General features: G+C 41.5%; 2 protein-coding genes across 2 annotated transcripts; one reads left to right on the top strand and one right to left on the bottom strand.

The window, feature by feature from the left end:
* Positions 1-6463: 6463 nt before the first annotated feature.
* LOC114776752 (olfactomedin-like protein 3B) lies at positions 6464-12819 on the top strand. The gene is made up of 3 exons (XM_028966841.1): positions 6464-6591; positions 9116-9389; positions 11808-12819. Exons 1-3 carry the CDS (start codon positions 6472-6474, stop codon positions 12572-12574), a joined length of 1161 nt encoding a protein of 386 aa, XP_028822674.1. The 5' UTR covers positions 6464-6471; the 3' UTR covers positions 12575-12819.
* Positions 12820-13686: 867 nt separating this feature from the next.
* Positions 13687-53187, bottom strand: LOC114776753 (synaptotagmin-6-like; the record flags this gene model as incomplete). The annotated part of the gene is made up of 7 exons (XM_028966842.1): positions 13687-16266; positions 16667-16817; positions 19872-20043; positions 20909-21029; positions 25746-26307; positions 30456-30861; positions 53125-53187. Coding segments are annotated over 7 exons (1547 nt in total), but the record flags the coding sequence as incomplete, so codon positions are not given.
* Positions 53188-54716: the final 1529 nt, after the last annotated feature.

Here is a 54716-nt window from a genome sequence, read left to right as displayed (position 1 = left end):
CAGGGCAGTGGTGGCCCCGCAATCAGAAGGTTGCCGGTTCGAATCCCGATCCACCAAGGTGCCACTGCTCCCCGGGCACCTGTCATGGCTGCCCACTGCTCACCAGGGGTGATGGTTAAAAGCAGAGGACAAATTTAACTGTGTGCACCGTGTATCACATGTGACAATCACTTCACTTCACTTCACCATGACTGAACCATTTTTTTCCATCCTTTGAGCTTGACAGCGGTCACACGCCTATGGGTTTGTTTACATTTTCAATTTTCCTTTGGCCCTTGTGCCATGTTTATTTTGTCTTGATAATAAATAATACAACTTTTTTCCATGAATGATGCCTCACTTCTGCGCCTCCTTCCCTTCCCATTCCCGAGGGACACTACCACAGAAAAATATCTACAAAAGCTGTGATAAAACGATCCAAAGTAAACCACCTAGGCCTTGGCAAACTTACACTTGGTGTGCGTTTGCATGACCATGTACTGAGGAAATGAGTAAGGTGTAACAAATGCAGACAACTCAGGTGCTCTGGGAGTTACCTGCCAGCATCCTTTTAGTAGATCTCTGTTAACATGTGCAGACCCCACACTGTCAGCACAGTCCTCCATCATCGGTTCTGGAACAATCTGACTCCAAGGACTCAAGCTCGGCATTGCCAAAACAAGAACATGTCTGCAAACCAATTCCTAACCTCCTTATTAATTGCTGCACACCAGATCACACATTGCTACACCTTTTGCTTCAAAGTAATGATTTGAATACCGTGCAGCAATATATGAGTATATGTCAAACAACACCAAATAAGGCAGGAAAAGATCTGACCAGCCCAGCCCAGCCCAGCGTAACCAGCTGATTGATCCTCAGAGAGGTGACTGAGAAGGGAGGCTAACTCTAGCATTTCTGAATTTGGCAAACTTCAGCTATCATCTCGTGTCTCCCCATCTGCTAAATTGTCCACTTCTGTAGACATCCCATTGCCAGCATCCCGTCGATGTGATAACTCCCACTGAGGCCGCAGGCTCCTGTTGCACTATTGCAACATGCGTCTGGCGTACGTATCACCAAAGAAGTATCATTTACACAAGAGTCGATAAATTAAGGACCCGTGGTCAAACTGGATCCACAATCCAGAAATACTAACACCTCGTCCCCAGGTTGGAACTGCCCTGTCACAGATTTCCTGTCATGACGGTGCTTCATTCAACCTTGATCTTAAACACAATGAGGCCTGACTTTTGCAACCCCTCATTAAATGTCTCCACATACTTAGGTACCACACGATGAGAAGTATTGTCTACTAAAGCTGCTTCCTTCAACACTTGTAACAGTTCTCAGACCGCTGTCCAGAAATCCATGTCCGCAGGACTAAAACCTAAAGACTCTTGCACTGCTTCACGTGCAGCAAATTTTAGACATCACTAAAATTATGACCAACTGGAAATATAAGGTGTTTCATTTAAATGTTGGCTAATGCCACTACATAAATGCAAAGTCTAAAATTTATGTTTGGGTCTAACAACAAATTGGTTGGTGATCTGAGGAAAAGGTGGGCCAAAACAGTTTGAAACATTTAAAAACGATACCCCTGGACCATCAAAAATTCAGAAAATTTAATGTTGGCGTTCACTTCTAGGCTTTGTTGTTGTACTGCACCTAATCTTTAAGCCAGGGTTCCTCTGAGGATGGACGTTTGCTATAATATTTAAAACTATGTGCCCCCTGAAGACTCAGTAAGTAAATAAATTTAGTGCAAATTTCCCACTCTTTGCTGTCTTGAATACAAGACACATCCACGTTCAGACTGTGCATCGTGGACATACTGCAAGTGTGTTGCTCCTGTGTAAATAATGTAAATGTGAAACGCAAAATGTGCGTCATCTGAATCAGCCCTAAAACTCCTTTGCTGTCCATCTTCATCTTTTTTCAGCATTAGTCCCTGCCAAGAAAGAATTTCCCATCTGTGTCCCATGCAGGAAGTATATTCTTGTTCTTATTATTTTAAGACGTACATTTTTGTTAATTGTTCCCAACGATTAGCATTTACAAAATATGCTAGGCTGCAATGAGAGTTCAGGAGAGTCCATCTCAAGTTCAGCACATGTATGTTGTTAGACCAAATGTTAACCATTCCAGCATTGTGCCGCTAATAGATTTAACAAGTAAAACAAGCCTCAGAAAGTGAGAATTGACTTGAATGGTGAATTGTCAAGTCGCTTGAATGGTTTTCCTGTTTTGGATGGGTTTATTAATTCTTATCTCACTGGAAAAGGTTCACTTGAACCCGGTCGACTGTCTCACCTTTTCAGTGATTTCTGATCACTGGTTGTAACACGACTGGATAAAATTTTCCACACTTCAACTTCTACCTCCGACAAAGTTCTGCAGCTTGAGGCATGTGGGCTTCCTGTCAGAACATCACTGCCTTTGGCATAGGTTCTCATGATGAGAAAATCCAGCGACAATTATGTACACAACCGCATGTACCCAGTTGGCCATGATCGCTGGTTGGCTTTTTCTCGGATTAAGATGAATCACGGTTTGATTGATTGGGTGTCTTTTTGGGCCATTTTTTTCATGGCTAACTAACAACAACATCACATGAAACTTTCTCATAGCCATCTGACAAGGAAGTAGCATCCAGTGATGGGTCTCGGAAGGATTCCAGCAGAGTGAGTCAAGGTTGGAGGACCCGCCGTGGAGCGAGCCAGTGTTTGTGCTCGGAGCGTGAGGCGACATGTTGAGAAGCTGGCGCGGGAGAAGGGAGTTGGGCTATAATTAGTGGTGTGAGGAATAATTGCAAGCGCAGGTACACCTACTGCTAAGGGCCCTCCCCCATGCTGGAAAGAAGGAGAGGGAAAGTGAGAGTTATGGAGGGCACTGTTCTTGAACTGGTGCTACGCGTGGGGCTTTGTTGCTATCATGAGGTCAGCTGCTTCCTCAGGATTTACCAAAATAGACAGAAAAAAAGACACGGTCTTTAATGATATTTGCATATTAATGGAACCGTGTTTAAATCATCCAGAATGAGCAAGTAGTCTAGCCGACAGAAATAATTGCAAAAAGTATTTCTTTCTTAATTTATGTATTTGTTTAAGTCCTGAATACACCTTTACACCAGTGAAGGAGCCCCATGCTTAGTGTCTAGCATTGCACTTAGCCCCAGAGAGAGTGAAGTTGTACCAGCGGGAACCTACCTTTTTGCCCGTGAATGCCTCATGTAGGCTTATCCTGCCAAAAAAAAAAAAAAAAAAGGCTGCAAACACACACTCGCGTGTCATTCCGTAAAAGCACACACACACAGACATGCATAGTCAGGCCCTGCCATAAAACACACATCCTCTAACACAGACGTACACAGAAACGGCCCGACTGGGCTGTGTGGGGCTGCTTGTGTCGCGGGCCTGCCCTCGGCTGTGTGGTCCGCGCCGGGCTCCTGGCTCGCTCTGAGCTGCCACTGTGCGCCGCCGCTGTAAGTGAAGTGTGCAGGCCACGAGTGAGGTCCAGCACATCCACTCAGTCCGGCACCACAGAGTTTATTTTTCTTTTTTTTTTACCCCGCAGCCGGGAGAGGAGCGGCGGCGAGGCCGATGACATTGCTCCTGACGGGACGTGGCCGTGGCGGCAGGGGGGGCGAGCGGGAGCGAGGGCTTCGGTTGCAGTCACGGCTGTTGGCCGGGGCTCCAGTGGTGTGCTCGAATACCACGTCTTTATTTCCAGGGGCCAAGCTGCTTGGCTGGACGTGGACCTTTCTCTTTTTCTCTCGTGATGAATGGACCTTTGTCAAAAATTTCCAACTCCTGTGGTAGCTGTCCTTTCAGAGCTCTGATCCGTAATGAATTATAAAAGCCAGATCCATAAACTACACTTCCCTGGAATATGAACGTACCTTCGTAAATCTTCACTCGAAGTATATTAGTTACATGATCAGAGTCTTCTTTAGCAACGTGGTGTGTGTGTTACTCACTGTAATAAAGCAAGTAGTATTATTAAGACTAATTCTATTTGGATAATGAGGAAAGTGGATTCCGTGGTAAGAGGCACTGCAGAGATTAGAAAGTGAAGGGTTGTACTGGTACTGTGTACGTTGATTAATTTTTTTCCATTAAATCCTTTATCGGAAAGAAATGCTGCAGGACACAGAGCATCAACAGTCTGAAAGAAGGAGAGGAAAAAACGAGAGATATGTTCTGGTTCGATTTTGAGTTTCACCTGTGCTGACAGGAGAGGGAGAGAAAAAGAGGCGAAAGAACGAGAATGAAGGAGTTTGAGTAGAGAAAAAAGGGGGCTGATCCATTCTGCTCAGCCAGGCAGAAGGATCCCTAACACTCGAGGCCAGCACAGGTCAAGTGATTTGGCGCCTCGGGTGCATTAAAGCTATTTACCAGAGGGATTTATGGGCTTTGGCATGGCCTGCTCTTTTATATGCATTGGAACTAGGTGGCCATGCTTTCTGACCCTCTCATTAAGTATTTACAGAGTAAAACAGTATTTTCTTGGGCATTAATGTTTTGGCTGTGTGTGCATATGTGTACCAGTCCTGTGAGAAATTTGTCACAATGTTGAAAAAGAAAAAAATACATACTGGGTACATTTCTGAAATCATTGCGCCAGTACATATTTATGTTTTTGAAATATCGCACCAGTGAGCAGTGACACCATGTGAGAAAGCGTGAGCTCAGGATTTTATATGAGGCTGAGGTATTTTACAGCACGTCTTCATGAACAGAGAGCCCTTATTGATGCATGAGTGGTCGGACCATGGCCACTCTTATTGGGGTGTGCTGCCATCTTGTGTATGGGTGTAGAATTGCAGCTAAATTAAAGGCACCCACAGTTAAACGTCATTGGTGAGACGCTGGTGAATCCGCGGTAGCCATTAGATTATCTTAATATTTGATGAATTTGCGTTTGTCCATTTCTGTCAACCAGTGTCATGACATTAGTCAAAATTACTATTGTTTTGCCAGTGAATGAGGAGGGGCTGAAGCTCAGACCCTCGACACAACATGAAGGGTTAGCCACAGAAAGCAGCCAGTGTTGCCATGACTACAGTCACTGCGCTACTTGGGGATAAAGATAGAAGGGTTGGGTTCAAATGAGTTTAGGCATATCGGTGAAATACAGGCAACCTTTAATAATCCTTTTTTTTTTTTTTTACTTTTAAATGCAAGACATATATCCTAATATCCTAATCTTATCAACCTATGGCATTTATTTATCTCATAGACCACAGTGACCTTCTCTTTGCACAACAGACATTTAGTCACAAAACCAGAGATACTGTTTGCATCTTTCGTTTCTGTTTCACAGTTTGCTGTTTTACTTGTTGTGAGACTGCTGCTATATTTATAAGCCTGTCCAAAGGCCTCTGTGGACACTTCATTGTCTCTTTTTCTCATTCACTCCATTATGGAAGTCTATGTTTGTCCCTCAGGCTTTGGGCTGCCAAGACAGGACATTTGCCTCAGTAAGAATGCCGTGTGATCATTACAAAGCACTCAGAAAACTTTTGCTAGTCTCCTCTGGCCATTTTTTGGTCTTTGGAAGCAGGACTGCACACTGAGTTTTCAGCGGCTTCTTTTGCTCTATTTTGAGCCTCAACTATAAAAAGACGCTACCAACGAGTGACTGGGCCCAGATAATCAGATCAATCGAACTCCCTCTCGTACCCTGGACACCCACGCTCCCCCCACCCGTCTTAGGAATTCGCAGATTACTGAATGAGAGTGGGATGGTGTGAGGCAGATCTATTTTTTTTTAAGTGTGTGGGAGGGAGCCATATGTCTCATGAACCAGGCAGCATGTGTGGGTTGCTGAGGTCTGCCGAGGTCCCCCGCTTCTGTCTGATCATTAACAGAAAAAGATTATTAATCAGCTGGAGTGTTTCTTCTTCGTCGTAGAATCAGATTCCTTGAGCTGAATAAGTAGGATTGTGAAACCATCTATTATACACCTTTATATTTTGAAAGCATCAAAGTATATATTTGCACATGAATCTCAATAAAAATATATTAAACATATAATAAACCAGAGAAATGCAAACGACGTCAGATGCCAGGTGACCAGCAAAACCAGCTGAATCATCTCTTCAGAAACACAGCATAAGTCTTTGTATATAAATCAAATGAAGGCTCATCTATGAAATGGGGAGATAATGAACAAAATAATAACAAGAAGTTCTGCAGATATTTACTGGTTGGTGTGTTTAGGGAAGAACATTCTGCACAGGATGAAGGACTCCGCCTTCTCCGTTTGTAAAAACATTCCAGCCAAGTGAGAGAGCCAACAAGCCTGAAACTCCAGAGCAGCCCCTCTCCTTAGTCCCTTTCCACATTCGCACACACACACACACACCACACACAGTCAGAGGTTCCGAATCCAGCAGGAAGCACCAGCTGCAAGTTTGAGCTGGAGTACGAGGATCCTGTAGGAGCGACCTCTCTCCAGCTACGGAGGCCCAAAAAGCACAGCGCCATGCGAGTCTTCATCTCACTCTTCCTCCTCATCAGTTCCACCAGGCTTCATCCCTCCTGGGCCCAGTACCACTACCAGGGCCTCATGAACTACCTGGAGAACAGGATGCAAGCCATGGAGGTAAGATGAAGCGACTCAGACGTCTACTGAATCCTTTCCTTCCAGGCAGATTACACTGAGCGAGCCGTAAGATCTGAACAATCGACTTTTGAAGTTAGTACTTACTTGGGAAATGGCCGTAGAGTCAGTCTGAATAGAAGGAGGGTGGACGTTTGAGGAATGGCAGGGAGGGCGGGTGGCACGGAGCAGGGGGGGGGATTACAATGGCTTGCAGGCCTTCCGTGAATCTGTGACGAGTGCCAAGCCAAGAGTTAGTTCCAGCCGCGGACGTCCAATTAGCGCAATCTCTGGCCTGCTAATCAAAGTGTCTGAAGCCCCAGAACAGAACACGCCACCGCGTGCTGCCTGCCACTTCTCGGCAGCCTCCACTCCCACACCCTTTCCACGCTGGTCTCCACTGCGCCTCCTCAGACACTCATTTGGACCACTGATCAGCGTAAAAGAAAGCAATCGGGGGTGATGAGGAGGTTGGATTCTGTTTCCCTGGACGATTTTTCCTCATTGTCCCTGGCATTGAGTCAGTGTGGCAGCAGACAGGGTCCCCAGGGCGGGCTGCTTCCGCGAGCTCAGCTGTTTTCTTGACGCTGAATTGAAACCACTCGAGGTGCTTCTTGTTCTGTGGGGTTCAGCAGCTGAGGTGAGGGAGCGGGGCTTTGAAAATGTGTTTTCGGTTACGAAGAGATTGCACAGCGTAATCGACTTTGAAGAAACTGCAAGGTTCACGATTGCTTCATTGCTGCAAACAGAAGTTGATTTTCATGGAGACTGTTAAACACAATTATCGGCGGAACTCATAACCTTTTATTGCAGGCTAATCATATGAAATGAAATCACATATCTCAGAAAAGCACATTTAAATGATATATTGTTGTAAAATACTAGCATACGAATTATATTTATATCCTTTTTATATTTATATTTTTAGATTTATATTTTTTACCTTTCAATTTATATCTATTAGATCCATTATGATTTTATTTTCTTCCAGTCAGTGTAGAGTTCTTGCCAGATTGCAGGAATGGTTTGTGCTGCTAAGTCATGTGGATTGTAGCAATTGGGCTTTTAAACGTTTTTTTTTAAATATCTGAATATCTATTCTAGCTATTCAGCCAGCCATGTAATCAGTTGAATATAAATAGCAAGTAAATGCCAGAAAAAGATTTAAAAACCAGGGCCATATTTTGGCATAGCAAATGACTAGATGAACTAGTCACATATATTTTAACTGTCTAGGACAAATGGATAAAGCTGATCAAATGTATAAAAGAAATAAAAGGAGGCTGGAGGATCCTTCCAGTGCTGAATGAGACTGCAAGGTGCTTATGTCCAGCAAGAGAGTTGTGCAGGTAAATGCGCAGTGTCATTTCACAGCAATTCATTATTATTTTAAGGAATTGGTACAAGGCATGCAACAAGTCTCCAGATATTTTATGGACAGTGTACAATGATGGGGAAAAAGCATTGAAATATGTCCCTCAGTGTTGGCTTTTTTTGGCCCTCAGTCAGCTGGTTTGAAATGTTTCGAAAGAGGCTGCTCCTCATTCTACTGACCGAAGCTGTTGTAAGGAGCATCTAAGATCTGTGAAGTGCAATCTGTTCTGTTGAGACTTACTCAAGTCATCGTCTTTGTAGATTGCCTGTGTGCTAGCATCAATTTCATGTGTAGTCCCCTTCCTCAGAGACCATCTGTCTCTCCCTGGCCACTATCGCGTGAAACCTCGTGAAATTGCAGTCTTTGCCTCTGGCTTCCTGGTTGCTTCAACATACAGGTTCTTTAAAAGCGCACAGTCGATTCCCAGCACACAAGATTGAGTCGTGCTATAGAGCACTGGGCAAATTGAGAATCTGGCCAGTTTAAGATTGGGAAAGGGGATATATGTTACATCTGTACGGCTGGTTTGGCACAATTATTATTATTCTTTAGTAATTTATTTTCAGCGAATTGCACATTCAGAAGTCATGTTCCTTTTTTTGTGTGAGGTAGATTATATAAAAATAAATATAATATACACAAGGTATAATTTTTTTTGTGAAATCCTCCCTTCATTATTATCCCTCTCAGGGACAGATCAGCTGCTTCACAGTGCTGTTGAAGCAAATGTCTTCAAGAATGGGCTTTTCATTCCTGTCCAATCTCTGAGTTACAGAGGGGAGAATCCCATTAATTCCATTTTCAGCCCCCCTCTCTATCGCATAGCCAATACTGTACTCCCAGTGACAACAGGCCTTCGGTGGCTGGGGCTTGTTACTTTTCCAACCTTGATGAACTGTGGCATGATTATGCTACACTTGCTAGGGAATGGAACACTTTCTCCCAGCATGCTGTGCCCGGTCTGGCACGTTTCTTGAGGTTGAGTCCACTGATTAGACACATGATGCTCTCCAGCTGGATCAGGGGATCCACTCTGCAAAGTTTTTGACGTGGGCGGCCCTCTCTACAGGGGCCGGCTGTTCCCGAGGGATAAACAGCTCCAGGTGTCTTAGCCTCTGATGTAACATGGTGCCGCGTCTCCCCTGATGACAGGAACGAATCTCAGTGTGGCAGGAGCAGGCGGTCCGTTACGGCGTCGACCTGAAGGAGTTCCGGCAGCAGGCGGCTGACGTGATGGAGCGGCTGGCCAGGGACCATGACAAGCTGCGCCAGGAGCTGGACAGCGCGGGGGGGAAGGTGGAGCGCATGGAGCGAGAGATGGACTACATTGAGACAAAGAACCCCCCGCCACCCTGCAGCAAGGCCGAGGACAAGATGGTGGAGCAGAAGCCCATGGGCAAGATGAAGAAAACTGGAGAGTTGAGAGGTGAGGAAACATCAATGTGGGACAGTAATCGATTAGGAGAGGAGACATTACAGACACATCACATTACAGGAACTCAGTAGGAACATGCTGCATGTTCCCTTTTGATCTTTTTATCCTTGACACAGGCTTGGCTGCCGAAGCCTGGTTATATTTAGCCCTCATTTATGCATCATACCAGGTTGCCAGTCATCCGTCTGGAAAACCACTTTACTGGAAAATAAGGTACAGACACGGAGTGCATTCATAACCAGATTTCATGGCTTCTGCGTGCACAGCAAGAAAAAGTCAAATTTAACACTGCATTCCAAAACGAAATGTTGTTCTTGCATTTTCTTGCATTTCACACTAGTGCCGTCTTGTTGGAAGAAGATGTGCTCCTTTGAACCGTCTAGATTTGTGCACTTAGGATGTATGGAATTTTAGCCAGATAAAAAGGATGTTAAAGTTCCCACAAATCAGCATCATTGTTCCACAGTTGACTTGGAAGGATTGTAGATGACTTAACCAGATTGAAAAGCAAGATCAGGTGACTATAAACAGTCGGTTTGAATTTGACGTCGCTACCCACATATTCGCTCTCTTGCTTGTTTGCCTTTTCACCCCTTGATCCTTTTCTCCACTAATCCCTGCCAGATTTTACCAGAGGAGGACAGGAGGAATAGCAAGAAGAGGGAAGAATGGTGCAGTTTAGAAATCGGATTAATGCCGGCTACTAGGCTTATCTGACAGAGGAGGGACCCCAGAATATATTTATTTTGGCAGCTTTATCACGTATGCATGCCTTTTATTTTAAAACAAAGACCACAATTGCAAATAATTCTGCAATGTTTTATTTAAAAGTCTCATGGAAGTCCCCTGAAATGATGGGAATAGTTTTCCAATTATTGCCCAAGGGAAATAAAAAAAAGAGATACATTTGTGGATCGCCCCTTCATTTTCATTTTGATAGCAGGGATGCCACTGACCTTGTGCACTTCACTTCTGGGATTTTTTTTTAAACTTGTTGCTAGAAATCGTTCAAGAGAAAGGAAAGTAACTCTTAATTAAAACTTTGGATTCCTCAGAGGCGCGGAACAGAGGGGTCATGCGAATTCATTCCTTTTTCATCTCCACCTCAATTTTACCGGCTTCCAGCTTGCTTGCTCCTCTCCCCTTTGATTAGGCCACGCTGAATTCATGTAAGATATTCAGCCGAAGAACAGATAAATGTCTGCACACTCAAATACAACATCAAAGCTTGTTAGTGCAACAGCATTTTTTCCATCAAGGAAATGCCATCACGTAACACTTACCGCATCGCAGCGCTGAGTGCACAAGCAGGAAGGTGATGGATGAATTGTTGTCTGGTACCGCGGGCTGAATGAAAATTATTTCAAGATGGCTGCCTCCGTCTCGGTTCAGTATTAAACCCCGGAGGGCTACAGTCCTACATGGTTTTTAGCTGATCCCTGCTCGGTCATTCTTCGGAGGTTTCAAATAATTAGCATTTCAGTTGCATCAGGTCGGATGAGTTGCATCGATTGAGAACATCAGTTTCCTGTTTTCATGTTACACTGAAATAGATATGTCAGGTATAAACAGGTGAGAAAATCTCAGTTTCTCCAGTCTGTTCCACTGGAGGGATGGATGCCACTCTTCTGAACGATCTTCCCTCATTTGGTGACTTATTGATGACTTTCTCATACATTATCAATTTAGAAGAAATGTCCTAAAATCCTATCTAAATGATCCTAAATTGTCACATCTGAACAATTTTAATAAAATTTGCTTTAAATATATATATTTTATACATATATATTTCAACACTTAGTGTTAATTGATTACTAAATGATTTGAAGGCATGTGGCATTTTTTAATGGCATAATAAAATCAGCAAGATGTTTACAGCCTTCCCGGCATCCAGCGTGAGCTGGGCACGATTGCCGGTCCCGGGGAACTGAGTGCAGACCCCGGCCCTTCCCGATTCCTTACGTAAGGTTGAGCCACGAAAGGCCCCCAGGAAGCAGGGTCTGGTGCTTTGTTCAGTGGCACCTCAGTGGTACCTTGGTGGCTCGGGATTCGAACCTTCAACCGGCAACCTTCTGATCATGGGTCTGTTTCCTCACCTTCTAGGCCACCACTTCCCCTGTTTCCCATGATCTAGTTTATTGTATCTTGACAAAGAAAATCTAACATTAATGTACCTAATATAACAGTCACACATATCCTGAGATACTGTCCTCTCACTTAATAAGCTACATAATGTTATGAGCGAATAAGCAATGAAAGTCTGTTTTATGTGATGATCTATCAGTATGGCAGTATATATTTGTCCTCAGAATGGCGTCACTTCAAATTTACGATGTCAGCAAATCTATGCAAACAACTGAAAGAGGTTTAATTTTTTATTGAGATGTTTTTTTTGCTTTAATTTTTCAGGTTGTATGGATCTTGTGTTCAGCATAAAAGCCATGAAGATCCTGAAACGCATGGGCAGCCCCAAAGGCACGTGGACCAGAGATGCGGTCACGGCAAAAGTCTATGCTTTCAATGGGACCGCGGATGACACTCTGTACGAGTTCAGCTCGGTGCGCGCTCTCTCCTCCTCCTCGGACCCGCGGGCCATTACTCTGCCAGTGTTCTGGAATGGTACAGGCCACACCGTGCACAACGGCCAAGTTTACTATGTGACTGAGGGATCCGAGCTGCGTGTGATGAAGTACGATCTGCAAAACGACTCGATGGCGGACAGCGCGGTTTTCCCAGTGGACGACCACAGCCCGGTCTTCTCCCTGAACCAAGAGACAATTGTAGACCTGGTCGCCGACGAGGAGGGACTGTGGGCCTTGTATGGCTCCAAAGACAAGGTCAGCCTCGCCCGCATGGATGCCAACACGCTGGACATCGAGCAGATGTGGGACACGAGCTGCCCTCGGGAAAACGCTGAGTCAGCTTTTATGGTCTGTGGCACTCTGTACGTGGTGTACAACAGTAAACCCCCCAGTCGTTCACGAATACAGTGTGTGTTTGATGTGAATGATATGGTAAATGCTGAAGAGGCTCCTTTGCTGTATTTCCCCCGACGATATGGGACACACTCTAGCATCAAGTACAACCCCCATGAAAAGCAGCTCTATGCCTGGGACGATGGATATCAAATCCTATATAAACTGTCCATGAAGAAAAAAGGTGTCTTTGTAAACTGACCAATCTATGACTGCTTGGCTTAGTAACGTTCAATTTGACATTGAAATCCAGACTATGCAATGTTATTAAAATTATAATTTGTGACAAATGTCACCATGCAACAAACATAGGTCAAAATGGTTAATGTAGCACATAATGTATTGCGACTAAAGTCAATTATCTTAAATTAACAGTACTACATTTTTATAACTACAGAATGTATACTTATTTGTGCAAATGAAGAGCACTAAAGGTCTCACAATAATCCAACAGTCTGTTCTATTTATAAAAACGACCACTTATTTTAGCCCCAGTGAATATTATCAAATGTGATATTCTGGCTGCTTTCTGCTCTCATTTTACATTTATTTAGCAAGTAATTTAGAGATTGCGCCATAGGTTTCCATCAAAATTCTGCAGCAGAATAAAATGTCCTTGACATTACATGTGTTCTTCCTCCACAACTGTGGGTTTAACTGCGTTCAAGGTAGCACTCTGTCTATGAAAACAGATTCAGCACCTTTGCTAAAGCCATCCTGCGAGTGTGTAATTTAAAACCGATGACAGAAAATCACAGGTAGATGTCCTTATTTCAAAAGTCCTCTTTAAACTAATGATTTGCACTGAAACCCAAAATTGCCAACTCTTTAACTAATACACACATGATCACAAAGTCAATGGCATGTCGGCAAACTGTGACATGGCTTTTAAATGGCCTGATTGTCATTGACTGCTTAATTATGTGCTCGATTTAATTTCTGATGTCACCACACAGATTGCAAAAGGCCACAGCATATCTATCCCAACAGCAACAGATAATGAAAGAATAACTGTTTCATTTTTAATCCACAGGCAGCTAATATTAAAGCTTTTATTAAGGTCACCTTTCGTTCTGTATTGAATCACGCTAACCGCAATCATTTTTCAATTTTGATCCATTAGGGCTGATGCCTGCAGACACTCATAGAGAATACTGCTATATACGGACGTCAGTGACAATGGTAGCGGCATCCTGTCATTCAGACTCTATAGTATTGGTTTATGTTCTCAGAAAACACTAATAAAAAGCTTTTGATTTATCAAAGTTTATAAGTTTATTATATTTTAGACCACATAATTGGAGTCATACACATTTCAAGATTGAATCCAAAACAACCAACCAAACAGATTTATTTTGGTTTCTTAAATACAAGAAGTCAGTTCTGAAATTGTTTTATGTATATGTGTGTGTGTATATGCACGCACACACACACACACACACACACACACACACACGCACACACAGAGTACAAATCTTCAATACAAAAATGTTATTTATTACAGTATATATAAAGGAGATAGGACAATAGTTTTAAATAACTGTAATAAAGCACACAGCACATATTTATTGAAGAAATGACATCAGTAATAACTTGTGAACAAGCTCAGTCAAGTTCCACCTACAACAGGGTCACAATGTACACTGAATCAACAACAGTCCTAATCAAAAGATCCCATTTAAAAATAGTCACCATATTTATTTTTTGATATTTACTCCGTCAATGTGCTAATTCACGAGCTGAAAGCCGAGACATAGAAATATGTAAACCTTAGCGCTATCTATCTGAAACAGACCAGGATGGGATGAATGCAAACAGATGTCATAAGTCATCGTTATTGTCCATTTAGTCAATTAGTCAAATGTCACAGCACACAGATTAATTGCATGGTCCAGCCCCTCATCTTCCCCGTTTCCCACCCCCTCGCAATGCACAGTGGCTTTTTGTCTTATGAGGCAGGATATTTCTTTTCAGGGTAATGCTCAGGTCTTTTGCTACTTGTCTGGGGTTTCGTGATTTAGGATTTTTTGGCAGGAGAAAAATGCATTTGGCTGAAAGGGGTCTGGTCAAGAGGGACATTTTCACAGACCTCTATCTCTACAGCCGTTAATGGTGCCATCACCATTCCACCCCTCAATTCCTGCCATGTCTTCAGGCTGAAGCTCAGACATGAAGAACGATGCAGAATCAGTGCTCATCACAAAACCTCTGTACATCAGCTCTCTCCAGCAGCCTAACATGGACTCTCAGTGGCCGCTCAGCACCTCTGTTGGAGTCTGATTCACAGTGGAGTCTTAAATCCAGTCTGACGGTATGGGCCGAATTAAAATACATAAAATATACATATGTAGTATATACATAAATATAAGTAAGATAAGTATACCACTACCAGCAATTTAAATAGGAAAAAATAAATAAAAATTATATACTCCATTTGGCAGCTGAAGGAATCATATTTCTTAATATTCTAATAGATATTTAAGATACACTAATCTACAAATATATTAATATATATCTAGATTTGGCAAATTATGACCTCCAGCAGCTATAATAAAAATATGTTGAAACTGAATTTTGATATTACAGGTTTATAATTTACAGACAACATGACATGGTTATTTTGTGCTCGGGATAAAAAGACATAAAAACATTTTTCATATAGGAACTACGTATATTTGTATTGTGCTTTCTTAACAAACCAAAAAAAAAAAAGGATTGAGCTAGAATAAGATGAAATAACAGGATCCGACATAAACACACAGGACACTCTACACCTTATAAAGGTTCAGATTTCAACTCAAATTTACTTATGAAAACAAGCAAATATAAAAGGCCTTGACCATTTTTACTTCATAACAACGAATGTGTCTCTGCCTCCCAGTCTTTTTACTTTTTTTCAAACTGAAAACAGGAAAAAGGCAAATGTTCCGTAATTTAGGTATCGCTTGGCAAACTACAGTATTTAAAAAGAGGAAGATTCGTTTCAGATTCAGTCTCTTGAGATGTGTTGATCTTCGGACGGAATATTAATGCTCCCTTATTGACACTCTTGGCTACACCTGAGCTGGATTGGAGATCTGTGCGTGCCGCCTCCTCAGACTGGCAGCCTCTGACAGCCATCGTTGCCTCCCTCATGTAGGAAAAGCCAGATAAACTCCGCAGCTTAGTTGAGCTCAGTCATAGTTTCTTATTCTTTTTGTTTGTTTAAATGACTCGTAACTTCTATCAGTTACTTTCAGGCTAAGCTCATCCAGACCCCTTTCTTCATTTACATTATGCCCTGTCCATTGATAAAATCTCTGGCTCGTTTTCAGCCCATTTATCCTTTTCTTTTTCTACACTTGCCATTAATCAGATAAGTCTCACAGAGAAGAAAATTCTAAGAGACACAATCATGAAGAGACATCCTTTAAGGCCTGATGGGAACTCACAGATGACCTCACAAGTCTCCCAGAGACAGAGAAGGGCAACACGGACGACACAGAAATGTATGTCTATCTATATATCTATATACCATATACAGTTTATAAATGCTATCCAAGAACACACGGGTGGCTGTTCAGTAGACAGTAGGTACACAGCACAGCACTGGCTAGACGAGGCTCCCAAGCTCTGATTCGGGATCAGAGGAACCACGGCTTCTCCTGACAAACGATGTAGTGTGGCCACAGTCGATAGCGATCGTAGGACAGGCCTTTGAAGCCGTTGGCTACACTTGAGGGTAGGGCTTTGCGTGTGTGTTTTCTCCTCATACAGATAAACAGACAGCTAGTCAGAGGGAGAGGAGGCTGTGGGCCCTTCAAGGTCACATGTGACTGTACTCATGGGCTGGAAGGAGGCATGGGGGAGGGGCAGGAACCTTGGCTGTCGAAGCTCGCCGTTCGGGCTTTCCACTGCGGGAGGACAGAGCACAAACACACACACTCGTGCGTGGACACACACATGCATAATCACACAGAGAATGTCAAGGACATCCAGGTCAGCCTATTATCATCTCCAATCTCCTCATTGCTTAGTAGAAATCTCACATTCCAGTAGTCAACCATGCTTAATGGTGAATCAGTGTTCGGCATTTGAGGGCACAATATGCATAAACGTGTAGGAAAGTCATTAAGAAAATGAAGAGCTTCTGTCAGAACTGTCATCTGGGTGGTAACCCTCAGATAATGAAGATTAGCATCCACACTCAGAGGCTGCAGCATCTAAATCAGCTCGTCTTCACAACATTCTGTCACAACATTTGTTTAGAGCCATGTCCACCTCTGCGCTGCAGCAGGGAGATCTGGATCTTACCTCTTTCTCAGACTTCTTGGGCTCCTGTAGAGGGTGCCAGTGAGCAATGGGCTTGCGGGGATATGCCAGCATCTCGTTCCAGTGGTCTCGGCCCAGTCCTTCTGCACTGCAGCCCACACGGTTCACCCCTATAATCTCGTTGTGACCCACTCTGTGAAAAGACAAAATGTCAGTGGTTGTGAAGAAGTATAACATAGAGGTATAACTGATCACAAGGTCCAATAATTGGAAAGCAGACATCCATAGCATTAGGTTCTTGGTCCAAGCCATAAACAATGTCCTCCCAGGTCCAGACAACCTCCATACCTGGGGCAAAACCAACACACCATCGTGTCCCTGATGTTCAGGACGGGGATCCCTGGAACACGTCTTGATTTGCTGCCCAAAAATGTTTGCAGATTGTTTGTGCCATGACCGGGTGCTAAGGGGAATTGCTGAAAACATCAACACCATCAAGGGCCACCACACACCAAAGGCCATCAGTTTCCACATAGCTGGAGAGAAGCCCAGCATGCAACCAAAGTCAGGCCTCCTCGCTTCCTCCACAGACTGGTGACTGGAAGTGGACCTTGGCAAACAGGGCTTTATCCCTGCCAGGATAAAGCCAAAAATGTACTTGCTGGGAGCTATCTATGCATATCCGTACAGTCGCCTTGTTAATGTTGTGCTGATATACTTGCGTCCATACTGTGCGGCGTAATCTGTAGTAATCTGCCGATCTCACAAACGGGCCTCTGTACATTTACGCAGGGACTGCATCTTCAAATACGTTCCATTCATTTTTGAGTATGTGCACAAAAACCGACACAAAGAACGCAGGATAATACACGTACATAGTTATCAGCAAGTTTATTTCTGCCTTAACAACAACACGGCTTTGATGAGATATGATCATCGTGTCCGATTCCTCCAAGCAGCTGATAATTCTGGAGCTTACAGTGAACCGCATGAATTAGGCTAATGAGAGGAAATGTGCCAAGTACCAGGAGTGTAAGAGGCAAGGCTGGAGGTGGGATGCTGAGGATCTGCTGGGCGGTCACTCTGCAAAGTGTATAGGCTGCTGGGCCTCACCGGAGAGGTTATCAAAGCTATCAGGTCCACAACTGAAGCTGCTGAAAAAGCCACAATGTGGCTATATATAAAGAGGGCTGATTTGTGGGAAAATGCTGCTGGGACACAGGCTGGGGTCTGATCAACCCCGTCGGGTCGCTTGGGTATGTATGACTGACGATGTGTCCCAGCACATGCACAAGATGTAGCTTTCAATTTTGATAACTATAGCAGTATTTCACAACATAATTACAAAAACTTTTGAAGAATCCGCCACAGGAGAGTTGCCTGTCTTTACCTGTTATGCACACTTTGCGCACTGTTGGGGAATCATGTTTAATAAATGTAGTTCACTACAAATTCACAAAAGGGTTTATTTGAGTTTTTGGTTTTGTTTTCACAGTGTAAAATTGGTCCGAAACAGAAAGATTTACCACCAATCATCAGAACTTCGATATTTAAAATTCTCCTTGACTTCCACAGTTTGTTTAAGCCACTTGTATGTTCCAAGTCAGTTCAATATTCCTCCTCTTCTCCTCCTCTTTGTTTCTCGAGTTGACCCTTTATGATTACTTTCAGCAGTTCTCCATCTCCCTTCTTCTTTTTTTATTGTTTCTGCCACTTTTCATTCATTTTAATATGTCAATCAGGGCAGCTCTTCATTTCTTATCCTGTCTCTCCAGTTTTCTGGGTTTGTCCCGAGGTCTGCATTGGTCCCATTTGAGCTTGAGGGCTTTGTTCTATAAGAACCTTGACTATGCCTTTGGTAGTGATTACATCCTTTCTTCTTGTTCTGCCAACTGCTCACTCTCTGAAGTGCTGTAGCTCTTCCAGTATTTTCTTCTCAAGCTGTGAAGGATGGGGCAATTAAGGTAAGCAAAAAAAAAAGGACAGATACAGTGTAATTTGTGATGGCTGTACAGGCCTCACTAAATGGAAGTGTAGAAATTAAGCTGTTTCATGCTCAGTAACTTGTCACCTGTTCATGGTCCCTTCATACTGCAGCGAGAGAGAAAGCTGTTGATCGTTGCCCTCGAACCTGCCTCTCCTCAACAAAGCCTCTCCCGGGAGACCCCTTACCACAAACCCCGGGATTACAAATTGGCAGGGTTTTATTTGCTTTGTCTCTGGTCCACAAATCTCCTCAACTACAAGCTTTAGTATTTGTCAGAGTGAAGAAGTGTTGCTTAGCCCCAACAGACCAATAAACGGCATTTATCAAAGCAATGCGCAATTTTACAGTATTCATGCAGTCTTGATCGGCATCCCCGGCCTCTTTGTTTCCTTAAATTTGAAATTATTTGTGAAGAGAAAAGACAAGATTAATTTTGTCAGCTCTGCTATTTTGACTATATTAGCTATACAAAATGTTTTTTTTCCATTCTCAGATTTTTGGAAGTCTAAGTTAGCATTTGTTTATCTCCCATTATATGATACCTCTGATACCTATTTCCTTATATAAGCATGTGTGTTTTGTTTAGATAAAGTTCTGAGAACTCCTGACATGAGTCTTCTAACAGGAAAAGCTCATTTTCTTTCCAAAAGGACAAAACTTAAAGGTCATATTGAACACTGTCAATGGAGACATGCTGACTTGGAGAATGTTTGATCAGTTCCCTGCTGCTGTTCATTAATTATGAATACAAGTAATGTTAATGCATATTGGTTGCATCAATATTGCCATATGTTAAATGATTCTGGTGTGAATACATTCCCAGTGTATTGCCGGTTGTCATGCGAACTCTGTCAGTCCTGACCAAATAGCTTTTATTCATTTATTCGGCCATTTTATTAGGTGAACTTAACTAACATTGAAAAACTTTTTCTTTCAAATTTGCTTTTGTCCAGTAACCCTCCATTTGCAGCAATTGCAGCATTGCAGACCTTTGCAGGCCATTCAAAATGTCAATTTATTGAGGTAATTCTGATAATAAATTAATCACAGCATTCCATTGGACTAATCGTTGCTAATAAAGGGTCTCTCTTCATATATACAGATATTTCATTCATTAACTATCTGCTACCATAGTCGAGAAGAGTATGTGTTCCTAAATATGAATAACCATTACATAACTACTCACTAAAGCAGGATGAATAAACATATTTATGGCATAGTAAGAAGAGAAACATAAAAGTACAGGAAACTATAACTTACAAGTCATAATCCATAACTGAGATGATCAGGTTTACTTGGTCCATGTTTTCGGGCGGAATGTCAAAGATGATGGCCTCATTATAAGTCGGATTCAATGTGTTCTTCTTGATGGTTGTCTTCTTTTTCTTCAAGCGTCTCCCATCACAAATGAGAGATACTTTAACATAGGGATCTGCTCAGCAGAAAATAGACAAAATAATCACTTAACCATAGAATGCAGAATACAGATGCAGTTCATGGAGATGAGGGAAACTGGATGGTTGCAATTGTTTGTGTTTAAACATATTAACCAATGAATGACAACATAATGTTACATTTGTGGTGCAAATATTATATTTAAATGCAAAATTCATTAATTAATTATTTCATGATATTTTCTGTGTGCACAATTTTGCATTCATTACTCACAGCCCACTTGGAATGTCACTTTTAATTTGCATCTGAGATGCGCTTTTAATGACAAGAGAGGAGAGCAAAAAAGGGCAAATGGAAATAAAGGTCCTGGTGAAACATAACCGATGGTTTAAGTACGTAAGAGCGCTAATCGTCCATTTGTTATCTGCAGTTATGGGTCGAGTAGCTCATCCATTCTGCCAGCTATCATCAAGATCAGTGCTCCTCAACCCTGTCCCCGGAGGAGCCCCTGCCAGAGAGTGTTTGTTCCAATTCACTCTGATTACATTAGGAAACACCTAACCCTTATTAAGTTTTGGGTGAGTGGCAAAATATTGTGGCAGGTGGTCCGTTAGGAGATGGATTGAGAAACAATACGCAAAATCTGTAAAAGTGTGTGCATCTCATGTGTGTGCATTTTACATTTACATTAATATTTACAGCATTTGGCAGATGCTCTTACCCATAATAACCTACATAATTGCTCTAAGATGTGTATCAGTGAAATCCCTCATTTGATTCACCGGGCTTTTGGGCCAGTAAGCAGGGATTTGGGGTGTCCTCTGGGCTCAAACCTTCAAATACACCATCAGTTCTGATTCAGACAGAGAGTGACAGACAGCTAGACAGATAGACGTCGAAACCTGAGTATCCTGTGATGTCCATGGCTTTAAGGTTTCTGCATTTGATGACAGTGAGAGTGAGGCGACCAGCAGTAGGCAGGTAGCACATTGAAAACATGATCTCGCCAAGGTCCACACTTTCCTGTCAAACACACACACAAACATCAACCATGTTACATACGGGACCTCTCAGTGCATGCCAAGTGTAGACAAGTCACATCCAGGTGAAAAACTGTGGAAGAAAAGAGCCGATGCCAAAGCTGATACTGTAGTGCCATGACCATTTATACTATACAGCTACCGCAAGTAAAATCTGACAAACTAACAATCCCTTTATTTCTTTATTCTTTATTTCTGTCACCCAGAACACCAGAACACAGTTTAAAATGGGAGGAGCCCAGTGATTGACAGCTGTCACACTTCCTTGTTCTCGGTTAATGAAAGACATGCCTATTAAAATGACACTTTTGCAAACATCATGCAAGATTGTATTTTATGTAAATCCTGAGGATAGCAAACAGGTCCCAGGCTTAACTGGACACTTAATATCCATTGAAGATGTTTCAGTCTACAAATGCCTGAGTGCTCACCTCAAAAGCACGCTGCACTGTTGTCTCCACCTACTGAGGACACTGAGGTCCTTTTATGTCCTCTGGACACCTTTCAGGCCTGTGGAATCTACGCAGTGGTCAGACAGACAGACAGGCAGGCAGGAAGAGACAAGCTCTCTATTGAACCTTCCTATTGATTAAGAACTCCCATGGCTCTTCTTTTTTAATCCTGAAGCCGAAAGACGTCCCGTTTCAACGTGCTTTTGTTGAAAACAGTTTGCAGATTAATGGGCTGAGACTGGATGCACACTGCAGTGACGCGGGGGCAGCTCACCCAATCGCAATCGTTTATTTGACATTTACATGCAGGCCAAAGTACAGGCAGCTTTCAAATGGTCTGCCTAATGAAAGCTGTGAAGTGGTCCGGTTCAGAATGTTACGCCCATCAGCCGGCATCTGCGGCTGAGAACCTGGAGGCGCAGGTGCAGGGATGTGGCCGCTGCTGCCAATTAGCTGTGACGGAATGTTGCTCCTGTTGCTAATTAGACAGTCACTCTGCTGCAGCAAACATCCCAAGTTGACCATAGGACATGTCATGTCACAGAGAAGTAACCCTTCATAGAGCCCTGGTCAGTTTTGATGGTGTCGTTTTTGTCAAAAACAGACCCCAGCACAGCAGTTAAAGGAGAAGTTTGAAGAAAGTGTCTGTGAAGTTCTGGACAAACACAGTGGAGTGGCAGTCGTGGTGCTTGGTGTCCTCCCATTGTGACAGTAAGTGAGGTGTGTGGGGAGGGAGGGAGGGGAAATGGTTGATCCCATGAAGCGCATTAAGGGCTGCTGGGAAGGGGGGTTTCATTGCGGCAAATGAAGCGGATGATCCGGGGTCTGATGGACACTTCCCTTGACTCTTCCACCGCGGTGGCTCAGTGTCTCTCACACTTTAACGTGATTAGACTCAAGCCGAAATGTGTCTTTCTAAGACAGATATTGAAAAAAAAATCCAAAATCCCGTTGGCTTAAATAAAAATGCTTGGAAAAATTCAAAAAGAAAAAAGAATGCAAAAACCCCAAAAGTAATTTTTGAAAAGGCCTGTAAACATATCAGAAATGTTATGCAATAGTACAATTTATGACTTTGAATGATTTTGTTAATCACTTGAAGAAAAAAAAATCTTTTTATCCTGTGAATACTGAAGTCTTGTTTTCTTAAACCTGCCATAAGAATCAAGAATCACCCCCAATTTATCCACCATCATGAGCAAGACTTTTCAAAAAAGGTTTACCAGGAAAAAGCGAATCTGTTTTGAGGAACAAAAGATTAGGCCTTTATTAATAAATGAAATGATCCACATAATAATCCAGCTCAAAGTCCAGTTCAAAGCACCATCCCCAAGAGTCATGGTTAAATACAGAGGACACATTTTGTTGTGTGCTTTGAGCACACTAGGTGGACTGGTGACTTGATATTTGCCACAAGTATGAGTGTGCGAGTGAATGGTGGTTGTGTGTGTGTGTGTAAAAGGGTTTTCTAGTCGTTGATTTGCGCCGGCGCCCTCTGCTGCTGGTTATTGATGTTTTTTAATCAGTGTGTTGGGTGTAAACAGTAAGTAAGCAGCCTCTATGGTTCCTTCCTCTTGTCCTTGTTCCATGCTCATTAAAGTGTTGATGAAGAGCAATAAACAGATCATCTTGTCTTCCTTTTTTGTCTCTTATCTCATTCTAGTCCAGAATACACAGGGGCATCTGGCTTCAGATCAAGCGTCTTTGTTGAAAATGTGTGGCACTAAGCCTATAACCATGGTCCTGTATTAAGAGACTTGGTTCAATGAATGATGGACTGGAAGGAGGTGTTCTCAGCCATTTTCCACAAGTTCATCACTAGCCAATAACATAATTCATGTTTCGATAATCCTTATGGATATAAAGCATTGATACTGTAGGGTATGCTTTAATATATGGTCCAATACATTCCTCTCTGCGATCAAACTATGAAAATTGCATTGCATGTCCCGGGATCCAGGGAAATTAGATTTCAACACAGCCAGAAGTCAAAGTCAGCTGCGGAATTTATAGGGTAGTGTTTATAAAATTTTTATGAATCACTCGAGATTGCAGCCTCTGCTGCATTTTTTCAATCGATCTTTTCATGCACCCAGGTTTTAGAGATGCTAGCACCGAGAATTGAGTATGTTTTGAAAGCACCACTTTCACCAGTATGCCAATTTACCTGGATTTAAAATAGAAAAGTACAGAAATGTCTGCCACTTAATTCGGACGACCATTAGGATTTGATGTCTGTGAGTTGATTTGCAGCAAAACCCTTTGGGCCCTACTTTGTTCACTTTTCCAATTAGGCGGAACAGTTGTGCTCCCACGCATTTTCAAGCAGGTCTATTTCCTTGGGTAGAAAACCAATCTGTTTTCCCAGCTTAACAAGCAATCATAAGAGCAATACACCACAGAGCTTATAAACCCTTGTCTTTTAAGGTAGGGTGACGCACCATTCTGGTCAACTTATAACACCCAACACCCAAAACACACCACATCTGAATAATTAAGAGAGTTATGACAACCACCTACTGTTTCACGATGGCGTTAAGAACAAAATAGACTTAGAGAGGCCCATAATTCTTTTGAGCTTCCTGCAATTACAGATTGTCAAAATAGTGCCCTAAGCATCTCTTCACTGAACAATATCAAGGCAATTAAACTAAAAAAGTAATCAGCAGAGACATGGCAGCCTGAGGAAAATGACAGAAAGTTATCCAGAACAACTTGTAAATAAATTAAATTCCTTCTTTTCTTAAATGTTTAGAAAAGAAGGAATTTAATCTGTTTCATTACACTTCCGCTATTACTTACCTTCAAAGAGTACAAAATGCTGCTGTCCGTCTTTTAAATGGGACACGGAAATATGAGCATATTTCACCTGTATTACCCATGCTCCTCTGGCTACCCATACATATTAGCTTTATATACCCTCACTCACCCTCCAAAATTATTTAAAAAATGAACTTAATTCAATTATGACTCCTATTTACACACATTTGAATTATGCTATTTGAAACTATATAGGTGTCATAAAGCTAACTCATTTTTTGAGTGCCCTCAGGTCTTCCTCAGGTCAACTGGCCAGCTCCTCCTGAATGTGCGCCAACCCAAGCGTTTTCACTGTGGGGCAGTGGTTGCCTAGCATGTAAGGATCGTAATCAATGTGTTGCGGGTTAACATCCTGAACTGCAAAAGGTTCCACTGAGGTCCCCTTGACCAAGTCCCCACACACTGCCCCCCCCAGGCGCCTTTCTTGGCTGCCCAAGTCTCGCTGTCTTTTAAATGGGACATGGAAATATGAGCATATTTTACCCATGTTCAAAGTATATTTAGGTTAAATGCAGTGGACACAGTTCATTGTGTGCAACGTGTGCAGTGCTTGCCGTGCAGCACAGTGACAATCCCCTTACTTTCAGTTCAGTTAATTCAGTTAAAATGTGGATTGACATGCAATTCATTATACAAATCTATTAAAATGTGGAATGTGGCCTCTTCTCTGGCTGTTTTTAAATTTTCTTTTTAAAATTTCTTTGCCATTTTATTTTGAATGAAGTTGAGTTGAGTTCCCAGTGAATCCCATTCCCTTGGTGCTGTGTATTAAGCCCTCAACTCTCCCAACATTAATTTGCACAACATTTAATGCTTGCTAATGACGCTTGGCCAATGGGTAATCGTTCCAGAGCAAAACACACAAGCATGGTTCCTGCAGAACTCTGGGCATTAATCACCGCTCTTCCCCGCCTGTCACCCACGTTTAGACGTTGACTACACTCACGCCTGAGCACCTCTCCTACATGTGCATCATTATGTTGAAAGTGAGAGTTTTGGCACTTTATGTATCGCTTATACATACAGCTTATCGCCGCGCTCTTCACATGATTTATGAGGGCAGGAAATGCGGTTAAATCATTCTTAAGCCCTGAGCAAAAAAAACCTTTTCAATTAAGGCCCACGCTGCATCATTTATGAGATGCACGGCTGCACTGAAAGCAGCTTTACAGTCGTGATAAAGAGGAGCCGCTTTTACTGCGTAGCCGTGCCATGTGCCAAGGTACGGCACCCATACCACAGCTCAGAGGAAATAATACAATAAGATTTTACGTTGCCACTGGCCTGCATGCTGTGAGTACAGAATTCAACATGGTACTGATTAATGCCGCTGAACTCCTCGAACTGTGTAAAATGCTTTGGAATGCAGTCCCATCATGGACTGCAGTGTTTGAAAATCAGTATGGAAGGGAGGAGCGTTCTCTTACGGTGGTGGCATACTGTATGTCCCTCCAGATGGACGTCTCTTGCGAAAGGTCCGACGACTCGAACAGGTTCTCCAGGATGACCTCCCCAATCATGTCGTGGCGAGAGAAGCGGTCAAAGTCAAAGACGGTGAGGTGCAGCTTCCTGAGGTGTAGGTCACTGTAGGCCACAGGGAACTGGAAGGACTCGTCGAACGTGGGATTGAGCGTCTTGCGATGGATCCGAGTCTGAAACTTCTGTTTGCGGTCGGGCAGAAGGTAGATCTTGACATACGGATCCGAGCTGCCGCATAAATCCTTGGCAGGCAGATCGTAGGCTTTGAGGATGTTGACCAGGAGCGCCTCAATCTCGTAATCGTAGCGGAGTGAGAAGTTGATCTTACCACAGTTCTTGCCATTGCTGTTTTTGCCTGACTCCTCCGTCTCCAAGGTGCTCTGCTTGTACAGTTCTGGTTTGATACGACCAATGCTGGTGGGCTGCTCGTCCTCGTCGACATAGTCATTCCCCAAGTCCAGGCTGGAAACCCTCATCTGGTGTGGCAGATGCCGTTTAAATGAGCTGTGTCTGGAACAGAACAGAAAAACAGAAGATAAGGTGTTCCCCCTGTTCCAGAATGAGCCGATGGAACACGTTTCCTGTTTGTTTAGCACTTGGAATTGGTGGATAAATGAGAAAGGCTTGGATATCTGCCTTAGATAAGGCCAGAACCTTTTAAAAATGTGTGAATAGAAAAGAAATAGTCTGTTGGGATTGTAGTTAATCATTTTCAACAGTTTCAGGGATGGCATTTAAACATTTTTATGAGGAGAATGAGTCTGGCCAAATAAAAAGGGTCAATTAATCATATTTAACAATAAACAATTGGCTAATTAGCTCTCAAATTGGAGCTACTTACATACGAGCATTAACATCTGTATTATTTAAATCCCTCATTTGGTTCACTATACTGAAAAAAGTGCACACCGGCTAAACTTTTAAACTGGCTAAAATGTAATCTGTCACACCTAATATTTTAGCATTGACGTAATTTTAATAAACCAATCAAACATGCTGTAACCTGTTTATTTACATTACGTCAATGCTAAAATATTAGGTGTGACAGATTAATTAAATTGTAGTTTAGTTTAATTGACCCAGTGTTCACATTTTCAGTGTAGGACTCAAACTGAGTGGTATGGAAAAAGGCTTTTAAATATATGCACTAATCTTTGCCCATATTTCTTTATAAAAAAAACAACAAGTATTTACACGTACATAGGTTTTTGCAAGGTGTGTCACTCATTTATGGCACTGGCATCAGCTTAATTAGTATGAAAAGGATATTAAATTAATGCACGCTCTCTCAGATCAGCAAATGAAATGAGACTGAAAATTCCTTCTTCACTGGGTCTCCGATTCCAATCAACTCTGTTCTCCGTTGTTGTCCCTGGCTGGTGGAACAACCTGCCCTCCTCCATACGACTAGCCGAGACTACCACCACTTTTAAGAAGCAGGTGAAACACACACGCACATGCGTACACATTGCACAAAACAATACAAAAATATATGTATATACATTATAATTTTTTCTTCGTCTAGCACTTAACAATCTCCGAGCATGCTCTTTGCTGACAAGTTAGGCCTTATCAGGGCTCTTAGTTTTGTAAACTCAAAATTCTATAGAAATCGAACGAGAATTGCTGGTGTCTTCCTCTTGTAAGTCGCTTTGGATAAAAGCGTCTGCTAAATAAAGTAACGTAAAGTAAAGTAAATTAAACTCTGCTTAAATGCATTGCTAAATTATACAATGCCTGACAACACAAGTATAACTCATACAATTTGTTTCACAGCCAAACTAGAGGGGCAAAACCTTGTGTGTCCATTCACAGAGAGGCTTTGTTTAAGTTTATTTTGAGCTCTTATTCATTCACTCTCAGTAAACCGCTCAATACAGGCCACATCTGGGTTGCGGATGACGGAGCCTAGCTTGGGTCATTAGGTCCTTGACAAGGTGCCAGCCCACCTACACACATCCTTCAGTCACACATTCACACCTGCGGCCATGCTCACCCAGAGAGAGTGTGCAAGACTCAGCACACACACACAGCCAGGACTTGACTTCCAACTGCCGACCTTGGAGGTGATAGGACACATCCCTCCCCGCCACGCAACCGTATGTATTCCTGAGTTTAACGGAGGAGCAGTCTGTAGTGCTGATAGGTTTTGTGTGAAGGGTTAAGAGACTTGTTTTAAGGCAACTGGAACAGTAATACTGAATCATCTGAATTTGACATAGATCATATTTACCTGCAATTAGCACATAGCAAATTATCTCAATCTCACCCACGGTTTGTCCACCACAGGGTACACACACTCCCACCATGATGTACACACACCCTGACAGGGTACACACACCCTGATGTACACACACACACACTTACGGTTAATTTAGAGTCGCCAATCCACTTAGTGTACATCATGGTGGGAGGAAACCGGAGAACTTGGAGTAAACCCACACCAACATGGGGAGAGCATGCAAAGTCCATGGTCTGAGTTGAGATTCCAACTCACACCCTTGCTCCATAATGTGGCCCCCATAGCAAATTCTATCACAATAGCAATTTGATACCTTGGGTATATTAACATTTCACAGATAGGGACACTGAGATAATGATTAGAGTATTAACAGCAATTTAGAGTCAGTGGATTGATTTTACTCTCACATTTTTTTTCACCTTTTCTCTGCGACACAGTAACATAATAAAAGGACTCTTGCCCCATTCCAAAACTGTAATAACATTCCAGATGTAAACAATGTTAGTTTGTGTAACCTACTACCCAGCTATTCATTTAAGGCTGAGGAAATTTGTTTTGTCTTTCGCATGCTTGTGACAATCGTAAGTCGTAATGTAAATGGGTTCTTGAGTTTCAAATAATGCTTCCATTAAATTGCTTGTTGTATTTTTGCAAAATTGATGCTCCAGTGAGGAAATCAAAAGCATTTAATTTCTGAAAATGGCCTTGCAGTTTTCATTATAATCATCTCTCTTTTCTCTGCTGTCATGGTTCAGCAGTTGGCAATTTCCTCCCTTTGACTCTCAGTCTTGATGTTAATACATTATCAGGTATTCAGAAATGGCAGGAGAGACACTGTGTGTCATTTCATTCTGGTGGATGTATTACTTAACAATTGACAACAAGCGTTTATTTCAATAGGTGCATATGAAGTATCAGTTTGTGAGATAACTAAATATATAACATTCCAAATAGAAGCCTGTGCAACATCCTTTCAATAGTTTCAAAAGAGATCATTTCACATTTCAACAGCAGTCATTTTTGTGGTTTGCACATACTGCATTTAATTTCTATTATTTTGAATCTCTTTTTGACTTTTCAACATGGCAGTGGTGGCCTAGCATTTAAGGAAGTGGACTTGTGATCTCAAGGTCGCAGATTTAATTCCCCAAACTGTCAAGTTGGCTCTTGAGCAAGGTACCATCCCCATACACTGCTCCCTGGGTGCCTTTCATGGCTGCCCACTGCTCTCTAAGGGATATGGGTTAAATGCAGAGAACACATTCTGTTGAGTCACCGTGTGCTGTGCTGTTTAACAGTTACTTTCACTGGGGAGCAGTGTGTGGGGATGGTACCTTGCTCTATATTTGTGTGTGTGTAATTAAATGAAATGTCTTTAATTAAATACATACCTAATTAAAAATATACCTAAATGGCAGTACTTAATTTAAATGTAGCTTTTTAACTGACTTCCCATTTTTCCGGCAATGACATCTTTGCCAAGAACACCAGTGAGCCAAACAGATGGAGTCCGGCTCTGACTGCTGTACTGAATGTATTTGAATCAGCCCTCCCATACGTCCAGTATTAATTAAGTATTTGTACAATGTTTAATGTATTAATGAAGGGCTTTGGAGGCTCCCTAAAGTAATTATCCTTTAGCAGAGGGACCGACATGGGACCCAGGGAGCAGAAAGTCATTATTACACTAAAACAGAGCACTGTAGAATAGCCGACTTTGGAAAGAAAGTTCTTCTTAAAGGAAAAGAACTGATGCTTAATGATTGGCTGCTTATCTGCTGTCAGCTTCACCGGTCTACCTTATTCATTCTGCTTTATTTCATGCCACATATTTTACATTTGCACACTACATGCCAGTGGATTTAAAACAAACAAACAAATAATCAACCTATTATTTATATTATTGGGTGTTAAACAAGACATATCGGGGGGACGTTACTTAGATAGTACTCACGTATAAATGGCACTTACAGTTTTGTCACACTTCGCACCTAAAAATTGTTCAAATCACATTCTTTTTAAGGATTTTGAATGTAAAGGGGGCAAACGTCTGACTATTGTTACATGTAGTTGTGCAGAATGCTACCAAACGTGTGTCTTTCTTAGCTCATTCACACATCACCATAACACCAGACACCCATTCCACATTGCCTTTGAATGTAGTCACTGCATTAAAATTTACAATATACGGGATCTATTTGAAAGTGAAGTGATTGTCATTGAGAAACATTGCAGCACTGCACATGGTGCACACAACGAAATGTGTCCTTTGCATTTAACCCATCATCCTTAGTGAGCAGTGGGCAGCCATGACAGTTGTAATGTTTCTTCCTTGATGTTTGGTCTTATGAATGCTGTTGTGTGATGTTGTGTGTAGTTATGTGATACAGGTGTGTGTTGTGGGGTTGTGTGTTACCTGGTTGAGGATGCCGGCTCTGTTGTCTGCCTTTGCAAGCGTTCCTTCCTGCGCAGGAACTGTTCTCTCATGGAAAGCTGTACCTCAGCAGGGATGTCCGGCGACGTGTGGCTAATTTTCACTGCTGCCTCCAAGAACCCCACTGACCCCAATGGGTCCTTAGTCTTCTCCGTTGCCATGGTGATTAGTGGCTGGGGACTGGGCGGATACAGGCAAGGAGAGTGGAGTGGCTGAGGTGGGAATAGGTCCAGGGGGCCACAGGCACCCGGCGTCAGGGCAGCCGAACCGGAGGAGGGGGCCTTGTCGCACCACGGGACCCAGCAGAGCTTCCAAGAGGCGAAGGCAGCGAGCAGCAGCAGAACCAAACTGCACAGCACAATCACCCCCAGCAGCACCCCAAACGAATCTACCAGCCCCATGCCCGTTCAATATGGACAAGCAGATGGCACAGTGGTACAGGCAGAGAGAGAGAGAGAGAGAGAGAGAGAGAGAAAAGAACAGAGATGCATGGTCAGTGCTGATTAAATTATAATTAAAAAATTAGGTGCTACAGGGCCATTTAGTACATCTTTATTTAATTGCATTTGCCATTAAACATCATATCCAGTAATGTGATTGGAACAGGAATAAATTGCAATGTTTCCATGCATGCAAACTTGACATCCACACACACCCAAACACATACACACTCTGCAACTTCTTTAACACCTTAGCGCAATCTTATATTCACTACCAATGTAATCTATTCCCTATATATTCCCAATCAGGCCCTCTGTGGGCTCCAGATGCAGTGTCAAGAGCTCTCTGAGGAGATTTTTCCATCTGTGAATTGGGCTGCTGTGGGTGGCTTGGCGCTCGAGGCTCTGAAGTGTTCGACCACCGCACAGAGACACCGACAGGCACCAGGCAAGCATTAATTTCACCGGGGGGGCAATATCTGAGGAGCACTCGCAGATTTTCAGGAGGAACTCTTGTGCATTATGAGTATAATTTCAAGGTGGTGACATTAATATGATTATGATTATTGTAACAATAACCTGCAAGGATGCGGAATCATTTCCCCACCTGTGAAAAGAAAAGCAAAGAGTGTCCTACATTAAATTAGATTGGCAGTGAGTGAATCAAGAAACTTTAGTGAAACTGTCTTTTTTGTTTGTTTAAAATTCCTGTTATGCCATTCAAGACTTTCCATTTCTTTTTCTAAATGTTTTCTCAATGTTGTCTGAGAAGAAGCCAGGGTTTATCAGAGATGGAGGCGGGATTCATTGGACAGTTGCCCATCACCCTCATGTCCTCGGATTCTCCCTGTCATGTGACATTACTCACAGTTAAGAGCTCCACACACCATGCTGCACTATTGGCAGTCGTTCATTTATCTCGGCTCGAGGAGCTGCTGGGTGTGGCCGATTCTGTTTTTATGAACAGAAGGAGGCCATAAACTGGGACGTAAATGCAAGTTAGGAGTGAAGCATACTGTCTTAGATTTACTTCCTGTCTATATTATTCATTAATTACCCATAATTTAATTTTTTAAATCCACAAATCTAATCTACTAAGCAGCGCTGAATAGTTGTTAATTGGAAGGGAGTTTGATTGTGACTGCAGCCGACTAATGTTGTGGAGTGTGTCCGTGTTTGTGTGTGTGTCCCTCAGGGATGTAGCACATCAGGGGTGTGGAGTGGCTTTAGTGCTCAATTAATGAGTGCACCCCTGCACGAAGCGCAACGGCGATCAATCACCGGTCATTTTCTCAGGATTTTTCACGGTGGAAAAGCGCCCTGCCCATCGATTGGCAGCTCCCTGCACTGCTAAGTCCGGTGCACCGGAGCGCGGACAAGACAAGCAATCAGCAATGCGGACCTGTGTTTGTGTTTGTTTGTGGCTGATGAGCAAAAATTTATGACAAATTCCTCTTAGAATCATTTTTATTAAAAATTGAATCCCTGTTGGCCATGTTTAAAACAATTTGATGCTAATGAATGTAGATTGTCATAGTCAAGCTGCAGTGAAGGTTGCATTTTTGTGTGTTGTTCTTACTAATATTGGCGAAAATATAATCAGACTGAAATCAAGTTAATGAATTAAAATGGGATTTATGGAGTTGCATATATTCAGTCCAAATGAAACTTTTCATTTTCATGCTACATTACATATCCTATCATATTCATCTTTGCCTTATAAAGATCTGTTTTAATAAGTTTTATCATGAGAAAAATGTAAACTGTTTAATGTTTATTTTCTCATATCTTTACACAAACTTGCTGTGGTCTTCGCACCTTTTTCTTTATATCCCCTGGGTTGGATAAACTTTGTGAATGAAGTCTGACTGTTTTTGCTGTTTCTACAGGATCAAAGGAAAGTCCAAGGTTCAGAGGAGACCTTAAATAGCTCATCTGAGAAAATTATTAATGACAAGGAACATTTCCTTCCTGGTGATTACATCCTACAGGGTGAATGTGGGTTGTAATTCGTCCACAGACACTCTAACCAGATCAAGGGACATCAGTTCGTATGGCCTTGTACACATAAAAGCTGCAATACGTTTCCTGAATAAGTAGAGAATCAACAATTAAACCAGTAATCTGGACAAGTCTTGGAAGAGTGGTTTTCTTTCTGCAAAACAAATATGCGTTTGTGTTCATCAAATGGAAGGAGAAGGAGACAGAAAAAAATAAGATAAAAAGCAGGATGAGCAGGAAAAGCAGTCTGAACAGTGAACAGTGCCGGTGAGTCAGTCTACAATGAGGCATCAAAATTGAATTAATTGAATCCGCTTTTCAATCCCAGCTAAAGAGCAAACTCAAGCCCTGAAGCTGTTCTCTTCAAGCGTTATTTTGAAATGCAACCTGGTTTCTATAGAAACTTGCCAATTATTCCCAGGGTTGCATATCTGTCAGTTCGTTTTATCTGCATGAAAGTGCCAAAGCATTCATGACAGTTAATAGTGCACACATTATATCTATTTTGGAATAAAACAAATTAGAATCATGCATATCATTTTACACTCCACAAGTTCATTTTGTTATCTTGTAAATCACATAAAGTGGCTGAATAAGCTTTCATACAATTAGGAAAATACAGTTTAGAGAAACTAAAAGAATGCATGTTTCATAGTCTTAATGCTGCTTGCTGGTCTGAAATTTGCAATGTAATTCAAGCATTTACCTTGATTTGAATGCATGCACTACCAGTGAAAAATTCGGATGCACCTACTAATTTATGGGTCTTTTAGATTATAAGACAAGACCCAAGATTATGAAATAGCACATGAAATAATTATATATAATAAACAAACAAATAATTATATAATGAACAATAATAATTGTATATTAAAGAAACACAAAAGCAAACTAGGCAAAATATTGAACATTTGAGTCACTCCAAAGCTGGAAGTTTTTGCTGTGATGGCAGCATTTCACACTCTTGGCTTCTCTCCATCACCTTAAGTTAGACAACAAGGATGTTTTCCAACAGACCTGAAGGTTTATACTGAACACTTTCTTATCATTCACTCATGTTAATGAGCATCTCATGAAGTGGCTTTTAATGATGACAACAATTAACCCACTAGTAAACAAAACAGTCTGAAAAACATACGTGACTTTCCCCTGCCACAAAAAAACTAAATATGTTTCTTGCATTGGATTCTTTAAAATGGCTTTGTCATGGCCAACGCGCCTCCAGCCCGCTAGAGGGCACCTCACCAGCCTGGGAGATGGCAACCCGGAAGAGGAAATGGAAGCGGGCGGTGGCAAGTATAAAAGGGAGGTAACACCAAGGAGACACGCCCGCTCTTTGTATGAGTTGTATGAGTTAAATGAGTTGTATGAGTTTACTCGCCAGAGACGCTAGCTCTCTTACCCACGACCTACGATAATTGAGATTCCCGTAATACGACCTTCGCCTGCCCACGACTTCGAGAATTGCCTGATCCCCTGGAAACCACGAAAGGAACCCCGACCGGAACTTCCTGACTACAACCTCTTCCTGCCCCTGACCTTGAACCTACCTGACCCCTCGGCTAAGACGGGATTCCATGCTCCCCTACCTTTCTGCCGCCCAAGACCTACTCCCGTCCTCCCAAAGATACCGAACCATCCTGAAACCCGCCGTCTTCCGGTTCTCCTCTGCCCCGGTCCTTCCCAAAGATCCCGAACTGACTCCCCGCTGCGTTGCAGCGCGTCCATTACTTCCTCATTCCTCGCCGGCCAGGCGCCCCCGGTCCTCCTGCCCCGCTCGCCCAGTGTCCTCTACCGGTACGACGGCTCATCCCTACGCCGAAAGTATGTCTGCAACTACGTCATCGAATTCCCCCTGTGACAGGCTTCCATCTTAGTCTCCATAACTTTCTCACAGTAGGTGCATCCAAACTATTGACTGATAGTGTATATTATTTAAGTTTAAGTTAAACAGCAATGTGTAGAAAACCCCATTAACTACACATTTCTTCAGTTTAGACCGGACTGTTTCTGCAGCTTAATTGAAGTCCACTTTTGGAAAAATCTGTATTGGACATGCTTTGGAGAAGGCACACACCTGTCTATATAAGGTTCCACAGTTGACGGAACATGTCAGAGCACAAACCAACAAACATGAAGTCAAACGAATTGTCTCTAGACCTCCGAGACAGGAGGCCACCTAAACTGAGCAATTGGTGGAGAAGGGACTTAGTCAAAGAGGTGACCAAGAACCCGACCAAGAGCTCTGTCTGTGGAAAGAGAAGAACCTTCTAGAATAACAACCATCTCTGCAGCAATCCAATATTCAGGCATGTATGGCAGAGTGGTCAGAAAGAAGCCACTCCTTAGTAAAAGGCACACAGAGTTAGCCAAAAGGCACCTGAAGGGCTCTCAGACCATGAGAATCAAAATTCTGTGGTCATGCTGTGTGGATGTTTTTCAGCTACAGGTACTGGGAGACTAGTCAGAATAGAGGGAAAGATCTTAAAATGGCTGTGCACTGACACCTCCCATCCAACCTGATGGAGCTTGAGAGGCGCTGCAAAGAGGAATGGGACAAACTGCTTGTGGCATCATATTTAAAAAGACTTGACACCGTAATTGTGGCCAAAGGTGCATCAATAAAGTATTTAGCAAAGGCTGTAAATCCAGATGCCCTTTATCACGTTTTTTTTTTTTTATATAAAAACCTTTTTTTTTTAACTGTCATTATGGGGTGTTGTGTGTAGGGAATTCTGAGGGGAAAATGAATTGAATCAATTTTGGAATAAGAGAAAAATGTGCTTTTGAATACTTTTCTGGAGCATCTCCAGAAAAACAGACAGGTGGCAATTTCAGTCAGAAGACATTTCAGAAACATTAAAAAGATGAATTTTAGATTCCCCTTATTAGCCAGAGTATTACATTTCCAGGTGGACAACTCTGACACCTTTAAATAAACTGCGCACACAGCCATTCAGCACCCTACAGTGTTAGCAAAACATTTCACATTCGTTAACAATATACGCAATTACAAAATATATATGTTTTTTATAGTTGAGATAATCCCTTCTGACTGGTTTAATGTGCCCGACTCGCAGCGCCCTGGCACCCCTTGCTGGTCTTGTTACTTGCTGAACAGTCAGCTTCTTTAACTCTTTGCAGTTTTCTCATTACACCGTAGCTTTTCTCATCCTGTCTCTTGTCTTTGATTTCTGTGTAGGTTTCTTCACCTCACATATTTAAGCCCCTTTGACTTCATCACTTCTTTTGCTGTTTAAAACTCATTCTGTTCACTAGCTCTGCAATCTTTACATATAATTCTCTGTGGCTCTTGCTCAAAATTTGATGTTGTATCTTGGTTTTTCTGCCTGTATATCCTGTTGTTACACAACCTGGTTTGTATCTCAGGTTAAGCAATACAGCATTGAAAAGGTCAAAGCACCCTCAGTGTATTGTCATCTTTTTTTTTTTCTGAGCATGTTGCTGTCATATCAAAGACTGGGCTGTGTAGGAAGTACAAGTGCACTTCTAGCTGTAAAACGACACCCGCATTATCACCTTGTGCAGCAGAGGTGTGACATGAAAGAAGGAAAAGTCCGATGTGGCGATTAAGATGTGCTGCAGGGAGATGGGGCTAAGCTTTAATGATCCTGCATGATCCTGCAGCATTATGGTGATGGACATATTGAACGTCTCCTCATCTACTGCACACAGAGAACAATCTCGGTGCTTTGAGAGGATCCCTCTGTGGAACAGCTGTCAGAAGAACCAACTGAAGTGAGAACACTGATAAAAAATTTATAAAAAAGGGCAGAAAAGATTGATAGTTTTTCCTTCCAACTTCTAGACACCTACTATTACAGTAATATTGATCTGTATTAGCTTTATTTGGGGCATTAGTGATCCTTTAATACTGCTGTTGTATTAATGTATCTTTATCCAATGTATGAAAACTGAAATCCATTTCAAATTCATGGGCACAGAATGTTAGAGCCTGTACAAGTAATTAATGGGAGCAATAAAAAAAACAATCCCTGCTTAGGGCTTTGGAAAAAATGGATGTAGATAATTGGAACAAAGAACTGTAGTGCATATGTCTGTAGTATATGCACTGTGCATTTGCAATATTCACAATTATATTATAAATAAACCCATAAAGTGTTCTATTATTCTGGAACTTCATGTAAAGAAGGCCATCTGGGATAACCTTTATTACACCCCACCAGTCCACCTTTCAGTATTCAGTGTTCAGTAGGTGTACCTCACCTCCTCACTTGGATAGTCACTTGAAGAAGCTGCAATATTTATGAAACTGAAGAGAAAGTGAAGTGATTGTCATTGTGAAACACTGCAGTCCAGCACATGGTGACACTACGAAATGTGTCCTCTGCTTTTAACCATCACCCTTGGTGAGCAGTGGCCAGCCATGACAGGCACCCGGGGAGCAGTGTGTGGGGACAGTGCTTTGTTAAGTGGCACTTCATTGTCACCTTGGCGGTTCCAGATTGGAACCAGCAATCTTCTGATTAGGTGTATGTTTCCTTACCCGTTAGGCCACCAATGCCCCAAAAGCTTCAACCTAAGGTCCCCCATGTATCTATGGCCACAGCGTACTATACACTCGTACTGTGTACCTTCATTCCCTGTTAGTAGGGGGTCATTCCCTGTTATTTTTTAACAACAAATTAAACTTGGCAGCAACCATTGATTTAAAATATATATACATTTGTAATTGTGTGGAGATTTCACCTCTATATTACAATCCAGAATCCGGACTCTGTGGAATTAGCAATAATGCATAAAATTGTTACCCATGTAAATAAAGACTAGTTTACTGTATGCACAGCTTGATTGTATTACGGACCTAGCTGTCACTCTAAAGGAAAAGGTCAAGATTTATTCTCCCTCTTCTGCCACTGTGTAGGGGAATACCATATAGTTTATGGTTTTGTCTTTAGGAAGGGAGTGTTATAATTTATGGCAGCCCCTTCCTTCCTACCTTCCCATGACCCTCAGCCAGCCTTTGACCCCCAATGTTGGAATGTCTCATTAATTTATTGGTTCATTGTGTAGTGGTTAATGTTTCTGAATAATGGCTTTGTCCTTTTGACACCTGTTACAAACATGATAACTGTTTGTGAAATGCTGTTTGTTTGGAAAAGAAGAAGACCTCGGAGCTTGGGGAATTTTCTTCAACACCTTACAGACCGTGACGAATATGACTGGATATTATCATATTGTTTGTGGCTATGTTTTTGACAAGGAAGAATGTCAAGTAAAACTGTACACCATGGATAATACCAGGAGTATAGCAACTCACAAGGCCTGAGAGTGATGTACCTGTGAAAGGACATTCTTCACAACGTTTTCAAAAGATTGACCGGTTGGTAAAATGGAGTGAAATTTCCGGATACAGGGAGATCGGGGTCTGGCTTTTTCATTTGGATGAAGGGGTGGAGTCCTGAATCACCGCCCATCCCGGCAGGCCACTAAAAAGTAGAACCACCCAAGATCCGGACACAAGACATTGACTGGTCACAGATCCTGTTGGACTATGGTTGAAAAACGCTCTGGAGAACCATCCACTGCTGAAGGCTGTAGCTGGGGGATCAGAATTTAACATACACGCCTGGACGATCATCTGCAGACCAGCTAACACCGCAATCCCTGGATGAGGAGCCCCCTGAGGGGGTGACACAACCGTGTGAGGACATAAATCCATTGGGTGGTGACGAATTGGATTGCACAGCCAGGCAAGATATTGAACTCATGAAGACCTGTATGTGCAAAGTCCTTCAACGTATCATTGGTTGATTAGTATGGGAAAGTTGTTACGGATGCATGGTGGATCACCCAAGCCAGAGGCAGCAATGAACCAGAGGCATATTTTTACATTGCCAACTTTAACAAAATAAAACAGAAACTTTTACAGCCAGAGACATACCAATTTATCACCAACATTCTTGGGAGATATATACCAGCAATATCATTGCTGATGAGGTGCGGAATTTTAACACATTAACATTAACACATGTTGCGAACGTTTGCCCGATCTTAAAAACATATGGTTTTAGTCAGTAGAATTTCTGAGGTATAAATGTATAAATGTGTATAAACGCTGATGAAACTTGCCATGTTGTGTAATTGGAGTTTTAGAATAGCTCATATTATAACTCTGTTGTTACACAATGTTGTTACACAACATTAAGTGTGTTATTAAGCTGCATGAAAACGACTTATGAATGTTTATGCTGAATGTTTATGAACGTTTATATTTCTTTTCAGTTACAAAAACTTTTGACAATTAGACAATTTCAAAACAGGCAATTTCAAGCAGACCTTGTTGACATGTCTATGTATTCAGAGGAAATGGTTATTATGGTTATAAATACATGCTAACATGCATAGAAATATTTAGTAAATTTATGTGGGAACATATTTTAGAAAGCAAGACAAGAGCTGAGGAGACTAGAGCATTTGAAACCATTCTGAAATATGGCAGATTTCTCCAAAAACTGCAGGCTGACCGTGGTACAGAGTTTTTCAAAATGTAATTAGTAAATACGGTATCCACCATTTTGCCACAGGACGTGACCTAAAAGCTAGCATTGTTGAGCATTTCAATAGAACTGTTAATGGTATGATGTGACAATGGTCAATTCTGACATCTGTCAATTCCAATAGGTATGAAAGTCAAGTGATTGTCATTGTGAAACCCTGCAGCACAGCACACGGTGACACAACGAAATGTGTCATCTGCTTTTAACCATCACTCTTGGTAAGCAGTGGGCAGCCATGACAGGCGAAAAGGGAGCACCACTGCCTCAATAACAGTATATAGATGTACTCTCTGAAGAAAAAATCTTCAATGGTAGTTACCACCAAAGCTTTAGGATGATGTGTAGATGTGACCTGTGATAATGAAGAACACAATTTACCCATAAATTTGTGATACTCCATAGTCTGCCACATGTAAAGCCAACATTCCAACATTGGGGGCCTGTCAAAGGTGCGAACTGGGAAAGGGGCAGGTGGGGGTGGGCTGGCTAAGGGTCACAGGAAGGATGGGGCTGCCATAAATTATAACACTCATTTCCTACAGATAGGGCCATAAATCAATCAAACCTCTTCACATTGACAGGGAAGTCATAACTAAAAGAGCCTGATAACTACTACTGAGATTATTAATTGTTTTGCAGGGTAGACACCAACCCACAGTTCTTGTAGTAGATCTGTAGATATCAGTTTTTCTCAAATCAAATTTAATTATTGCCACTTTTACTTTTTAATAATTATTATTTGCGTGATTTACACTTTTAGATAGTCCTTTCCTGAACAATTTAATTGTTGGGAGCACCATTAATTATTTAATTTTACTATTGCCTAAAACTTTTGCAAAGTACTCTATGTACCTCTCCAATAATGTCAAAGCTAATATCACAGACCAGTCAATAATTGTTTTGTTCCAAAACAGAATAATATTCCATGAAGGTGAAAGCCTTCTCTGGCTGATATCATTAAGCAGTCCAGACCACATTCTTCCATTCTTCCATGGACCAGTTGTGTATAACATTGTAAGGGCAGTCATGCTGACTGGTGTGCAGTTACCGGCCCCATACACAATGAGCTATGATGCACTCTTCTTTGACCCCTTCTCAAAGTATTTCAGTTATTTGTGCTACAGCAATGAAATCATGAGCATCAACAAAACCTTGGGTACCCATGACCTTGATTTCTGCTTCCTCTGACCACTTTTCTCAGATACAAACTACATACTATGAAAATACTTTAAGACCTTCCACTTGGTTGTGTGCAAAACTGATCTTTGTACTTTCCACAAAGAAATGGCCGTAATGAGATTATAAATGTTATTCAGTTAGTATTTTATATACAGGCATGTGGTCTTCACTTGGAACTGTTGGGTTATTTTTGTTCATCTCTGCTCATCAGTAATGCAGAGCAGCAACCTTCCATTAGCATGCCTGGCTCCCTAACTACTGACTTATAATGACTTTTTCTACAGACAGTGGTGATTACTGGGTTTAATCAGACACCAAAGCACATCACTTAGATTCTCTGGCAATAAATAAATGCACTGTGTGTGTGTGTGTATAAAGGTTATATAAGTGCATTCATTTTGACTAAAATGTTATGTTTATTACTGACTGGCCACAGGTGGTCACCAGTCAATGACTTCACCTAACAATAGAGCTGCAATATGTTCCATTCAATAGTAATTAAATCAGGAAAGAACACTCTTATAAATGTAAATGGTGCAGCATCATGAAAGAATGAAAATGCATTACATTAGTTTATTCAGCAGGTCTGTTTTCCTTGTCTGTTCCTGTGATAGAACAACATTATTTTGCTGTTAGGGGTCAAAATAGCTTGTTGTATTGTGTTCAGAAAGGGCCACCCCCCCCCTGTCACACTGCTATTTGGAGGATGGAGGATGCAGTTGCTATTTTTTTTTAACACAAATAGAAACCAAGAAGGGTCGAGGCTCCAAAACAATTGTCAGAGAGAAAAAAAAGTATTGTTATACCAGAAAAACAAGTGAAAAAACTGATCCTCTATGCAACAAACTACAAGGTGGTCAAAATGCATCCATGATAGAAGTTGAGGTGAGGAATTGAGGAAGAGCTGAGAAAAAGCAAGTGTATAAGTGGCGGGCACAAGCGGCAGGGAGCTGCTATATCATGAACGTGAAAACAAATCACTAGGATGGGTTCCTAAATCGATTCATGAAGGCATGTGACAGAAAGTTTGAATTCCATCCCTTGGTTTATTAATATCAGGTGACTTGTGAAGCTAATAATGTAAAAGTGAAAGTGAAGTGGTTGTCACATGTGATACACAGCAGCACAGCACACGGAGCACACAGTGAAATTTGTCCTCTGAATTTGACCCATCACCCTTGATGAGCAATGGGCAGCCATGACAGGTGCCCGGGGAGCAGTGTGTGGGGACGGTGCCTTGCTCAGTGGCACCTCAGTGGCACCTTGGCGGATCGGGATTCTGATTATGGGGCTGCTTACTTAACCGCTAGGAGTCGAACCTAGAATCTTCTGATCCGTAGTCAGACGCGTTATCCATTGCACCACTGGCCCTGCAATTGGAATGTAAGTGGGGTGTTGAACCACACTCAGGTAGTAAGTGGGGTTTGAATCCCAGCAGGTTGAAAGCACAGAAGGTTGGAATGAAAACATTCTGGCAGGAACTGGAATGAGAACCACATTCTCCATCATTCCATTAAGCCAGAGCTTCTGGGTCATCTGAATGATTGCTGGCCAACGAGAAAGTGCTGCTGTAGTGGATAAACGTAATTGAATAGATTTCACACTTGAGTTTGTCTTTGTGTTGTGGCATGCTTAGTGTCTAATATTTTATTAGTGTACTCAGATTTACAATCACGGACTTTTAAAGGTCCCCTGTAATGAAAATGTACTGTACTGCATCTGAAGTTTCAACCTTGAAATTCAACCTAATTGCAGAATTGCAGCTACTTTTAGGAAGCCACACAATGAGATTTCCTCATGAGGTGCAGTTTCGATGTGTGGTACTTTAAATCATAATGAGAGAGGCGGGACATGGAGGAGAGTGGAGGGGGCATTTGCAGAAATACATCAACACCATTCACCAACCACATATCCCATGCTTGAGTTCCCCTGCTGGGGTTCAAACCCCACTTACTACCATTGTGTCCCTGAGCAAGACACTTAACCCTGAGTGTCTCCAGGGGGGGACTGTCCCTTTAACTACTGACAGTAAGTGGGTAACATACTTGCTTATGAAAGCCACAAAGTCACAGGTTCGAATCACACTTACTATATTTTTTATTGTAGTTGTTAAAATGACATTGTCATGCAGCTGATTATTTGACCACTGGACGGATGGGGTTGGGCAGGGTTATGGTTATTAGGGGTGACGCTTGCCAAGGGCAACAAATGTGCTAGGAACGGCAGTGCTTGTGCTAATCACTATTAGTTGAAATGACCTCAGAGAAAAGGCTATTCACTCGAGCAGATGAGCTGAGTGCACATCTTGGAACCCGAACAGACGATGCTCTGTTTCAGGGCTTTAAAGTTCAGAGTCTTTCCTACTTTTCTATGGTCAGCAAATTCATTATAGCGAAGCCCCTGACACTTTCTCACAGTCACTCATCTTTTCTCCGCTCACACCCCAACCTCCCCTCAGGCAATCACAGAATAAATACGCAGAACTGAGTGTTGCTTTCTAATGTGTGTGTGTGCAATATAGAGAGTGTTTAATCTAAAGAGTAGTCACTGACACCCATAAGAAGATTTTTCTTTTATAATAAAAGTCTTACTCAGCGGAAATTAGCTTAAATCCCATCCCCACTGTGTGCGCTTGACGTTACGTGCTACTAACTCATGTCAGTTTTTACCGAAGTCCTGCATTTAGCAGGAATCATACAGGACATAGTAATTTCACTGCAAATTGATTTGGGTGGCATGAGAATGTAAGGTGGGGGCAAAATTAGATCATTGATTTAAAAAAAAAAAAAAAAAAAAACAGATTGCCACTGCACTAATGGCCAAAAAAAAAAAAAAAAATACATGTGCACATGTCCAAAGAATTGATTTTAGAGGCACGAGCTGACTGGGAACATCTGATACAGTTGGTGTATTTGGCAAGGTGCTGAGTACGCAGAACAAGGTGAGTTTTTTTACAATCAATTTTCTCAAGTGTGAACAGATCCACACACGGACACAAACACCCTTCATAACAGCTATAGTACATAGTAAATATAAGAATCAAAAATTATTATAATGATGTGGAAGGTCAAATAATAATGGAAATACTGCATATTGTATAACAAAAATAATTTGCTTTATTATTTGCTTTTGCAATAATTTGGTTGTATTACAATAGTTGCAGCATACAGATGTAAATTTATATAAAACCTTTTAGGTTGTGATTTTACACATTATGCTGACTTTTTGGTTTCTCCCAAATGGAACATGTGGCTTTCAGACTATATCAGACTCAATGAAACAATTACATAATGAATAATTTAGGTAGGAAACGTAGAAAGAAAGCATACCTAGGGCTATTTGCTCACTGATACAGGAACACTGAGTGACACAATAAAAATGATACAGCATCACACAATTATTTAAAACCTGTGTAATTAATGTACACACAAGGTAACTTAAACATCCTGGGTTTCTAAACTGTCACTGTTAACAGCTCTGCCCTAGTTAGATTGTTTTTCCTTAAGGCAATGAGTTGTCTGATAGATTTGTAATTCATTTTTGTATTCTTTATCCAACTAATCATTAAAAATTTGAAAATTAATTATGCTTTTTGGCAGCACAGAACTATGCCTGAAGATTGATTATTATAACAGGGTTAATTAATTATTTAATTGTATGTGACAGCACTTGGTTAAAGTGGCATAAGTGTATAAAATGTGACTTTGTAAGCATTTTGTGTGTATGATTGTTATCGTATGAATGTTATTTTGGACCGTTGTTATGTAACAAATGTAAAGAGCACGGCATAATTAAACTAACTAGCCCATTTATAATGCTGTATTAATGTCATTAACTTGAGGATTCATGTCTGACTCTAACTATGCCTAGATTCATTTAGTATTAATTAGAACCTAGCAAACCTCTCCAAACTATCTTAACAGATATTAACATCTGCAAAACAATGTTACAGGTTGGTGTGATTTCCTACAACGTGGCTGTGCACTGAGAGTCAACGGCTAGAGACCACTTTTCATGCCGGTTACAGACTGCAAGGGACTCTTCTCAGCTTAGGATGAAGCGTCTCAGGTGGTTCATCTCTGTGCCAAAGCGGGGTGTCAGCTTTAAACACATCCTGAAGATGTGTGTCTCTGGGTGACACAATCTACTGCAACTCATCTCAAAAACCAGTGTGGCATCTGTCCACAACTGTTGCAGCACTTACTAAGTCACGGAATCAAGGTTGAAATAAGGGCAGTGGAAAAGTGAAAGTGAAGTGATTGTCATTGTGAAACACTGCAGCACAGCACACAGTGCACACAACAAAATGTGTCCTGCTTTTAACCATCACCCTTGGTGAGCAGTGGGCAGTCATGACAGGCGCCCGGGGAGCAGTGTGAGCTTTCTGATTACGGGGACGCTTCCTTAACCACTAGGCCACCACTGCACCGTGATTCCAGGTGTGATTAAAGTGTGAAGAAGTAACACAAGCACCTGTTTTCCACCAAAGCATGATCTCTGACAGGACAAAAAAGAAGATTGTATGAAAGTGGCTGCCCAAATATTCCAGACGATGCTCTTACATACTGAACAGTGCATATTCTTAATAAACACTGTATTTAAAACCATCTCAGTTATTTATTTTCACTATATCTTCACTTTGTAATTCCTGGACCTTATTGTATTGTATTTTTGTATATTTGTATTTTCTTGCTCTATTTACTACATTCATGTCTGCACTGAAGGAGCTACTTTTAATCTCATTGTACATTGTGTATAGTGACAATAAAAGGCATTCTATTCTATTCTATGTTGGCTATTTAGAGAAGCTTCTGGGTGATCCCAAAAGTCAGGGTATAAAGAAGCAGAAACACGCATGAATTTGTTGTTTCTTATACACAGATAAAAACACACCCTTCATTCAACAGTAGCGTAAATTGAGTGGGTGGAATTTTCCACAGAATCCCTCTGGCTAAGATGTAAAAATAATAGTAGGCAGACAAATGCCTGCAAATGTTATTAACACATAAGGCACTGGGTCAGACAACTCAAAACAGCATGGAGGATTCCACGCCTGCCTGTGGAACATTAAGACCTTTATTTAAAGTATTATATTATTTTTTTACTATTTTAACTGGTCTGTAATGATTTATGCAATGTTGATTTATCATTAATGAATCATAGCACACCAAACTGTTGCTCATATTTGCTCATGATTAAGTTTATTGGAATTAGGAAGTGTTATCATTATCATTTTATTGTTAAATATCTAAAAGATGACCACCCTCTTTTTATTCTGAAAACCCCAGTTTAATCGTGCATGGAAAACAGCAAGAGGTACAGAACAAAAAGTGGTTAAGCATTTGCCTAATAGCTGACAGAGCTGTTATTTACATTGTGTCCCTGAGACAAATAGCTTTCTGACATGTCAAGGAACTCATCTTAGAGACCATTAAATGGAACTATGGGTTCACTAGAAAAAAAAAGCCCACACAGCTATAGAAGTATTATGTTCCATGTATAAGATGATGTACTGATCACAGTATGTTACATGGTAATGACCTTTAAATCCTTGGATATGTGATGGTTCCAATAAGAATCATTTTGAAATAATAACGGCACTTTCTTGAAATTCTGAAAATTCTTAATGATGGTGCTATTTCAGGATGGCATTTCCAACAGGCTAATTGCTTTTTTGTTTTGCATCTTTGCCTTTGCTCCTCAATATTAATAAGCTAAATTAATAAGCTAAATATAAAGAAATACAAATCAAGAACTGTCAGCAAGTCAGTCAAAACAAAGTCAGCCTTTGAAAATCATCTAATAGACATTTGTCACCACTGATGACAATTGTCACAGTGGTCCCCTGTCTTCCAGGCTGTACCAGATTTACGTCACCATTCCTGTTGAGAATGTGTAGGCAGGGTTCCATTAAATTGCAACAGAAGTGAATTAATTAATTACCGTTCCTATATGTGTCACAGGACTGGTGTGACTCAGTTGCTTTTATTGCTTTTTAAAAAAAGGAATGAAAACTTTGCAGGATTAGAAAAAGAACAGCATACAATAGAATTATGCTGTTGCATTATACTTAATTATTGTCAACTTTTCTAATGAATGAAATAGCAGATGACAGGAAAATGAAAAGAAGACAGTGACAGAAAGAAAAGAAGGGCTTAGGTTAGCGGGATGAGAAAAGCAATGGAACGAGTGTAATGAGATGTGATAGTTGTGTAGCACTGATTCATGGCACGCCTGTCTGTTTTAATTGCAGAATCGGCTGCTTTAAAGTCAGTCAGGTCTTATTCTTGCACAGTAAAACCTGGTGAAGCAACAATTTGTTTTTTTAGTATAGTCTTTATTGGTAAGCGGGCTAAAACAGATATGTTCAGAGAATGAAAGTGAAATTTGAAAGTGATTGTTTTCGTCATTGTGGTACACTGCATGACACATGGTGACATGCATTTAACCAATCACCCTTAGTGAGCAGTATGCAACCATGAAAGGCGCCCGGGGAGCAGTGTGTGGGGACAGTACCTTGCTCAAGCACTGCTCCAAAGCCAAAGACAAGCAACATAACTTGACGGTGGAGGGTGGCATTGATTTCCTGAGGATGTGTTCAAATAAATAACTTCAAGATTCGACTGAAACAGTGCATATTTATTAATTTATACAATTTTCAAATAACATATTTTACTTTCCTTAGCTTTAGTGCAATGCTTCTCAATGATTTACACCCCCCATAGACAGAAGTAGATATTTTGCCCTCCGTGTACGTCAACTTACACAAATGGTGTTTCAACTGCTGCAGCCCACAAATTGTGAAGATGCTGAAGTCTTCTACTCGCTGCTTACTTTTGAAAGTATGCAACGTTTCAAATAAAACCCCCTTAAACCTATTATCTACAGCTTTCACAAGTGTGAATGGGCATGGAGGATTTACACATGTAGTTTGACCCCAAGCTGAAACGCACTATATTAATGTATATTAAACATTCTCTGTTTTTCCATTTGGAACATTTATTTTGAAACATCGCATAGTGTCAAAACCGCAGCAAGTGGAAGAGCGGCTGTATTATTTAGCATTTTCACATTTTATCGGCTGCAGCAATTGAAAAACCAACACAAGTGTGTAAGTTTGTGAAAGTGAAGATTTCTAGGTTTTTGTTTGATGAGTAAGAGAAAATCCAGCAAAGTTCTTTTAATGTCTGTCAAATCTAGGACTAAGGGCAAAAAAAGCATGTTCCCCCGAGTCACACGTCCCCCATTAGAAGCGCTGGCTTTAGAGGGAGTTGTGGAGGTTTTACCAAAAAACATGTTTTTTCTCCGTAGTAATAAACAGACCCTCCCCTTAGAAGTATCTAAGTTGAGTGATGTACAGCTGGGATGAAAAGTTCTAGCTACTTCTAGCAAATCTGTGCCAAAGTCAGCTGATTTAACCCCCTGTGTTACTGGACAGCCTGGAGGCCTGAATTATTAAAGCACTGCTGAAGAAATCAATCCTGCCTGAGAACATTCAGCTTTCGAAACGGCTTGCACGTTCTGTTATTACACTCTCACTGAGGCTCTTGAAATTCTCTGTCTCTATCAATTCATATGCAGAACATAGTATCAATTATTTTATATTACTAGTTTGCATTTAAATATTTTCACTGGAGCTAAGAAAATGTTCCTTAGGTCAGTGAGCCTATTAGTGGCTTGTGGTTTTAAGTTGTTTTTTCACAGATATGTGTAATGTGTTTGTGTGAATTATTTTTTGATCAAGCCCAAGGTCAAAACAGACTGTAAAATATTTGAATATTTGTTCTTTGTACAGTCTATCAGCTTATTGAATTACTGTATGTGATATTTACTGAATGTATTGATTGATGTTATGTTCTCTGAAGTCAAAGTAAAGTTAATTGAAATTAGTTCTATTCTTATTTCTGCCACAGTCCATTTAGAATGGATTGTGTTTCATATTTGAATTCCCCCCATCTTGTTTACATATGATAATGTGAGCGAGACAGATTAGATGCCACCTGTGGATTCACCTGAAGCTGGAATTGTCTTTGCTATTCCTTGCTGTCAATCCCACGAAGCCCCACAAGGCTTTGTCACATTGCTTCATTGAAACCAGTGATATTTTTTGTACTTTCTTTGCTCTGTTTTGTTAGAAATTACAGCAGCACATCATTCCTATGGAACCTTTTACAGATCTTGGGTATATTTAGTTGTTATTTTTAGACCAGTCACTCATTTATTATTTTTTTTTTACAATTGACAGCAGCTAATGTTCAACACGCTCTGAGCAACTGCTGGGGTCACACATTCTGAACATTTCAGAAAATGTGTTACTGGGGTCACACCCGACAATGTACTCAAATAAATAAATGCCCACAGACTGAGTCAGTCTGGTCAGTCACTGTCTTTCTGGTTATTCATGTAGACCGACTCGACTACACAAACACACACAGCAGGTCATAATGTCCCCCTGAGCTACCATAGCTCTGATGGCTGGGCTGGTTGGACTGAAGGGCAGAACTCTGCGTGATTTGTGTCTCATGGGTGGGGGTGGTAGTGACCACCGTCTTCTCCTCACCCCCAATGACACGGAACAAGGGTGGCGCTGATCTTTCTCATAACCGCCCAGCTTAATCTGATGGAGCAAAAAGCCTCTACAGCCTCCTTCTGGCAAGTCAGCTCCTCCAGCTCATCCCTCCAAGACAGAATTAAATCCTCAATTTCCAAAAGGCATTTCTGGCATAGCTGCCAAGTAGCAGAAATAACTGTATTTTACATGGACAAATTACTCTGCCCTGTTTTATTAAAGAGTTAGTAATAGTGTCATCAGAAATGAAGGTCTCTGTTGAAGACACAGTCCAAGTAAAGCAACCTTTGTAATTAGCTGTGATGTCACCTAAGTACATGTGTATGCATAAATCATCCACCTGCCTGAACAAATGACTTCCTTATCATTATCTCTGTGGGATATTAAAGTAACCACAGTTACACTTAAGCAAACAAATGAAGTTAAAAGCTCTGTTTTGGGTAAAAAAAGAATCAGAATGTCACTGCCACATGTCCAACGCAAGCCATTTAAAAAGGCCACAACAATACACAACAGCTCAAATTAGTAGGCTGGCAGCTACTGCAATAGGAGTTCAATCTGCCTAACTCATGCCTGGAGAAAAGTGAATCTTAAAATACGTTCACATTCTGGAGAACATAATTAATATTTTCCTGGTATATGATATATTATTTCACCCGCCCGCAACCTCATAGCTATTAATCAGAATGTTAATCTTCCTGACTCTGCCCACCCAATCTGCGGATTAACCCCGTCGCCTGTGGATATGACTACGATCTGAACTTGTTCCTATTTATTGCTTCTTGTGTAACACTAATTGTTTCTCCAAATCCATGTTCCGTCTTCCCGCCCCGCCTTCTCTCCACCATGGAGGAATTCACATCAGCTGCATGCATCCAGCCTTCCTTTGTTACCACTGCTCCGATTCAGCTCCGATCCTTAAATATTGATGAAGAGGGACTGATCCATGAACTACTAAGCATAGAGAGCCTTCCGTTTTTTAGCAGGAACCCATCTTTTTTCATTTTATTGTTAGCATGGTGTGGCCCTTCAGGGACCCCAGCTCTAAATATTGATCAGAATTGACTCACAGGGTTGAAGCTGAATAACAGAGTTCCTATTGTATACTGTGATATTGTCTTTTTCAATCCATAAAGTTAAAGTGACATAATAACTATCCTCATATCTTATATTGATATATTAATTTTACTCACGGGATGACAGAATATTTGTTTAATTTACCACAGAGCTTTGCTTATTCAGTACTGTTTACTGTTATTTTATATTCTGTACAACGAACTTTAACAATAACATGATAGTTTAGTATTAAATATTGATTGGTGTGTATTTATTCATTAAGTATTGATTAAGTCAGATCGATCAGAGTTGCAACTATAGATCAGATGGAACTATCCTTCACACACACACACACACACACACACACACACACACACACAAACCTTCATACACTCTGCCTGCTCCACATCCATTCTCCTCTGTATGGTGCAATATGTTTTTTTTTTATTTCATGGGGAGACTAGCTACCCAGCAGACTCTCTGGGAATGGATCTGGTGATGCACCTGTCGAAAGCCACTGCATGCTTTATTGTACTGGGAGAGACTGTTGCTATAACAGCACACTGGGGAGGTCCATACACATACAATTACATCACAATTGCACACACACGAGCACACAATCAACATGCACACACACACACACACCCACACACACTCTGTTATCAACATGCACACATGAATGCATGCACTGGGAATAAAAGTGCACACACATGCGTAAACATGCTCGCAGCCACATACTCAGAGACAGGCACACACACACAGACATGCATGCATGCATACAAAGCCATCTGCACCAGGGACAAGCCTGTGGAGTTTGACTGGCCCAGTATGACTGTTTCTGCACAATTCGCAGAGCAGCAACGGGAGCCTTTTGCATTCATCTTAACGTGCGTGACATATTAACAAAGAAGCCCCAAACCCTGCTGCAGGGGACAGCCCCTGGTATACCCAGAATAATCCTCATAACTCTGGCTCACTCAGCAGCTCTCCTCACACTGATCTTTCTGCAATAGAGTCGGGCGGGTGGGGGGTGGGTTGAGACCAAGTAGTCGACCATATCAGTGGTACTCATGTCACGAACATGAGAGAGATGGTGAGGAAGGGATGAGACGGGGGGGATGGGAGAGGGAAATGAGAGAGAATATGCCAGAATGCTGACAATGCCTGACTGAATTTACCCTCATGCTGAAGTTCAAGCCATCCACATTTCTGTTTCAAATCCTCAACCTCCCTCTACTCAGCTCTCTCCACTCCGGCTCTGGTTTTGTTCACGTATTGTTTCTGGACGCACTGTAATCACATTACTACCACATGTCATCATCAGATCTGGACAATAATTGGTATTCATAGATCGGGGAATTTGGTGAATTGAATAAAGGAACAGAGTGCTTCCCTTGGCAGGGTCCCTGGGGAGTTGGAGATGGCCTCTCCCTGCGCTGGTGTCTCTGTTGCACAGTGGACACTGTGCAGTGCTTCACAGATGGAGGAGCATATTATCTAGATGCTTCCAGCAGCGCTAGAAATTCCGACTGTCCCCCTCGTTTCTTCTGCTGCACTAAGCTTTATAAAAGCTGACACACACAGCATGCCCACACACAACTAGACACACACTTGGCATGATCTGACGCAGGTCATGCTATGTGGAGTGACACATACTCCCTGCATGACTAATCAAAAGAAACGACTTATGCATTAGTGGAAACACACATTAATGCACATACACACACAGATACACATACACACATTTGCACAGTTTTTTGAGGACCAATGATGATACAATTTTTACTATCGTTTCTAAATGTATAACAAACTTTCAATCAATTTTTATTAAAGTGTCACGTAAAATTTTTTAAAATGGAATTTCCTATATCTGCCGAATATTCATTTTTGTTATTTATATAATTAAAAATATTTATTTATATATTTTATAAATATTTGTTTTCCTATCTTTTGTGATGAAATTTGTTCTTTGTTTAAACATAAACCAGACAAGTATTTCTTATTTTGGCATTTATATACAATAAACATTTTACATTAAACAGTTTACATTAAATGATCAATTTTAATGACCCTAACCAAAAGGTCCCCAGTTAGACTAAAATATCACGTTTTTTGTTAGAGATGACGTTTGGTCTTCGTAAAGATATATAACATATGCAGCCACACACATACACAGTCTAATCAGAGAACACTGCAGCTACAGACACCTGTCGGCAGAGAACCCATAAAAACCTGTGAAGGACCTCAGGGCTCATAACACACAGCCACTTCTGTGGCTAATTACACGTTACATAATTCCAGTTGCAATCCCAATCCCAATGTCAATGTTCCTTTCAGTCCACACAGACACGCACACAGAGTGAACACTGTAATAAACGAAACAAACAACAGGAAAAACTCACTTCACAGAATCTTATCAAATATTAATGCTGAACGACAGGGACCCGGTGAAATACGAACAAACAAAGCCACACAGTAATCTCATTTCCGAGCAAATCCGAGCAATGAGACTATGCACGTGCACACACAATATATGCACACGTATACAATATTAACCAGCCGATAATAAAATAGACAAAAAAGACTGAGAGACACACAAAAAGTGCTCGAGAGCAAATCCACTTTGACTCTGAGCAACAATGAAGAGATTAATGAACTTCTTCCAGGCAAGAGAACCAGTGGGAACCAGTGGCTCAGTCTGTCAGATCCTAGTGCAACCTGGACACTCCACACCCACTTGTACCAGCAACATGTTTTACATCAGCCTGCAGAACTGCAACAACCCCACTGGCTATAAGAGCTTCACGCTCTTAAAAAAAAAAAAAAACGCTCTGATCTTACAAGGAGTGACAAGCTGTACTCACCGGTGGTTGTCTGTCCCCGTTTCTCCTTTCTTTTGTTCCCCTCTGACACTTTTCCCCCTTTTCTCTCTCTCTCTCTCTCTCTTTCTGTCCCTCCCTCTCTCTGCTGGTGATGCTCTCCCTCCCCTGCTCCTAGATAGAATGAGCGCTACTCTCCAGACTCTCGGTTTCTATAGCACTGTGAACAGCAAGCCCAGGCAGCAGGATCCAACACACACACACACACACCCTCACACACACCCAGCTTCCATGTGGGGGCTAATCATTCACCCTGCGCACAGAGCAATTACATGCACTCTGCAAACACACCGCCCTAATCTCTGTAGTAAAGATAACTCCCATTGTCCCCAAAACTGCACTACCCGCATACGGCAGGACTGATAAATACACAGAGAAACAGCAATTTATGCGGGAGAAGAACAAGCGGGTGTTTTTTTTTTTTTTTTTTTTTTCAGCTCAGGACTCACCGAAGTTCAGTCGCATACATTTGAATAAGCAGCATCTTAATGAATATGAAAACGTGTATGTGAGCGGGGTGCCAAAGAGGACCGCCGCAAAAAAAGCCTTTTTATTTTTAGGGCTGAATGCGATTAGACAGCAGTGATTGATGAAAGAGGGGACCGCCCTGTGAAAGGGCACACGTACATGCCACCGCTTTGTTCTCGCAGGTCTGGATAAGGGACTAAATCATGCAGAACCAACACACACCACACACACACACACACACGAGATTTGACTGGTCTGAGAATAATGTAACTCCTAAGAATCTCAGCAATCAGCACCACAGACAGCGCACTTACTACTTTTTATTCTTCCTGCAGCTACATGGCATCAGTGTGTAGACCACCGACGAGTGCTAGAGATGCTAATACACCAGTGATTATACATTCACTGTGTGTTTATGTGTGTGTGCTTCTAACCGAGTAGAGACTCCAACGCAGTACGGTGCTAGTGCACCGAGCTGCTCTCCTCCCTGATATCAGCACTCAGGGCAGTGTGTGAGGGAACCTGGTGCAGAAGATACCTCTTCTGAATGACACCTTAGACGCAGCACCAAGAATTTGCTGCCTAAATCCAGACAGAACACTGGCAGATAAAAAAAAAAACTCTAGCTGTAGAATCCAGCTGTGCTTCTCTCAACAATCCCTGGCAGGGCACCAGTCTAAGCAAAGTCTTCAAAGTGCAGCTGAGATGATAATACTGCCCATTTAAAGGATTAATTCAACAGTATCGATAATTTTTTGGGGGGAATTGTGGCCATTTGTGAAAAAAAAAGAAAATCAGAGGTTTCAAATTGTTTGATGAAGTTTTAAGTAATGTCTTAATCTGGATTTATTATTTTACACAATGCATGTGTTCAAAAAGGTGCATACAGTAATTTAATGCACGTTGAATAAAGCCACACTTAGAAGGTGTAACCCTATTTCCAGAACAACAGATCAACCATCCAGCCACTTTCTAAAACCACCCATCCATTTAAGTACCGCTATTCATCAGAAGACATCATCTATAAAACAGATTGACCCCTGGATGGAACTATACAACCACAAACCACAAACCAGGGTCAATGGTACCAAAGCAAAAAAAAAAAAAAA

The sequence above is a fragment of the Denticeps clupeoides genome, unplaced genomic scaffold (assembly GCF_900700375.1).
Source record: "Denticeps clupeoides unplaced genomic scaffold, fDenClu1.1, whole genome shotgun sequence".
In the NCBI taxonomy this organism is placed as follows: Eukaryota; Metazoa; Chordata; class Actinopteri; order Clupeiformes; family Denticipitidae; genus Denticeps; species Denticeps clupeoides.
The sequence above is the reverse complement of the archived record's forward strand: the minus strand, read 5'-3'. Positions and strand labels throughout refer to the sequence as shown.

What these genes read in the sequence shown, in the direction of transcription:
- LOC114776752 (XM_028966841.1), top strand. Translation starts at nt 6,472, where the DNA reads ATGCGAGTCTTCATCTCACTCTTCCTCCTCATCAGTTCCACCAGGCTT. An exon ending in ACAGGATGCAAGCCATGGAG is followed by an intron (nt 6,592 to 9,115) that starts GTAAGATGAAGC and finishes CCCTGATGACAG; the next exon opens with GAACGAATCTCAGTGTGGCA. An exon ending in GAAAACTGGAGAGTTGAGAG is followed by an intron (nt 9,390 to 11,807) that starts GTGAGGAAACAT and finishes TTAATTTTTCAG; the next exon opens with GTTGTATGGATCTTGTGTTC.